The 72,089-nt window shown below is 39.7% G+C and overlaps 4 protein-coding genes across 4 annotated transcripts; 2 read left to right on the top strand and 2 right to left on the bottom strand.

Annotated features, from left to right (window-relative positions):
• Positions 1-41,883: 41,883 nt before the first annotated feature.
• Positions 41,884-42,609, top strand: LOC114264257 (uncharacterized). Its single transcript, XM_028204847.2, has 2 exons — positions 41,884-42,386; positions 42,486-42,609. Exons 1-2 carry the CDS (start codon positions 41,891-41,893, stop codon positions 42,521-42,523), a joined length of 534 nt encoding a protein of 177 aa, XP_028060648.2. The 5' UTR covers positions 41,884-41,890; the 3' UTR covers positions 42,524-42,609.
• Positions 42,610-42,793: 184 nt separating this feature from the next.
• On the top strand, positions 42,794-43,531 carry LOC114274870 (uncharacterized). Its single transcript, XM_082900436.1, has one exon. It carries the CDS (start codon positions 42,794-42,796, stop codon positions 43,529-43,531), a length of 738 nt encoding a protein of 245 aa, XP_082756562.1.
• Positions 43,532-54,328: 10,797 nt separating this feature from the next.
• LOC145805320 (uncharacterized) lies at positions 54,329-55,737 on the bottom strand. Its single transcript, XM_082900435.1, has 5 exons — positions 55,704-55,737; positions 54,957-54,986; positions 54,617-54,867; positions 54,399-54,534; positions 54,329-54,351 (listed from the first exon to the last, which is right to left on the bottom strand). The coding sequence occupies exons 1-5, from the start codon at positions 55,735-55,737 to the stop codon at positions 54,329-54,331; spliced, it is 474 nt and encodes a 157-aa protein (XP_082756561.1).
• A 6,820-nt stretch (positions 55,738-62,557) lies between these two features.
• On the bottom strand, positions 62,558-65,220 carry LOC114294304 (beta-amyrin 28-monooxygenase-like). The gene is made up of 4 exons (XM_028238427.2): positions 65,068-65,220; positions 63,850-64,219; positions 63,629-63,816; positions 62,558-62,863 (listed from the first exon to the last, which is right to left on the bottom strand). Exons 1-4 carry the CDS (start codon positions 65,203-65,205, stop codon positions 62,564-62,566), a joined length of 996 nt encoding a protein of 331 aa, XP_028094228.2. The 5' UTR covers positions 65,206-65,220; the 3' UTR covers positions 62,558-62,563.
• Positions 65,221-72,089: the final 6,869 nt, after the last annotated feature.

Below are 72,089 nucleotides of genomic sequence, written 5' to 3'. Positions count from 1 at the left end.
ATCTGCTTCACACCAAGTTCCTCCCCCACTAGGAGTTCCAATACCCGGGGAGACACCAAATATCCAGGGAGATACGGACATTCCGACGGGGCCGGCTCCGTCCTCAATCCTACCCCAGCTATCCAAAACACCTACCAACCTACCAGATTCTCCCTTTGAGTTTGAGGTGGACCCCACAGCGTTAAAAGTGAGCAAGCTTGAAAAGCTGTTCAAGAAATCCTAGGGTGTGAAGTCCATTCCAGATATAGAGGATGGGTATATCGACTCGGCCGTGACGCTGCCAGATCGGTTTAAAATGCCACACATCGACCGCTTTGGCAGGGTCTGGGGATCCTATGGTGCATTTGCGGTTGTTTTCGGACATACTAAGGCCGATGGGCCTATCCAGATTGCAGAAGCTTTCTTTGTTTGGCCGGACCTTGTCAGGTGTAGCGGCCATCTAGTATGCAAAACTAAAAGATTCCGTCAAGAGAAACTGGGAGGAGATGGCCGAGGCCTTCATAGCTCAATACTCCTACAATACACAGATCGAGGTCACAACTCGTGGTCTTGAGACCACCAGGCAAGAACCGAATGAGAGCTTCTTCGATTTTGTGGCCCGATGGAGGGCCAAGGCCTTGATGATGACCATCAGGCTTGTTGAAAAAGATCAGATTCGGATGGTTGTGCGCAGCCTCCAGCCCAAGCTTATGCAGAAGATGATCATTCTCCTCCTCTCCACCTTTGCAGATTTAAATGAGATAGGGGTGCAGATCGAAGATACTATGAAGCAGGGCCTCATTGATAATGAGAGAGAACAACCCAAGAGAACATTCAACCGCAGTACGAATGCAGGCATGAACAGTGCTGCAGCTGCTAGATCTTCAGATATGAGTATGGTTACCACCACCAATACCCCAAGAGCCCTTGCAGCTACGCCATTCACCGGTGCGTCCGGTAGTAGCTCGCAAGCAGCCAGATACGCACCCAAAGACCAAAGAACCTTCACTCCACTATATATGCCCTTGTCCAAAGCTTTGGGGGTTTTAATCAGAAAAGGGCACTTGAAGCCCCTAGAGTCGCGGCCATTGCCAGAAAAACTTCCCCCCTCCCATAACCCGGTGAAGTACTGTGCGTTTCACCAACAGCATGGTCATGACACCGACTAGTGCTATAGATTGCGTCACGAGATTCAGGATCTCGTCGACAATAGAGTGATCGTGCCTCCGGAGAAACCGAATGTCACAACCAACCCTCTCCTACCACATAACCAAGCTCCACCTCCCAAATGCATCAATATGATCCAAACTGGGGTTGTGCCATACGATCCTAGTATATATATCACCCCTTCTCACCTACCCAACCTGGAGGTGTTCATTCCTGACAGCACTGACTTGTGCGTGTTGGACATCTCCCAAACCCAACCTAAAACGGTGGTGGTAGCTGTCGAAGATAAAAGTGGGTCGATTGCGGAGGCAGACGGGAATGCAAATACAGAGCCTGAAAGGTCTGCAAGCTTCATGTACAACCCGAGCGGTTACATTACATTAGCAGGCCAGGCTAGGCTGAATGTGGAATTGCCAGTAGGGACAGTGTTTTTTGTAGTCCGGGAGGATGGACTCAATCAGGGGCTAGATGACTTAGCAGATCTGGAGGAGGACATCGCAAACCTTGAATTCTTCAACGAACAAGACTCGGGAGACGTGACAGTTAACTGGTTTGATTCGGATAGGGCAACGGAGTCTACTGGGTGGCTTGACGACCAGCCGGATGTTTTTGAACAACCTCAGCTAGGACAGGGTCCGTCAGGGACGAGGACATTAACTGTGGCCGGAAGGGCCGGGAATCTGGATACATCGCCGAAGAGCACCGGTGTTAAGAATTTTGCTCGGGATCCGGGCAGTTTGAATATAGGAGATGTTGAATAGCAAGCTGCGCTGAAGCAGTTTAAGCGGGAAAGGATCGAAGATTCTGAGAGGGTCAGAAAGGCCAAAGCCCCTACGGGGACAGAGCGTGCTATGTGCATAGGAGCAGAGCATGCTGCGGGCACGGGAACAGAAGGTGCTATGAGCACAAGAATAGTTGTGACGGAGCCGGACAGGTGTCTGTCGATTGTCGATGGCATGTGGTGGGAACATGACGATCTATGTCTTGCCCACACAGATGAGGACTGGGGGAGTAACCAGCCGGATGATACCTGGTACATTGGCGAAGTTGATCACATGACTAGGAGCGGGAGGTATTTCAAACCCCCACACCTAGATCAACCAGAGGCGTCCGGGAAGGACAAGGAATAGGAGAAGCAGAAAGAAAAGCTACTCGAAGAAGAGGCTGTGCTGAAACAGCTTAAGAAGATACAGGCAGACATCTCCATCTGGGGACTGCTTATGGCTTCACGAGTCCATAGACAAGCTGTCCTATCTGCAATGGACAAAGCCAAACTCTCAATAGACACCACGCCTGAGCAGCTGGTAGGACTAGTCTTTCTAGGAGGAGCTTCCCCGACGTTAACCTTCACCGATAAAGAGCTACCGCCTGAGGGCGCAAACCACAACAAACCTCTCTACATCTCTGTTGAGTGTAAAGACAAGTGGGTACTGGTAGTTCTTGTCGACATGGGATCCGCCATCAACGTGTGCCCGTCAAGGACGGCATATGCAATCGGGTTGAAGCCCGCGGACTTTGTGACAACTGCCCAGGCGATAAGGGCCTACGACAATACAAGCAGAGAGGTAATGGGGACTGTGCAGATTCAGACCAAGGTTGGTCCATGACATCACGAGATTGACTTTCATGTCTTGGACGTTCCCGCGACCTTTAATCTACTCTTAGGGCGGTCGTGGCTGCACCAGGTAAAGGCAGTTTCTTCTACCCTGCATCAGATGTTGAAATACCCTCACGGGAAGGGGGTGGCCATAGTTTTTGGGAATTCATCAATCCATCTGCCGCCATAAGTGTCTACACCGATTTTGGAAATCGAGCATGGCACGGAGGATGTGTTCCAATCGGGTTTTACCCTAATCGAGGCCCAGGCCGTACAGAACATCTTAGCTGTTGATGAAGGGGTGTATGTCAGCGCTCAGTCAGTATACCTCATGAACAAACTCCAGTACATCCCTGGGATGGGACTAGGAAGAAGTGGCCTGAAGGGCATTGCAGTATCGGCCGAAGTGCCGCACAACCCACATACCTTTGGTTTGAGTTATCTGCCCACCAAAGAGGATTAGGTGAGGAAAGGCAAGGTGATGGCTGGGAGAGCCAGAGCTAAGCAGGTAGGGAAGCATTTTGATTTGATGCATCGGCCTATCCAAGGCACCCTGAAAGGACGATTTGTCTGGGAGAAGACTTTCCATTCTACGGCTTCCCAGAGCCATGACTGAACGTCGAGAAGAGATGTTTGCCGGGTTTTGAGATATTCTTTGATTTACAATTATCCGGGGATGATGTTGCCAAAGAGCAGACAGACCCATCAGCTGAGGTTGAGCAGTGTAAGGAAGTGGATTCCGAGAGCACCAAGATCGAAATGGGGGTAGCGCTGGCCTGTCTACTATCAGATCCTCCGATCGTACATCAGTGCTTGGGGGATGATCTCTCAGTGTCCATGATTGGAAATAAAGCGGCTGTGAGCCCATTTGCAAACATTTTGGATGTGTCTATCGCACCCTCTCTCGTTTGGCAGTACGAGGAGGGATTCTTATCAAACAGCACCGGGTTAGGTAGTGAGCCAGAATCTGATTCCACCGAGTCTGTAGGATCGGAATCAGGTTCCAGCTCATTTGAGTTTGAGTCTGGTATTCCTGGGGTGACAACCCGGATGCCACAGTCCTATCTAGGTCATCTTTTTCTTTTTCCTTTGAGTCTGTTGTAATAGAGGAATCAGGCAACTTGGAAGTGATTAATGAGAATGAAGTGGCTATGGCTTTTGAGTATTTTTCTGTGCCTTTGATTTATTGCATTAATTCAGACTTTCAAAACTTCAATGAAAACGACGAGGAAGAAATTCCTCTGGTTTTGAAATATTTGCTAGAACAAGAGCAAGAGAGGTTTGTAAAACCACTGGTTGATGAAATCATCCAAATTAATATTGGTACTGAGAAGGACCCGTGACTGGTCCAGATCAGGTCCACGTTGTCTTCGGAGGAGCGCGAGCGCTTAGTCACTTTATTAAAAGATTTCAAAAATGTTTTCGCGTGGTTCTACGAAGACATGCCTGGAATCGATCCTGAGATTGTACAGCACCGGATCCCTCTTGACCCTGCGGCTCGACCTGTCAAACAGAAGCTCAAAACGATCCGCCCCGACTGGGCCATCAAGATCAAAGAAGAGGTCACCAAGCAAATCAACGCAGGGTTCCTGTTGGTAGCTGAATACCCAACTTGGTTGTCTAACATAGTTCCAGTACCAAAGAAGGATGGTAGAATTCGAGTATGCGTGGATTTCAAGGATTTGAATAAAGCCAGTTCGAAGGACGACTTTCCTCTGCCGCATATCGACGAGTTAGTGGACTTTACTGCGGGGCATGCATTGCTCTCATTCATAGATGGCTTTTCAAGCTACAACCAGATTGTAATGGCACCCGAAGACCGGGAGAAGACTGCTTTTACCACCCCGTGGGGGACCTACTGTTATAGAGTGGTGCCGTTTGGGCTGAAGAATGCTGGAGCTACATATCAATGGCTGCCACCACAATATTGCACGACATGATCCACAAGAAGGCTGGGGTGTGTGTGGACGACATGATTGTCAAGTCTAAAGAAAGAGAGGGCCACTACACCGCCTTGCAAAAGTTTTTTCCAAAGGATCAGGGAATTTCAGTTGCGGCTGAATCCTCAAAAATGTACTTTTGGTGTTACAGCAGAGAAAATGTTGGGGTTCTTGATTACACAGAGAGGTATCGAAGTCGACCTTTCCAAAATCAAGGCCATTTTAGAAATGCCACCACCAAGGACTGAAAAGGAGGTGCGAGGCTTTCTAGGTAAAGTGCAATTCATAAGACGGTTTATTTCTAAATTAACCTTGACTTGTGAACCACTCTTTGGTCTCCTAAAGAAAGGAACGAAGTTCCAATGGGACGGCCGATGCCAAGCTGCTTTTGAACAGATCAAGCAATATTTACAGAACCCACCCGTGTTGTCACCGCTTGAGCGGGGGAAACTGTTGATTTTGTACCTTTCAGTAACTGAAACTACAATAGGCTGCATGCTTGCACAGGAGTCTGAGGACAAGGTGGAGAGGGCTATCTACTACTTGAGCAAGAAGATGCTGGAATACAAGACCCGCTACACTCTGCTGGAAAAGGCTTGCTTAGCCTTGGTATGGGCTACTAGGAAGCTGCGGCACTACCTGTTAGCTCACTCTGTAATGTTGGTTTCAAGATTAGATCCCATCAAATATCTCTTCGAGAAACCAGCACTTACGGGTAGGCTAGCTCGTTGGTTGCTTCTGCTTTCTGAATTTGATCTGAAGTATGTGACGCGCAAGTCAGTGAAGGGGAGAGTGGTAGTGGAGTTCCTAACCGATCACGCAGTGGAAGGGGATGAAGCAGTTGAGTACCTATTCCCAGACGAGGCCATTATGCATGTTGAAGAAGAGTTTTGGATGATGTACTTTGACGGAACGTCAAACCAATACGGGTATGGGATAGGGGTGTTGCTGATAGCACCCGATAATTCTCATATTCCTCTAGCATTCAAACTTCGGTTCAAAGTCTCGAACAATGAGGCAGAGTATGAAGCGTGTATTGCTGGACTAGAAGCAGCTCTGGAACTAGGGGCAAAACGGTTGGACGTCATCGGGGACTCGAACCTTGTTGCATCTCAAGCAAAAGGAGATTGGAAAGTTAAAGAAGAAAAGATGAGAATATACCACTAGACCTTGGACTTGTTGATTCCTCGGTTTGAGAAGCTGAACTTCACTCATCTACTAAGAGAGAACAACAAGTTCGCAGATTCACTAGCAACTCTATCCTCTATGATAGACATCCCGTTTGGAGTCCAGATGCATCCGATCATCATCGAACAGAAATTTGCGCCGACCTACGAGTTAATTGCCGCCATAAATGAGGTACAAGATGAGATCCCCTGGTATTACGATGTCTGGAACTTCTTAGAAAAAGAGGTGTATCCACCAGGGGCAAATGCCAAAGATAAGAGGGCAATTAGAAGAATGGCTGCTCAGTTCATCATCTGCGGGGGTAAACTGTACAAAAGGGGTCATCTCGCGATGCCTAAGTTGTGTGTTGATGTAGGGGAATCGAAGCGCCTGATGGAGGCCATCCATGGAGGAGAGTGCGGAGCGCACATGAACGGGGTGATACTAGCCCGGAAAATTCTTAGACAGGGTTACTACTGGTCCACCATGGAGGAGGATTGTATTGGCTTTGTCCGGCGATGCCACAAATGTCAGATCCATGCAAACCGCATGAACATTCCACTGTCAAAGTTGTACAACATGACTTCACTGTGGCCATTTTCAGTCTGGGGGATTGATGTGATGGGGCTGTCACTCCAAAAAGGTCCAATGGGCATGAGTTCATTCTAGTCGCGATAGGTTACTTTACAAAGTGGGTTAAGGCCCGATCTTATGCAGTGTTGAAGGCGTCGCACGTTGCAAAGTTTATCAGGAACAACATCATCTGTCGTTATGGGGTCCCGAACGAGATTATCTCAGATAATGGTTCCCACTTCAAGAAGGAAGTGATTGACTTGTTGGAGAAATACAACGTGGCTTTTCACAAGTCATCTACATGTCGGCCGCAAACCAACGGAGCAGTTGAGGCCGCCAACAAGAACATCAAGCGTATTCTACAGAAGATGGTGGAAACCTATCGGGACTGGCCAGATAAGCTGCCATTTGCTCTGTGGGGCTACCGGACTTCAATTAGAACTTCTACCAGAGCGACTCCGTATTCATTGGTTTATGGGATGGAGGCCGTTGTACCTATCGAAATTGAGGTTCCGTCGTTGTGAGTACTGGCTAAATGTCAGATAGCTAAGGCAGATTGGTAGCAGAGCAGATTCGAAGAACTCATGCTCTTTGATGAACGAAGACTGAAAGCACTGTACCATGTTCAAGGTTATCAACACAGAATTGCCAGGGCTTTCAACAAGAAAGTTAAGTCCAGGAATTTGACAGAAGGAGATTTGGTGCTCAAAGACAACCGAGCTCCCATCCACGACCCTAGGGGCAAGTTCAGACCCAATTGGACTGGACCTTACATCATCAAGTCTATCTAGTTGGGTGGAGATGTCGTTCTGATGGACCTAGAGTTCTCCCAGCCGATCAACATTGACAAGTTGAAGAAATATTTTCCCTGAGTGGCTCGCTAGGCCGAAAACCCAAAAGGGCGACCTAGGCAAAAGTTAGAGCATAGAAAATTTGAAATTATAAAAACTGAGCTCGCAAGGTTGAAAACCTACAAAGGGCGGCCTTGGCAAAAGTTAGAGCGTAAAAGGTGAGGGTTAATACACGAGTGAACCTAAGTCGAACTACGTAAGGCTTAATTCCCATCTTAGGGATACGTAGGCAATTTCATCCTGAAGTCCAGCCATAAACACTTCCCCGATCAACTTTGTCCATGTGATCATTTCGGTCATCTTCGTCTATTTAGCATTCAAGAGCTCTATTGTAATCTCCGGTGCAGTGCTACTCAGACTAGGGGCAACTTTCCAGTTGCTGGGATCCGGGGTTGTGCATCTCAGTGACAGATCTCAGGCGTGTCCAGTTCTGATCCATATCGAAAATGGTTTTGAAAAGTTTTAATAAAAGTTGATTTTGTTCAAATTAATCTTTTTACAACTTAGACCATTTTTGGACCAAACGGAGAATTTTCAGTACCCACAACCTTCAATTTTACTGATTTCAAATACAGAGTCCTCCTGTTCTTGAATACAAAATTGAAGTTGCTTTTCATTACTTTCATAATGAAAAATTGAAAGTTCTGATTAAAAGAAAATAAATTTGGGGCATGGTCAGATGTTCCTGCGTCCCCTCTCAGAGCCGGTCGAAGCCTCTGATGCCAAGCTGGGCCCGATCTGTGCCTCTTCATTGAGCCAATCTAAGCACTCATCAGAGAGGGTGTAGCTGAAAGTAGGAGCGGGGGCCAGAAGCTCTCTCGTCCTCCAGACTGCGGCATACCGAGCTAGCTGCGCGCCTCGGACCTGAAATGTAGCAGGGTACTCAATCCCTTCTTCTGGGCAAGTTTGATCATGCCCGAACTGGCGCCCGAACTGGAATGGAAAATAGAAGACACAGTGTGTCATGCCAATCGACTGAATCCTGGGCTGACGAGTCATGCTGTAACTCATTGCCAGTTGCTTAAGACAAGGGTAGCGCCAAGCAATGCGGTCCGCGGACAAACTGTACATCCAGCTATACCACCATCCTTCATCCGGAGCATCGACTAGACGTCGTCAGGAGAAATAGTTGCGGGCTGAATATGCCGAACACAAGTCCACAACTCTCAACTTGTCCATCAACCACACCTGGGGAGGGATGAAAAATGAGAGAATAAAGAATAGAGAGATGTACGTTGAGAGAAAAAAAAGTGAGCAGAAGGTTTTGAGAGAAAAATCGAGCTTGAGGGCCGAGTGATGTGAGGTACATATGTGAGATGGGGTGGTAAACATTACCTGCAATAGTAGTGGACTCCTCGCAAACCTAGCCGTCTCCAGGTGATGAAAAGCGTCCAAGCCCATCAATGTCTCAGCCAATGTCATGGCAATGCAGCTTTTTCCCTCTTTCAAGCCCTCGGCGACCTCAATCAAACGAGTGCTAAACCCACCGGAGCCTGGGGCGAGTAAGAAATGAGATAGCATACATAAGCAAAGCGCGTGCCACCGATAACCTTGCCAATGACAGGCGATCATCGGCATCAGAAAATCGACAAACCAAGCTCGGAGTGTCCAGCTCTCCGTTGTGAATCAATGACCGAACGTCGTACAAAGTAAGGCCGCACATCCTTCTTAAGGCTTGGATGTGGCCAAACCGGAGTTAAGATAAGATTTCTTCATCGCGCTCGGATTCCATTAAAGTTTGGAAGTCCTCAAAAGTGGGGCACATCTCTTGGCCACCAAAGCTAAAGACGTGTGTCACCGAATTCCAAAACCTTACTGCAGCATAGAGGAACGAAAAATGCAACGAGGTGCAACCCAGTGTGAATAGTTCATTTATGCCGAAACCCCATAAATTCAGCCTTTTCGAGCCATCCAAGCTAGCAATCCAAGTTGTGAGATTTTGGGCAAGAAACTCTTCCATTTGGAGCAAATCAATGTTGAAATGAGAAAAACTACGAAGCTGAGGCTTTTGTAGAAGATAAGGTGTTGAGTGGAAGCCAGGTGTCAACATTCTGGAGGTGCTTGCCATTTTTGGCCGATCGACCAAAAATAGTGCCGACTGACCATCCCTTTTGGCTGATCGGCTAAAAATGTTAGCTGATGGCCATTTCTTGTGGCCGGTGGCCTTTCCCTTTGGCCGATGGCCTTTCTTCTTGTTCCCTAAGCTGATTATGTTGGGAACATGCTGAGAACTTGAGATTGGCACCACTTCCAATGCCTTCTGATGATGATTTTGCAAAATCGCGCCTGCGTTACTTCGATTTGTTTATCGAGTTGTTGTACATTTGCTTATCGAGTTGTATTTCACATTCTTTAAGTCTTTGCTTTGCTTATCGAGTTGTATTTACACTTGGTTAGCTTATCTAGTTCTTTGTTTTGATTATCGAGTTGTTTTTGTCGTTACTCGGTTCACTACCTAATTACTACGGTGCAAATGCTTAATTTTCAAACGAAAATTCAAATCTCATTTACATTGTTGTGTAATGCGATGCGATGCATAAAATGTACAAATGTAACACTTTTTGAACAAAACATTTGTTTCATTTCATCATGTCTTTTGCAAAAAGTACATAGCTTTGAGAAAATAAAACCTGCCTGAGGCAGTACAATGTGCTCAAACTACCAGTAAAAAGAAAAGTAAAGCAAAAAAAGAAAAAGAAAAAGAAAAACAACAAAATGTCTGAACGAAGCAAAAAGAAGAAAAAGTAGCAGAATGTCTGGATCAATATCAGTCATCTCAAGTGCGGGAGTCAGTCCTGGTCCTCTTCCTGGACGAGGGTCCAGGGTCACCACCGCCATTTCCATAGTTAGAATTTGAGCTGTCCTCGGCCTCGCCCTGGGACGATGCCGCCTCCTCATCAGAATCATCGGGGGAGGGCTCTCGTGAACTCCTCTCAGCACGGGTGCGCTTGTGTCTGCCTCGGCTGTGGATAGTCATCCCCCGCCTGGCTCCCCCTCCTCCTCGAGCAGGAACAGATGGTCCAGCTGGAGCACCTCCCGCAGCTGGAATCTGGAATGGGGCCTGGAAAGGACAAATAGAAAATGCATCAGTCATGCTACGCAAAACAATATATGAAGGCTGTGAGCAGTGTATCAGTACAGAATGCAGTGTATAAGTACAGTGTATGAATGTCGTGAGCAACGCTGTGAGCAGTATGTGGGTTGCAGTGTATCAGTGCCGTGAGTGCTGTGTATCAAGTGCCGTGTTGATAGTGTGATGCATCAGATTATGTATGAAACAGATTAGGTAGAATTTGAGACTGCGGTTGAAAGAACTTACAGGGATATTGTAGATGGTCAACAAGTTGATGCACCACTGCAGCATCCCTACCGCTGAGGCTGTTAACTCCAGGGACTGGCGAGTGTACTCGACGGAAGCCTGCAAAAGTGTTGAAGTCATTAGTATTCTGCGGGATATCAAATGAATTGAAACGACTGTACAGAATGCAAAGTCTAGTAGTACATACCGGGGTCGAGCCATAGACTCCGACAAGCTCATAATCAACAAGAAGAGGAGCAAAAGGGATCTGATAAGTCTCCCCGCCCTGCCCTCGGCATATGATCGTCGTGGACAGTGTTGGCCACTTAACACCCCGTCCCCTCCGAGATCCACTCCTACCACGGGCCTGAGTCGCCCTTGGTGCCCCTGCTCCTATTGCCAGCGCCGCTGGTCTCTCTCTCTCAACTCGGCGAGCACCGGTCAGAGGTCGTATGAGATAAGCCTGAATGAACTCGGCATAATCGCCCTCGTCTCTAAAGCACTCTGAGCCCCATCCGATCGTATAATCCATCATCTCTTCAAAGGTATACATCTCAGTATACCTCATATGGGTGGAAGGCAGCCTCGGGACTACCTGATCCGGTAAGCCGATGGTCTGCCGCAAGAAGTGCTCACCCAAGTACTAGACGCGGCAGACTGGACCCTCTAGCAAGACCCTAAATCAAGCAGTCTCTCAAGCACCGGCATACTGCTCCCGAACTGCGTCAGGCAACGGGGCCCAAGGCTGGCAGGTGATCTGCAAATAATACACAGTTTGTTATCTACTGTTATTGAGAGTACGATATAAAGCGAAGCTTAAATAAACTGTAATGTTTGATATACCTCGGCTGCGGTGATGGTGTCAAAATAGCGATGGAAGAACATGAAGGACTCCCGTGGCCTCCGCTCGCATCTCACATCGAAGCGATGGGAAAACGGAACCATGGGGGGCATCTCCTCATCTGGCACTAGAGCCAGCCTAGGAAAGTAAGCATACACCCACAACTACAGAATGCAACAGAGCAGATATGAGTATGCTTATTAGATAAAGTAGTATACAGATGAAACAGAGTGTAGTATGTGCAGTGTAATGTGCAGTGTGTGCAGCGTACAACTAGTGTAAAGCAGATTGCATGTGTGCAGTGTGTGTGGTATACAGATGATGTAAAGCAGAATTGTAAAACAGAAAAGGGAACATATACCTCCCAGGCTCGCCAGTAGCCTCCAAGCAACTGCCCGCTGAAGCGGGAGGATGAGCTCATATATCCGTAAAGGGTGGCCAAGCCCGCGCCACCCCAGTCATAGTCGCGGATCCGCGTCACATCCACAAGTGCGCTCAGTAGGTAGAGGGCGACAGTGTTTTCCCGGTCGGCGAAGAGCGTGGTCCCCACCAGGAACATGATGAAGCCACAGGCATACTGCTCCTCCTCCTCCCGAGTAGTAGGCGCCTGGATCTGGAAGTGATCCTCGAACCATGAGTACCTCACAAATCCTGCCCGGGTAAGAGGTTGCTGAGTACCGAGCAAGTATAGTTGAGCGGCGTCCCACTCGTCCATATCTGTGTCAAAGGGGATCGGATCACCCCCCACTCTGATGCCTGTGGGCATGGAGAAGTCAAAGGGAGTCATCGTCATCTCCCTGGTGGCAGAAAGGTGAAGGGAGTCGGTGGTGTCCCACCACCTCTCCACCAAAGCAGCAAGAAGGGGCCTGCTTGCAGTGAGGCGCAAGAGTCCCATGCAGAAAGTCCCAAAACCGGCCTGGCCGACAATATGATGGACCGCATCGAGCAGCTCCATATACCAACCTCGGGCGACAGTGTTCCCATACCCCCGGAAGGCATGAGAATCTCCCTGTGTTCAAAGACAAATAGTTGCGAAGCAATGTTAGGGATATAGTGTTGAACACACTCAGAATTGATAAAAATGCAGTGTGTGCATGTGTTTGAATGCGTTCAGAGTTGATAAAAATGCAGTGTGGGTGCATGCGTTCAACTTTACATAAATACCGGGTGTGGGTGTGCTCACCATGAACTCAGTATATGATGAATCAGTGTGTTTGGGTCACTTAGTTGAAATTGAAAATGCAGTGTGTGTGCATGTGTTTGAATGTGTTCAGAATGGATAAAGATGCAATGCGGGTGCATGTGTTCAAGACTACACAGACTTTGGGTGTGGATGTGTTCACAGTGAACTACAGCGTGTGATGTATCAGTGTGTCTGGGTTAAGCAGTTAAAGAACAGTATTGACTATTGCAGTTATACATTCTACATTGCGGAAAATGAAACGGAGGAGGAGTTTACCTCAGTGGCGCCGTAGGACAAATGCGACTCAGGCTTGCGCAGTAGAAGCTCTAATAACGCGCCCCGCGCATAGCTCCTAAAGTGGCAGATGCCATCGGGAGGAAGCACATGAATCGCTGGCCTGTAGGTCGCCGGGTCGAATGGTCGGATGCGAAGAGGTAAAAGCTTGACCTTGGGGTCCACATCCATCTCCAGAGGAGCCCCACCGCCTGGAACGTCATCTACCATCTCAAGAAAGGTGCGAAAATGGCCAAAAGTGCGAAAAATGGACGAGAATGCGAAAAGTCAACCCAGAAGTCAACCCCGAGAGGGTGAAAAATGGGAGAAAAGGTCGGAGTGTAGAAAAGGCACAAAGATCGAAGTATGACTCGAGAGAAACAAACCCCAAGTGGTGGAAACCGAGAAAAGGTCACCAAAACCGAATTTTGTTCGGTTTAAAGTGTGCGAAACAGGAAGGGTTTCGTGAATCAAACAACGGAAAAGCGTCGAAAATATGAGAAAAACGAGGATCGAAGGTTGGAAAATCACCTAGAGAGAGAGAGAGAGGATTTTTCGAGCTAGGAGGAAGTGAAAATATAGGGTTTGAGGCCCTATATTTAAAGACCTGTGGCTAAATGTCAAAACTGCCCCGACATTGCCATTTTTGGCCAGTCGGCCAAATTGTTAGCCGATCAGCTAAATAATTGGCCGATGAGCTCCTTTTGTGGCCGATGGGTGGCCGGTTGCCTCCTCTTGTTGTCAATGAACCTCTCACACCCTTGGTTGGGTCAATTATGTGGTTTAGGACCTTCATCTCTCAAGATAGTGCAAGAAAGTACACTTTTGAAGCTTAACCATGTCTTCCGTGTACGACATTCGATGCGCGCAAGGTGTATCCTTTTCATATCCTTTGGTACATTGCAAAAATTCAAGAATTACTTTCGAGCATGTTGCATTACAATATTTTAATAAACGTTCTTGTTATGTGTCCTTTCACTTTCGCATGCAGTATGCTTCGTCTTGCTTTCGAGTTGCATCTCAACATCATGAATGACATGCCTTTACCATGTTTCCGCTGAATTTATGCCTCTCTTGTTACACACATTGTATGCGTTGTCGCGTATGCTTTACTTACATGTGTTTATGCACCTTCTCGCATTGTTACACACATTGTATGCGTTGTCGCGCATGCTTTACTTACATGTTTTATGCCTCTCTTGTTACACACATTGTATGCGTTGTTGCGCATGCTTTGTTTACATGTGTTTATGCCTCTCTTGCCACACACATTGTATGCATTGTCGCATATGCTTTACTTATATTTGCTTATGCACATTCTCGCATTGTTACACACATTGTATGCGTTGTCGCGCATGCTTTACTTACATGTGTTTATGCCTCTCTTGCCACACACATTGTATGCGTTGTCGCGTATGCTTTACTTACATGTGCTTATGCACCTTCTCGCATTGTTACACACATTGTATGCGTTGTTGCGCATGCTTTACTTACATGTGTTTATGCCTCTCTTGCCACACACATTGTATGCATTGCCGCGTATGCTTTACTTACATGTGTTTATGCACCCTTCTCGCATTGTTACACACATTGTATGCGTTGTCGCGTATGCTTTACTTACATGTGTTTACGCACCCTTCTCGCATTGTTACATACATTGTATGTGTTGCCGCGTATGCTTTACTTACATGTGTTTATGCACCTTCTCGTATTGTTACACACATTGTATGCGTTGTCGCGCATGCCTTACTTACATGTGTTTATGCCTTTCTTGCTTTACACATTGTATGCGTTGTCGCGCATGCTTTACTTACATATGTTCATGCTTTTCTTGCTTTACACATTGCTATACGTTGTCGCGTATGCTTTACTTACATGTGTTTATGTTTCAAATTGCATTGTTATGCATCCTACCCAGCTTGCGTTGTCACGCATTCCACCTCCTTGCATTGTTATGCACCACCATCGGCTTGCATTGCCACGCATGCCCTCCTTGCATTGTTATGCTTGTTTCAAATCGCATTGTTATGCGCACACTTAGGTTGCATTGTTATGCACCCCTTCCGCCCGCATTGTCATGCACCCCTTACTTGCGTTGTCACGCATGTTTTACTTGCATTGTCATGCACCACCTTGCTCGCATTGTTATGCATACACTTAGGTTGCATTGTTATGCATCCCTTTCTTGCGTTGTCACGCATACTCTCTCTTGCATTGTTATGCACCCACATTTAGTTAAGTTGTCACGCACCTTTCACTTGCATTGCTATGCATGTTTCTATCCACATCATAGGTGCATGTGCTTATCTCTTATTGAAATGATAGCTTGATTTAACTTGGAACATGTGTTTCTACTATATTGTACCTGTTGAATTTCTTTCTTTTGCAGGCATGATATTGTATGTACGGTTCATTTGAAGATGGTGAAACCAGATGATATTGTATGTACGGTTCATTCAAGAGAAGTTCCGGTTCAGTTTGGACGTACTCCTTTCTCCACTCGCGTGCCGCGTTTGGACGTATCTCTCTCCTCTCGGGTTTGGCACGCGTTTAGATGACTGCGTTTCCTTGCATAGTCCTTTCCTCTCATGCGTTACTACGCTGAGAGATGTTGTGTTTGAGACTCCGGGTGTCCTCGATAGTCGCTTTTAATCTTCTCCGCGTGAGGCGTAATGAGAATTGCATAATCTTCTTACATCCTTGCTGTATGAAATGTAGTTAGATTTGTATATGCTTGCTTAAACTGTTGCATGTTATGTTTCGTTACAGCTTTCTTTACATGATCATAAGTTATGCTCGGTTTTGTGCATTGTCCTTTACATTTTGCCCCTGCCTACGGGCGTTTATCTTTCATGTCTTGTGTGCCTGTCTAAGTCTTCGACCTTGTCAAATATGGGTCATCTCTGGGCTTTGACATTCACTCTTTCATTGTTATGACTTTCGAGTTCTGTCAAAGAGGGGCAACTGTAGACACCCCATTTTTGACCGTCCTTAAGACTTGGACGTCATCTCGATGATCATCCATGCTCGTGTTCGTTTTGAGTTCCCGAAGGTCTCGGCTGCGCACCTTGCCTCAGGATCTCTCAACTTGACTGTTTTGTGCTTGGCTGTGGAACAAGGTCTTGTGGTTTTTGCACCTGAGGGTAGGAAATGGCTTATTGGCCATCCCCTTAACCCACCGACATTGGCCTGAGGCCACCGGCCTTGTTTTCTTGCTATCGGCTAAGAGTGTTGGCCGATCGACACTTTAGTTGGTCAGCCGGCCATTGTTTTGGTCAATCGGCCATTTTTTCTGACCGAGGCCTTTTCTTTGCCTTTTTCAGGCATTGTGCATGCCAGCTGTGCCAGCTGGTGAGCACAAACTCTGCCCTCCATACACGTGTATGGAGGGATTTGAACCAACACTTTGCTTTTCTTGGAAGCTTTGAATTGGACTTCCTATAAGAGGAGAGCCTCCCCTCCTTTTCCAGAGGTTCAACCAACTGATATAGAAGATATATATCACTCTCTCTCTATATCTCCTCTCTCTCTCTATAGTTATGTGTGTAATAGTGTTCTAAAAGGTGTTTTTGTTCATATTTTTACACTCAAGCACCTAGTGGTACACTATCCCTTAGTTACTGAGGTGCTTAAGAGTTGATTTTAGAGTTTTTGAGTTGGTTTTGATCAGAAGGAGGTGCTGGAGTTGGTGTTCTTGAAGTGTTCTTCAAGGGTGAGAAACTACTCTTTTATTCTCCATTTTTTCTTAAGCTTTTAGCAATACTTGCATACTGTTTTAAGCTTGGTGTACAACTGAAAAAAGTTCTTTTTTTGTATGCTAAATATGTTTGTTTAAGGTTACTTTTGGGTTGGGGGTCGTCTACCCCCTCTTAGGCCTTGTTTGGCCTTATTTTGTGACTTTCTTTTTGAGCTTTGAAACCCTTTTGTTTTGACCTTCTCAGCACTGAAATCTAGAGGATTTTCAGTGGTGGAGAAGTGGTTTTGAAGTCTTGAATAGGGGAGGGACACCCCCCCTCCCTTTGTGTCTTATTTGCTTGCATTGTTGGCTCACCATAGTAGCATGTTTGCTTAGCATGTTTTGGCCCCATTTCAGCAAGTATTTAATGTTATCTTGGCATGATATACCTCTATTTTAAGTTGGTTTGTTGATCTCTTGCATGCACCATGTACTTACCTTGTAATCCCTTATATTGCCATAACATGCATCTTGCGTTTGGACCATCATGCTTGCATATTTCGGCTCAACTCCAAGGAACGTTTAGTCATGTTCCACCATGTTTAAGCTCTGTTTGGTGTTGATTTGATCATATATGCATTGCTTTGTATAGTAGTTCATCCTAGCTTATTAAGCTTTGTGCACCAAGTTGCTAGCATGCATTGTTTTGACTATTCTCATGATTTGGCATCATTTGAAATCACATTTCAGTCCATGTAGTGTAGCCACACACTTATGTTTGCCATCTTTTCAATGCTTTGAAGAGTTGTTGTTTTGTGCCTTAAGATTGGGTCATTGTGTATGTCTCCATGATTAGGTCTTTGGGATGCCATCTCATTGGGTTTTGGGGCTTATTTTGACATATTATAACTCTGTTTTTCATTGCATAATTCATGCCATGTTTGGTTGTGATAGGCGTAGTGTAATGCTCCCTTTGTAGCCTTGCATGCCCCTTGTTTGTGTCCATCTTTTTAGCATATTTTGGCCTCATTCCATGCATGTTCTAGCATTGTTTTGGCCTCATTCCATGCATGTTCTAGCCTTGTTTTGGCCTGTCCTAGGACTGTCTTAGGTCACTTTGGCCCTTTGGGGCTTGGTTGATATGACCATGGTGAGAGCCCCTTGACTAGCTTTAGGCATTGAGCCTATTAGCATGCTATGCTTCACTTGTGTATATGATTTGGCATCATTCTTCACATGATTTCAGAGCCCATTGCATTGTCATGTTCACATGTTTATCCCATTTTGCTCATGGTTGAGGATTGTGTATCATCGCCTAGCTTAAGGATCCATGTATGTGCTTGCATGTCTCCTTTTTTTTGGTACCTTAATTTGGGTGTTTTGGCTATTGTTTTTGGTACAGCTGAGGTCTATCCATCTTTAGTGTAAGTCCATGGATCATGCATTTGTGTATTGTTGTATGCCTATCGCATTACATGTTGTTGCGTCCTTATGGTTGGTGTCATTGTTGCATGCCTATCACTTTGTGTATCTCTATATCTAGGTCGCATTGTAGTATTGCATACTTATTGCATTGCCATGCTGTTTGCATGTTAGGCTGCATCACATTGCACTTGGCATGCTCATAATACATTGCCTTACATTTCCATGTTGCATTGTACTTGGTTGCGTGCATTGCATTGTGTTTGGTTTGGGGTGTCAAACCAAACACGAGGATCAAGGGACGTTTCGTACTCAAAGTGATGAAACGTGCCTCAATCGTCGGTCGCCGACACTCTTGATCCAACATGATAGAGTTCTAGGCATTCATGCGTTTTGTTGCATTCATTCTACATTAATTCGCACACTTGGCTCCTTTGGCCATCACGCATTGAAATGCGTGATTGGTGGTCCAAGGGTCAAGAGCCATACTCCCTTGAGTTTATAGCATGATAGGGAGGGTGGTTGTGCACACATTATCTTGTAAATAGGAATGGCAACGGGGCAGGGCGGGACAGGGGACGACACTCCTTGTCCTTGATCCCTGATGGCTGAAAAATCCCCATCCCCGCCCCCGATCCTCGACGGGGGAACCCATCACCTCCCCGTCCCCGTCCCTGTCCCCTAACGGGGATCGGGTTTCCTCGACCCCGAAAAATCCCCGAGCTTCAACACAAGAACAACGAATCAATATATATATCAATATGTTTTATCATCATCAACAAATACATATTTAAATTTTAAAAAAAATTAAACAGAAATAGTTCAGATCACACACACACACACAGATAGATCTAACACTAACAGAGACAGATCCATCGTCTGGCGCACAAATCTGAGCGACGCCGTCGGTGGGTTCGGTGGTGGTGACAGGGATCGAAATCGAGATCGAGAGTGGCTAGCGGTGGCGGTGGCGGTGGGTTCGGTGGTGGTGACAGAGAGACAGACCTTGTGTGGCGGTGGTGGTGATGTCGCCGTCGGTGAGAGAGAGGGGGCGTCGGGGCCAGCGGTGGTGGTGATGTTGCCGTCGATGACTGCAAGAGAGAGTGTTGATAGAGAGAAGAACGAGAGAGTGAGAGAGAGTTGAGATGAGAGTGAGAGAGAGAGATATATATCTGAGTATGAGAGTGAGTGTGAGAACAACACAGTAAGTTTGGTTTATTATAAATATAATATAGGGTTTGGTTTATTATTATTTTATTATTATTATTATTATTATTATATATATATATAAGGGGGTATAAAAATAATTTCACTTCGGGGAAATTCGGGAATGGGGCTGGGGTCGGGGACTCGGCCAGGGATCGGGCCGGGCCAGGGCTTAAACACTGATCACCGTCCCCGGCCCGAAACAGATCGGGCATTGATTTTCAAATACCGTCTTCTCCCCGTCGGGGGTATTTTTCGGGAAAAAACCGCTCAAATCGGGGTCGAGATCGGGGATCCCCGTCGGGTCGGTTTCAAATTGCCATTCCTACTTGTAAATGCCTTGCCATGCACTATCTGCCCTCTGCTGCAGCAAAAACAAAATTCTGCAGGAAGATATGGCCAGTCGGCCATCTTCAATGCCCGTCGGCTACCAAAATCTAGCCGAGAGCCTTACAAATGGTCGATAAACAATTTCCAATGGCCGGTGGTCCTATCTCTTGGCCGGTGACATCCCACAGTGCTTGGGGAGTGGTTCAGAAACATCCTTGGGACTTGTGCAGTTTTCAGAGAAGCAAAATAGTGCAAACAGAGGCAACATGTGGCACGGCAACGAGTTTCCGAGCGAGGCGATCGAGCATGCATCATTCAATCGTTCCGAGGTGGAGCTGCGGCGGCCTCCTTTTGTAATTAATTTGTTAATTAATTAAGGGTTTGCAATAATTAATTAGCTAGGATATTTGATTAATCATTTGGTTTGTATTATTTATTCGGACCCTCCGTCAAGAGGGCGAATTTGTAATAAGTGTGCGTGCGTGTGTGAATGTCTTCCAACCCCACATCTTTCTCCCTTTTACTTACCTGCTTTTGATGGTTAGTTTTAGGTCATGTTTCAATTAGCATACTTATGTTAGCATGTTTGCATATATTCATTCGTATTGCACGCATCGGGCTCAGCGCATCATACTAATTGCATAGTATTCCAATTCTAACTTGAATACGTGTATCGAGTTGTCGCATTTTACATGCCATTCTTAGATTAGCCGAGCCTATTCTAGTTACATTTTGCATGTGTTGCATTAGCCATCTTAACATGAACTAGGATCATGCATTTGATTACTAACTAGCTATTGTTTTGGCTAGGAGTACTAGATAAGCTTTTATGCTTTAGCGTCCTTGCATGAGTGTGAGTGTTGCCATGATAGCATGCTTGCCATGAGGCTATTTGCTTATGTGATATAACTGCCTGAATGCCTGTGGGTGAAGGTTGGATGACTTGAATTGGAACAATTCATTGAAATGCGACTTTTAAGCCCACTTGAGAGTGGCAAAATCATGTTTTCTAAGCCCACTCGTGGGTGGCAAATCCACGTCTTAGCCTACTTGCGAGTAGCACCTACAAACCATTTTCACAAACAAACATGAGATGTTTTGTTCCGACTTAGGCGATCTAGTCTATACTTGTGTGTTGTGCGAATCACATAATAATTCTAGGCTAATAACCGGAATAAGAATGTATGTGTTTTCAAAAACAAGATATCATATTAGTAAAGGCCGATCTTCGATCGGGCGAGCGGGGGTGCTCATAGATGACCTTCCCCAATCGTACCTATACCCGAAAAAATCTCGGTTTGTTCATTGGGCTCACTACAGTTCGGACTTAATGTCACGGTTCTTAATTTGATCTCGAAAAGTGTAATACGAGGTTGATAAATCACCAAAGAGTCCAAATCCGGCAAATCGTTTTGAAAAACTGGTTTTCAGAAAGAAGTGCCAAACATGGACTGCTTTGCCAGATACATAGTCGCCACCTAAATATTTTATTTTGGGGGAATTTAGGAAACCCTGACTCGTGCCTAAGGCCACATGTCCGTCATCACCAAAGTTGTCTCGGCTCGGGAACTTGGGTATGATTGGGGAAGGTCATGCAATGACCACCCCTGCTCGCCCGATCAAAGATCGGTCACTACTCAACATTATATCTTGTTTTTGAAAACATATGTGCTCTTATTCCGGTTATTAACCTAGAATTACTATGTGATGCGCACAGCATACAAGTATAGACTGGATCGCCTAAGTTGGAACAAAACATCTCATGTTTGTTTTTGAAAGCGGTTTCCTACTCGCAAGTAGGCTAAAATGCGGATTTTGCCACCCTCAAGTGGGCTTAGAAAACATGGTGTTTTGCCACTCTCAAGTGGGCTTAAAACTCGCAATCAATGAATTGTTCCAATTCAAGTAATCCAACCTTCACCCACAGGCATTCAGGCAGTTATATCACGTAAGCAATTAGCCTCATGGAAAGCATGCTATCATGGCAGTCACTCACACACATGCAAAGATGCTAAAGTATAAACACTCACCGAGTACTCCAAGCCAAAACAGAAACTAGTTAGTAATCAAATGCATGATCCTAGTTCGTGTTAAGATGGCTAGTGCAACAAATGCAAAATGCAACTAAGATAGGCTCGGCTATTCTAAGATGGCATATGAGATGCTACGGATAACATGTATTCAACTCGGAATTGAAATATAATGCAGTTAGTATGATGCGCCGAGCCCGGTGCATGTAAGACAGATGAATGGATGCAAACATGCGAGCATAAGGATGCTAATTGAAACATGCCTAAAACTAACCATCATAAACTGGAAAATAAAAGGGAGAAAGACGTGGGGTTGGAAGACATGCATCACACACACGCAAACTTATTACAACAGTTGGCCCTCTCGACGGAGGGTCCGAATAAATAATACAACACCAACTAGCTAATCTAAGCTAATCTAATTAAGCTAGTTATTACACAACCAAAATGAATAATAAATTACAGCTAATTATTACACAACTCTAATTAATTAACAAACTAACTAAGTAAGCGATTAAACTAACATGCAAACTACATGAATATGGTATGCCTCAGCTCTGCCTTGAATGATAAAGGATGCATGCATGCTCGAGTCGCCTTGTCGGGGAATCCATCGTGATGCACCAACTCGCCTTTGTTTGCAATTGATCTCAGAAACTTGCACAAAGCTCCAGAGAGATGAAACCCCACCCTAGGAATCTGTGGGAAGGCTGCCGACCAGCTTATGGGCATGGTAGACCACCTACCGACCACCTTTTGTGGTGGAAACCAAAGAAGGTGGTCGGCCTGCCAGAAAACCTGGTCGGCCGACCAGTTTCTTCTCCTGGATTATGCTTTTCTGCAACAAAGGGAAAAACAGAGGCACGACAAGGTATTTGCAACACATGTGTGCATGACCATTCTCCCTGTCATTGCATAAGCTCAAGGGAGTGTAGTCCTCGACCCTCGGGCCACCAATCACGCATTTCGATGCATGATAGCCGAGGAGCCGAATTGCACGACTCAATGTCAAATGAATGTACATATTAACACCTAAAGCCAACAACTCCATCATGGGTAGTCAAGAATGTCGGCGATCGGGAATTGAGGCACATTTCATCACTTCAAGTATGAAACGTCCCTCGCTTCCCATGTTCGGACTAACTCCTATTCCAAACACAATGCAACACATAACATGGCATGCGCAAATGAAACTCTAGGTATGCAACCTAAATGCTATGCAACTAAGTGATGCAAACATGCAAAGGATGACATGCAAACATGCAACTAGCATACACAATGCTATAAGCTACATGGCATGCACAATGCTCATGACACTAGCATACACAATGCACAAGGAACTAATATACACAATGACATGAACAAGGCATGCGCAATGCAATGATCAATCATGCGACAACGTGGCATACTCAATGCTATGGAATACAATGGCATACTCAATGCAAAAATGGGCTTAAACCAAAATGAATGGGCCTCAGCCACACCCAAGTCAATGGCCAAACATGATGAAAGCAAGACTCCAAAACTCATGCTAGCATACACAATGCGAGGACCTAAGCCCAAGGCACAAAAACACAACTTTGCACATGCATTGAAAGGACTAAACATGGAGTACAATGGCATATATTCCAGCTCTGAAATGGCATATAACATGACTCTAAAATGACTCTGAATCATACAAACAACTCACACAACGCATGTTGAATAGCTCAAGCATTGAAACTAGTGAAGTGCAATACACTATAGGCATGCAAAGCGATGCTCAAATGATGAAACCAACCCCAAACAAACCCTATGCAGGCCCAAAACAGTAGCAAAATGGGTTGGGAAGATGGCTTGAAAGGCACAAAAGTGAAGCTCATGCAATGGCTTGCAAATAGGGCATAAATGCACAACTCTAAAGAGCACTTAAAGCATGGAAAATATGGAAGTGTAGCACCCCTATAAGCTCTGAAATATCATGCCCAATGGTGCCAAAACATGTATATAGCTCAAGTTAAGCATGCGAGGGACCTCCAAACTCAAAGCTAGTCAATGCTATTACATAATAAGTATGCATGGCTAACAAATTTCAACCAAGAGGCCTCAAAATAGAGCTAAGGCAGCCCAAAATATGAACAAAATCAGTTTGAAGTGTGGCCAAAATATGCTAGAATAGAGGGCCAAAACAACATGCATTGTGAGTTAGTGAACATGAGTTACACTACAAGCATATGAAGCATGTGAAGGACTACCAAACCAAGCAAAAAAAGATTCATGGCAAGCCGAATGATGGCCAAAAATCCCCTGAAACAAGACCAATATATGCAAGAATGACATGCTCCTTTGATAAGCCATGAAAGGGATTACTCTACACATGCAAGAAGCAAGCAAAAGGGGACCAAACCAGCCATGGTTAGAGCCTAGTCAGGTCCTAAAAGTCACCAAAAAGTGCCTAAACTAAGCCTCCAAATGGTATAAATATATGCTCCTTTGGTAGGCCAAAAATGCTAGTAAACAAGACAACAAGAGAGAGGGTCACCCCTCTCTAATCTAGGCCCTCAAAGCCACATTCTCACCACTGAAAATCCACTAGATTTCAGTGGTAGGAAGGCCAAGAAAACACTAGCTCGAATGCCTTATGGCATGGCACAAAACAAGGCTAAATAGAGCATGTAAGAGGGTAGATGACCCTCAACACCAAAAGAGCCTTAAACAAGCATGAAAAACACTTAAATATGAAGCTTTTTTAGTTGACAACAAATCTCAAATAAGCATGCAAATGAGGCTAAGAGAAGGATCAAAACAATGCTTAAAAAGAGGGAAAAGGAGTTACCCTTGGAGCTCAGCAAAACCAACAACTTTTCTGAACCAAAACCCAACTTTTGAGACCTCCCAAAACCCTCTAGCAACTCAGTAACAATGGTGGAGGTGTATGGTTATGAGGTGGTGTGCAATAGGCCAAGAACAAAGCACTTTCTAAGCCTAAGATATAAAGACAAAGAGAGAGATATAAGCTTTGCCTTAGAGCAATTTTTTAACCTGGTATAAGGAGAGGGAGGGCCTCTCTTATAGAGTTTCAAAGCCAAAGCTTCTCCAAGAAGCTAAAAACTTGGTTGCAAATCCTCCATACACGTGTATGGAGGATCCAGTATGTGTTTTCCAACTGGCATGCACTCAGACAGACAAAACAAGAGGAAGCTGGCCGACCAGAAGAGGTGGTCGGCCGACCACTTTCCCTGGTCGGCCGACTAGGGCAAGTGGTCTCCCAGATAGAAACTGGTCGGCCAAGGGTATAGTTGGTCTCCACATTAAGAGCAGGCTAGTGGTGTGGTGGGAGACCAACAAATGTGGCCCAAAGACCAAGAAAACCAACTTCCCGATAAGAAAATCGGCTGGCGGGGAGAAAGTGGTCTCCAAGGTGAAAAGGTGGTCTCCCACCCTTGTACCACCTCTCAAACAAGGAAAACAAGGTTCATGCCAAAAATGAACCAACACGGATGCAAAACGACAGTTCGAAGGGGCAAAGCGCGCGGTCGGGTGCCCTGAAAACTGGTTGTTGAGCACCAAAAGTGGCGTACGGCCACAAAAGTGGTCTCCTATACCACAGTGTCCCTCTAGACAAAGGAAACAAGGTGTGTTCCAAAAGCCGTGCCAAACGAAGAATGTTAAGCGGTCCCGAGCCGAGGCGCGCGGCCGACAGCTCCGAAAATAAAAAACTAGTCTCCAAATGGGAACAGTGGCCTACGACCACGAAAAGTAGTCTACAACCACTGAGAGATGATTTACAAGACCTCTCCCTTCCTCCGAGAAGAGAAAACAAGACTTAGTCCGCCGACCGAGTCAAAGTACAAAAGGGTCCCAATGTCCGAAGGTAAGGCTCTCAGCCAAGAACTCTGAAACCTCGAAACGAGCACAACATGCGCAATCACCGAGCGCTCAATCGATGACGTCTGATTCTTAAGGTCGGTCAAAAATGGGGTGTCTACAATACCCAAGTTCCCGAGCGGAGGCAACTTTGGTGATGACGGACACGTGGCCTTAGGCACGAGTCAGGGTGTAGACACCCCATTTTTGACCATCCTCAAGACTTGGACGTCACCGTTCGAACACTCGATGATCATCCTTGTTTGTGTTCGTCTTGAGTTCCCGGAGGTTTCGGCTACGCGCCTTGCCTCAGGATCTCTCGACTCGACTGTTTTGTGTTTGGTTTTGCACCAAACACTTGTGTTTTTGCTTTGGAGGGCAGGGAATGGCTTGTTGGCCATCCCCACACTCCACCGGCCATGGCTTGAGGCCACCGGCTGTGTTTTGTTGCCACCGGCCAATTGTTTGGCCGACTGGCACTCTGGATGGTCGACCGGCCATCTATTTTGGTCAAATTGCATTTTTGGCTGGCCGACCACTGTTCATCTGCTTTTGGCAGATATTTTGTGCCAGCTGTGATAGCTGGCACCCACTTTGCTCCCCTCCATACACGTGTATGGAGGGATCTCCCTCTTGACTAGCTTACTTGAGAAGCTTTGCAAGAGTGAGCTTCTATAAAGAGGAAGCCTCTCCTCCCTCTTCTAAGGTTAGAAAAAGAAGCTCCAGAGGTCTGGTTCTTTTTAGGGTTAGAAGTGTGTCTATTCTATCTCTATACTTTCCTCTCATTGTGTATAAGTGTGTGTTTGTTCATAGTTTTGCACATAAACACCTACCATTACACCTTCCCTTAATTGTTGAGGCTTTAGAGGGTTGATCTTGGACTTTTTGAGCTGGTTTTGATCCAAGAAGAGGTCTGACCTTGTGATCATGGAAGTGTTCTTCAAGGGTGAGTGTTCTTGCCTTTTATTCCCCATTTTTGCATAGATTTTTTGCCTATCTTGAAACTATTTTTAGACTTTACATATAACTAATAAAAGTCTTGTTTTTACTTGCTTAAAATAGTTGTTTAAGGGTGTTTTGTTGTTTGGGGTTGTTTGACCTCTCTTAGGGCTTGTTTGGCCCCATTTTTGTGCTATTTTGGTGAGCTCCGGGACCACTTTGTTTGGGCCTCCTCACCACTGAAATTTTGAGGGATTTCAGTGGTGAAGATGGTGGTTTAAGGTCCTAAGAAGGAGAGGGCCACCCCCTCTCCTTGTTGTCTTCAAAATGTGCCATTTAAGCCCCATGTGTGAGCACCATTTTTGAACTCATGTTGGCCATGTTTCAATAGGTATTTGGTAGTATTTTTCCATGCTTTACCTCTGTTTTTACTTGGTTTAGACACACCATGCTTGCTTAGCATACATGTCTTGTAATGCCATGAATTGCCTTAACATGCCTTGTGCTTTGAGCCTTGTTTCTAGCGTGTTTTTGGCTTAGCTTTGTGAAGCTTTTATGCTTGTTTTAGCATGCTAAAGGTCTGTTTTTGGTCATTTGGGTTGTCCATGTGTTGCTTTGTATAGCTACCATCTAACCTCTCTTGTATGCCTTAAGCATTGACCCCTCTAGCATGCCATCCTTGCATCATTTCAGTGGTTTGGAACCACTTGTCATGCCATTTCAGTCCTTGTGGTGTGCTTGTATGCTTGCATTTGATGCCCTTTTAATGTGTTAGAGGTTTGGTGTTTCATGCTCCATGTTTGTGCTATTGTGTATGCCTGCCATGTAAGTGGTTTTTGGGGCCTACTCTTGCGTGATTTGAGACTGTTTTGATTCACTTTGATCATTTGTTTCATGTGTCACGTGATCATGGTTTAAGTCATTGGGCTAATTCCAAGCTTTTATGCATGCTTTGCTTGTTTTGATTAGTTGGTTTGGCACCTCTTTTTCATGATTTTCAGAGCTTATATTGCTTGTCATATGCCCATGTTTAGCCTCTTTTAAGTGTGCTTAGAAGTTGCATCTTTATGCCTAAATGATGAACCATGTTTGCATGCATGATTGTATGTTTAGATACTTGGTTCAGGACATTTTGTTGCATGCTTGAATGGTGTTGCATTTGGCATGCATTTCTTGCTAAGTTGTCTAACATGTTATATGCCTTGCATGTGTGCATGTTGACATTAAACTTTGCATGCTTGTTAGTTGCATCCTTGCATCTTTATTTGCATGCTCATGTTGCATACTAGCTCACATGCCTAAGTTGCATGGCATTGACATGCATGCTTTGTCTCTTGAATTGAGTATGATAAGGGTTGGGCCATTTGTTTGTTTAAGTGCATTTCATTCGACATTGAAATGGCACACTTGGTTTCTTGGGCCATCACACATTGAAATGCGCAATTGATGGTCCGAGAATCGAGGACCATCCTTCTTTGAGTCATAAACATGATAAGGAGTGTGGTTGGTGCAAACATTGCTTGAAATACATTGCCATGCCATGTTTTGCCCTCTGCTGCTGTCAAAACAGGTTGCTGCAGGAAGCCTTGGCCGGCCGGCCATCTATACTGCCGACCGACCAATTATTGATGGCCGACAACAAATGGTCGATGACCATCCGGACATGGTCGGTGGGGTTTCCACTTGGTCGGTGGTGATCCACAGTGTCCATGGAGCACACCTTGGGATTTGTGCAATTTTCAGAGGAGCAAAGCAGGGGAAATAGAGGCAACTTGTGCATGGTAGTGGACTTCCGAGCGGAACCGAGCGCGCATGCATTGGGCCCTCTTCCCGAGGCTGCTTTTAATGCTTAATTAGCTTAGTTAATTTGCTTAACTAGTTAATTGTCTATAATACTTAATTAGCTTGATAGTTAGTTAAATTGTATTATTCTTTCGGTCCCTTCGAGCGAGGGCAAATTTGTAATAAGTGTGGGTGCATGTGTGCATGTCTTCCAACCCCCACTTCTTTCTCCCTTTTACTTACCTGCTTTGATGGTTAGTATTAGGACATATTTAATTTAGCATCCTTATGCCATGCATGCGTGCATCATTTGTCAGTATTGCATGCATCGGGCTCGGCGCACCATACTAACTGCATAGTATTTCAAATCTAAACTTGAATATGTGCATCAAATGGTTGCATTTCACATGCCATCCTAGGATTAGCCGAGCCTATCCTAATTGCATTCTGTATGCGCTACATTAGGCACTTAACATGGACTTGGATCATATATTGATTGCTAATGAGTTCTTTGTTTTGGCTTGGAGTACACTGTAAGTATTTTCTGCTTTAGCATCTCGCACGAGTGTGAATGTTAACATGACAGCATGCTTACCATGTGGCTAGATGCTTATGTGATATGAACTGCCTGAATGCCTGTGGGTGAAGGTTGGATTGCTTGAGTTGGAATAACTCATCAAAATCCGTGTTTTAGCCAACTCGCGAGTAGCAAATTTCAAAACATTTTCCAAACAAACGGATATGCGATGCTTTGTTCCAAATTAGGTGATCTAGTCTATACTTGTTTTGCTGTGCGCATCACATAGTAATTCTAGCTAATTCACCGGAATAAGAACACATAATGTTTTCAAAATTGGATATCATGGTTAGTAGAGGCCAATCTTCGGATCGGGCGAGAGGGGGTGCTCATAGCTGACCTTCCCCAATCGTACCCAAATTCCCGAGCCGAGGCAACTTTGGTAATGACGGACACGTGGCCTTAAGCAAACGAGTCAGGGTTTCCTAATTCCCCCATAAAAAAAATATTTAGGTGGCGACTCTGTATCTGGCAAAGCAGTCCATGTTTGGCACTTCTTTTCTAAAAATCTGTTTTCTCAAAACGATTTTCTGGATTTGGACTCTTTGGTTCAGACTAAGAATCGTGACACAAAAGGGAGTCCGAACTGTGGTGGCATAAAGCCCGAGGGCACGTCCACACAGGGTTTCCTAAATTTTCCCAAAATAAAATATTTAGGTGGCGACTCTGTATCTGGCAAAGCAGTCCATGTTTGGCACTTCTTTCTTAAAAATCAGTTTTCCAAAACGATTTGTCGGATTTGGACTCTTTAGTGATTTATCGGCCTTGTATTACACTTTGCGAGATTAGATTCAGAACCGACACATTTGAGTCCGAACTGTAGTAGCATAAAGCCCTCAAGGGCGCATCTACAACTACACTGCAAATGTTGGCTATCGCTACACTGCAGATTTGCTCCCATATCTGTGAAGCTATCATTCCATCCAAAAACGTAAATGATAAATCACATTGCCCTGTTTGGTAGAGCTGTGGGAAAGTGATTATAACTTATAGCCTAACAGCTTATAGCTTATAACTGTGAACATAAGCTAATTTTTGACTTAAAAATTAAGCTTCTCCTCCCCCACTCAAAGAATAAGTTGATTTTTGACTTACAAAAAGCTATAAGCTGTATTGTTAAGCTGAACCAAACACATCAAAATAGCTTAAATTAAGCTAAAAGCTGAAATAAGCTGAAAATAAGCTCTACCAAACAGGGCTATTGTGCACTCTGTTAGAAACTCTACCACATACTACCTAAACTAATCATGACAGGTAATAAAACACTATGAGTCTATGAGTGTCGTGTTCAGCATAATCTATACTACTTATTTACCCTTAATAAGAGGAATCGATACCCTTATATCTAGAAATGGATACATTTCAATAAAAGTTTAGTGAAAGAATGAAGAAACTAAAAATTTCTACAATGCTCTTGATAAATGATGATAAATTCAAGAAATGCATTACTTTTACCATGATAAATTTAGAACATAAGAGACCTTGAGATTGGGAATATAAATAGATACTTCATAATAACAAGGGTTGATGAATAAATATATTTTTTTTAAAATTAAATTTTTTTTTAATTTTACCTTGTTAGTTCTTCTCTCTCTTTTTTCCTTCTTCTTCTTCTTCTTTTTCTTCTTCTTCTTCTTCTTCTTCTTCTTCTTCTTCTTCAAACTTTTACCTTGTTAGTTCTTCTTCTTTTTTTTTCTTCTTCTTCTTTGAAAGGTGAACCTACATTTAATAAAAACAAGTATTTTAATTAATAAGGTCTTGTATTGCCAAAAAGGGTTTGATTAAATGATTGCTCACCTCTTGGAATGAAAATGTAAGACGAGTAGCAGCAAGTTTTGTCACTTACGCAAAGAAGTATTCCAGGTCACAAAGCTACCAAGAAGTCACTTGGAATGGGATTCAACCTTGTTGAGGTTAAAAGATTCATTGTCATAGAATCGCTGAAATCCAATTCTCCACATGCTTGCCATTATGGCAATTTAGATGTGAAGTTTTTATATCTCTGTCAATCTATTTCTTTTGAGAAGGAGATAAGAGCTGTGTCCATAATCTAGCTAACAAAGAGATGATTCCTCAACCACAAGGTTGGTGAACACCTTATAATCCTTCTATTGGCCCTGTTGAACTAGTTTGCCATTGTTTTTGCACTCTATTGAGTTTAAATTTGCCTCTGAGAAGGATTGTCTTCCCTCATTTCCCCCCTCCCTCTTTTTCGCTCATCTTGCAAAGCATGCCTCATTCTTAAAAAGGGCCATTGACTAGCTAGGGCATTATATATTTGACAAAATGAAAATGAACTAATCTTTGATCTAAACAAAATTGAACTGGACTTTGTACTAAAAACATGAAAGGTATTGATAGAGAGAGAGAGAGAGAAATAGAAATGAACACCACATTTAACCTCTTAGAAGAAACATAAGGCAAGAAAAACAAGAGAGAGAGAGAGAGAGAGAGAGAGAGAGAGAGAGAGAGAGAGTTGTGTTTTTGTTTTTGCTTTTGTTTTTCTTGCCTTCTATTTCTTCTAAGAGGTTAAATGTGGTGTTCATTTCTATTTGTCTCTTTCTCTTTTGTTCTTTCTCTCTTCAAGCATTTTTTTGTTCAGTAGCTGAAATAACAACAAATATATAAATATAAAAATCTTGGATATGTGGATATACATATATATATATATATATAGAGAGAGAGAGAGAGAGAGAAAGAGAGAAAAGAAACATAAAACTTGACCATTGTTGTTAGTGAGATTTATAGAATTCAAGAAACAAAGGGGGAAAATCAAGAACACTACAGCCTCTTCTTCAACACTTTCTCACACATACATACACAAACATATATAGAAGTTGATGAAAAGAGGTTTTTACTAAAAACGGAAAGATTCGAAGGAGCTTACCAACATATCTGATTCGAAACCCCCATATTTGGATCATGTGTTCTTTAAAACCTTCAGATCTGGCACCACCACTGTCATTCTCTTCCACCACTGTGTAGACACCCCATTTTTGACCGTCCTCAAGACTTGGACGTCACCGTTTGAACACTCGGTGATCATCCATGATTGTGTTCGTTTGGAGTTCTCGGAGGTCTCGGCTCGCGCGCCTTGCCTCAGGATCCCCGAACTCGACTGTTTAGTGTCTGGTTTTGCACCAAACACTTTTGTTTTGCCTTAGAGGGGCAGGGAATGCCTTGTGAGACATCCCCATACACCACCGGCAGTGGCTGGAGGCCACCGGCTGGTCTTTTTCTTCCATCGGCACTTTTGTTTGCCGGTCGGCACATTTTATTGCCGGTCGGCATAATTTGTTGCCGGTCGGCACTGTTTTTTGCCGAAATAACATTTTTGGGCAGCCGACCACTGTTCCTCCACTTTATGGAGATATTTTGTGCCAGCTGTGATAGCTGGCACCAACTCCTTTCCCCTCCATACACGTGTATGGAGGGATTTCCCTCTAGCCAAGCTTGTTGAATAAGCTTTGCAAGAGGGAGTCCTATAAGAGAGAGGCTTTCCTCTTGGTTCTAGGTTAGAAAAACAGAAGCAAAAATCAGCCTTTAGAGATATAGATACATATTATATCTATACCTCTCTCCCTCTCCCTTCTTGTGTGTGTTTCTTGGCCCAAAAGGTGTGTTTTACCTTACTTTTGCACCATTACACACACCATTACACCTTAGTCCGAGATTGAGGGACTTGGGGAAGTTGTTTCTTGAGTTTTGGACTGGTTTTGATCCAAAGAAGGAGGTTAGACCATTTGTTCTTCAAGGGTTCTTCAAGGGTGAGCATCTTCCCGTTTATTCCCCAAACTTGCATTGGTTTTCTACCTATTTTGTTTATTGTTTTGGCTCTTGTGTATAACATAAAAAAGGCTCATATTTTCCTGCTCTAACACTTTCATTAAGGTCACTTTGTGGTTAGATTGCAAACTCACCCTCATAGGCCTTGTTTAGCCTATTTTGGTGCCTCTTTGATAAGGTTTTGTTCACTTCAGCATCTTGATCTTTTCATCACTAAAAATCAGTGTATTTTAGTGTCAAAAAGGTTGGTTTGAAGTCTTGCATAGGGGAGGGACACCCCTCTCCCTTTATGGTTTTGTTTCTTTGCTTTTTGGGCTCAAGAGAGTAGCATGTGTGCTTGTTGTTTCTTGGCTTCATTTCAACATTTTTTTAGGCATGTTAGGTTATATATAATCTCTGTTTTTGGTCAAATTTGTGCCTCCTTGCATGCTTGTAATACTTGTTTTGTATTGCTCTACTTTGCTTAGAAGTGCACGTCATGGTTAGGCCATGATTCTTGTGAGAGTTGGCTTAGTTCCATGAAGTTCTTGGTGATGTTTTTCCATGCTTAAGGTTTATTGGTTATCCATTTAGCCATGCTTGACATGTTTGTGAGGGTTGCTTTGTATTTTAGCTTAAAAGCTTTGAGCTTGATGGCCTCTAGCATATATGTTTGTGACTACCCTCTTGGTCTAATATCATCTAAGGACTTTCTTTTTAGTCCAAGAATCATGCCTACATGTGTGCATGCATGGTCTTTTTCATATCTTGAGGGTGTGTCTTCCTATGCCTAAGAATGAGCCTTGGTGTATTTGTTTCATGGGGTTTATTTTAGTTGCCATATTAGGGGGTTTTGGGGTCCTATCTTGCATGCATAAATTCTGTTTTTACTTGTTTTAATCATGCCATGAATGGTCATGTTGGTGGGGGTAAGTTGTCTCCTTTTGTGCCTTAGCTTTGGGACCATAAGTTTGCTTGTTAACATGAGTTGATTATCTATCATTTTAAGCACTTTTGGCCACTGTTTTGAGAAGGGTGAGGGCCTGCCCCTTTGCCACTTCAAGCCCTCTTGCATGCTTGCTCCATGTTTGTTGCATATTTGTTCCATTAAGCTTTGTAGCACATCAATTCCATGGTCAATTTGCTCCATGTTTGCATCATGTTTGTATCTTGTGTGCTTGGTATCATACATTTTGTCATGATAGTTGCATATTGCTTGTTGTGTTTTACATCTTGGTGGCATGATACATTTGAGGCTTGTGAGCATTACATGCATTGCATTTACTTGGTTTGGGGTGTCAAACCAAGTGTGGGAGTCAAGGACCATTCATACTTCAAGTGATGTAATGTGCCTCGATCCTCGGTCATCGGGACCTTTGACTCCAACTTGATAAGGCCCCGGTTTTCATGTTGTTTGTTGCATGCATTTTCATATCAAATGGCAAATTCGATCCTTTGACCCACCATGTACCATTGATGGTTCAAGGATCGAAAGTCATGCTTCTTTGAGTTCAAAATATGATAAGAAGTAGGACCATGCTTACATGTGTCCAAAAACTCCATGCTATGCACTGTCTGTTCTCTGTTTGCTGTCAAATTGTCTGCTGCAGGAAGTTTCTGCTGACCGGCAGAATTTAGTGCCGACCGGCACTATCTGGAGTGCCGATGAATCCGATAAAGTGCCGACGGGAATTTTGAAGTGCCGGTGGCAATTCTGTCTGGCCGGTGGTGCTCTGCAGGATGCAAAGAGCTTGTTCCAGTACTTTGGCAATTTTCAGAAAGACAAGGCAGTACAAACAGAGGCGACAAGAGTGTAGCACGGGTTTTCCGGGCAGGACGGATCCGAGCATGCATCACTCGCGCATCCCGAGGCAGAGGCTGTGGCCACCCTCTTCTTTCCTTTTGTTTCCTTTCTTTTAATTAATTAAGGAAGTTTTGTAATAATTTTATTTGTTCATTATTTTGGGACTGTAATATTAATTCGAACCCTCTGAGTGAGGGTAAACATGTAATAAGTGTGGGTGAGTGTGTGTATGTCTTCCAACCCCCATTTCTTTCTTCCCTTTTATTTATCTGTTTATAATGGTAGATTAGGGCATTTTTGAGATTAGCATACCTTATGATATGCATGCGTGCATTCATGCATCTGTTTGGCATGCACTGGGCTCGGTACATCATACTAACCGCATTCGTATTTTCAAATTCCAAAATTGAATATATGAAACAGTTGGTTGCATATCATATGCCATATTTAGGTCAACCGAGCCTACCTAAAAAAAAATTGCATCTTGTGTGTGTTGCATTAGGCAAAATAACATGAACTAGGACACGCACATTTGCTAACTAGTTTATTGTTTTGGCACGGAGTACAATGTAAGTGGTTATGCTTTAGCATCCAACATGCGTGTGAATGTTGCCATAAAAGTATGCTTGCCATGCGGTTAAGTGTTTACATGAGATAAATTGCTTGAATGCCTGTGGGTGGAGGTCAAACTGCTTAAATTGGGATAATGCGTTAAAACTATATTTGTTTTAAGCCCACTAGATAGTGGCAAAACCGTCTTTTCTAAAAAAGCCCACTTGAGGGTGGCAAAACCTGCATTTTAGCCTACTTATGAGTAACAACCCATTTTTTTAAAAAAAATGAACATAGAATGTTTTGTTCCAATTTGGGCAATTTGGTCTATACTTGTTTGCTGCGCGTATAACATAGTAATCTTAGGCTAATAATTGGAATAAGGATACATAAACATTTTCAAAACTGGATATCACGGTTAATAGAGGCCGGTCTTCGGACCGGGCGAAAGGGGGTGCTCATAGCTGACCTTCCCCGATCGTACCCAAGCTCCCGAGCCGAGACAACTCCGGTGATGACGGACATGTGGCCTTCGGCACCGAGTCAGGGTTTCCTAAATTCTCCCATAAAAAAATATTTAGGTGGCGACTCTGTATCTGGCAAAGCAGTCCATGTTTGACACTTCTTTCAAAAAAATCTGTTTCTCAAAACGATTTGCCAGATTTGGACTCTTTGGTTCAAGATTAAGAACCGCGACACAAATCGAGTCCGAACTGTAGCGAGGCCCACGCGGGCGCCGTCTACACACTGTAGCTATCGATCTGAGGCGATAATGAGAAGACAACAGCGGCGGTGAGTGTGGATGAGATCGACAGAGGAGAGAGAGAGAGAGAGAGAGAGAGATGAGTCTGGTGACAGAGGAGTGAAAATGAGCGCGAGAGAAAAAAAATGAAATCGAAATCAAAATCACTGAGCTTGATGCAGATCAATTTGATGTAGATAGCTTTACCTCTCAGTAAATGAAATCGATTCTGAAGCTTGATGCAGATAGGTTTACCTCTCAGTGATTTCTATGTAAATGGAATAGGTAAACAAATTAAATCACCGAGCTGATTCCAATCGATTCCTATTCTGAAATCACTCTGAGATGTAAGGGATCACCGAGCTGAAGTGAGAGAGTGAACGAGAGATTTGAGGCATCTTCTTTCTGAGACTGAAGAGTAAAGAATGAGAGTCTCAAGAGGGAGGGAGGGGGTGTGAGAGATTATAACACATTTGGAGGCATTTTCTATCAGCTAAACGGTGCCGTTTTGATTAGCACAAAAGGCAACATTTATAAAACGCCGTTAAATATTAAAAAATACGACGTTTAAGAAAATGCCATTATATAAACGCCATTAAAACAAACATTTCCTGTAGTGATTATCAAAAATAAACAAATAATGAAGTCAAAATAAATACTTGGACAAGAATCATCACCCTAGTAAAATACCAAAATTTACTAGTATGTCAAACTCTACCTACGTCCAAATATCTTGCTCTTTTTAAAGAGACTTAAGTATTTCTTGGTTAACAAAACATATTTACCAATGCGAGAACATTTTGTATTGACCTGTCTCTTCCATTATACAACAACATAACTGAAAGTTTATTGACTCAAACTAATTCTGCACAAATAAATGAGCACAAAACACTGCTGGAAAACAAACTTTTAGTGGCGTTTAAAAAACGCCACTATAAGTGCCAAAAACGCCGCCAATTCCTTTTGCGACGCTTAGCACCAAACGCCGAGGACGCGGCCATCGCTATAGCTTTGTAGCGTTTTAAAAATGTCGTAATATTGGTATAGGTAGCGTTTTTAAAAACGCCGCAAATGTCCTACTACACACTCACTGACGTCACTGACGATATTTAGCGACGTTTTGGAAAAACGCCATCATATCTTTTTTAAAAATATGACCATTAGTGAGTAGGGTTTAAGAGGCGTTTGTAGAAACGCCGCCATATCCCTTTTTTTCTTTTTTTTTGAAATTGTGCTAATTTTATTTGATTGAACTAAAAAAATATCTGTAATAGCACTAATATAAAATAATAACTCCCATTCAAATAGCTGTAATGAAGCATTAATTCACTTTCTCATTCAATTAATATCTAATTACCATTACCCACAAAATTAACATATCCAAAATCCAAAAATCATGTTTTAACATTAACCACAAACTGACATATATCCAAAAATCATGTCTCAGCATTAAAGTCATAGTCTTCACTAGTCTACATGCCTGCATCAGAACATAAACTGCAATCAAATTCACCAAAATAAACACAAATTGAATAATTTGTACCCAATACTTATAAACAGTACTTAAAACTTGAAGAAGCACTAACAATAAGATTTTATCACATACCAAGAAGCACTAAATACATATAAAGAAACGGGCATACCCAAAGACAATACAGACACATATGAGAATCATGTACAATTAAATAAATAATGCTTTCATAGCATAAACAAATTTAGAGACCATTTGATCTAACTCGCACTCATCAAATTAGGCAAGACTTCTGAAGGGTCTTAACATATTTTTTCTTTTAGAATGTGTATAACCTTATCAAATTGAGATTTGCCATCACATACAAATTCAAATTTTAATCTAACCAAAAATTTGGGCCAATGTTGAACAAGTCTATGATGAACAAATCTAGACCTTTAATTGACAATTAAAAAAAAATAATTGATGGCACCATTTGATGCTCTCCAATTCGACAAACACCATTCTTTCTAAAAGAATTGTCAGTGACATGTTTGTTGTGTTTTGGTTAGGAACTTTTTTAGAATCATTTGCGGCCAACTATATATATTTTAAGTAAATGTCAACTGAAATCAAAGACAATAAACTGCTTGTGAACAGCAATATGGTACCTGCAATAATTCTTCAACTATGTCCTTTGCATTTCAAACATCACACATGCCATAGAGCAGATCAAGAGCACGTCTCCGAATACTATGAGGGTTAAATCATTGTCAGTAAATCATAGGTACATAAACAAGCATACTAGCACTACGAATGAATTTAGAATAACGACTATATATATATTTTTATATGCGTAGGATCAAGGGGACTTGTGCCCCTGACATAAAGATTGGGAGTCCAACTGGGTAACACTTAAGCCTACAATCTCAAATATCATTAATAATCAGTAATGAAAAGCAGCCCAATTAATGCGTCACTGTTTGCTTAGGTGAGCATTTTAGATTGTTGGAGCTACATAGTGCAATCTAGAATGCTCACAATGGTACAACTGGTAAGGCTAGGGTTGAGGGGGTGGTGATGGTGGAGGAGGGTACCCTTGATTGAAGTAACCTTGATATCCTGGCTGTTGTGGCGCCGAGTATGGATACCCTGCTGGCTATGGAGCATACCCTTTGTATGGCGGTGCCGGTGGCGCTGAGGGGTACCCAAGCGGAGGGTATGTTGTTCCATACCCTATTTAAAAACAGATTACCCATCTCAATCAATCAAATTTTTTAAATTTTATATCAAATCGGAACTTAAAAACCCCAAAATTTAAAAACAAAAACAAATTACGATAAAATATGATTTCCACAATTCTTTAAGAACATTCACTACACTGCAAATGTTGGCTATCGCTACACTGCAGATATGCTCCCACATCTGTGAAGCTATCATTTCATCCAAAAACGTAAATGATAGATCACATTGTGCACTCTGTTAGAAACTCTACCACATACTACCTAAACTAATCATGACAAGTAATAAAACACTATGAGTCTATGAGTGTCATGTTCAGCATAATCTATACTACTTATTTACCCTTAATAAGAGGAATCGATACCCTTATATCTAGAAATGGATACATTTCAATAAAAGTTTAGTGAAAGAATGAAGAAACTAAAAATTTCTACAATGCTCTTGATAAATGATGATAAATTTAAGAAATGCATTACTTTTACCTTGATAAATTTAGAACATAAGAGACCTTGAGATTGGGGAATATAAATAGACACTTCACAATAACAAGGGTTGATGAATAAATATATTTTTTTTAAAATTAAATTTTTTTTTTTTAATTTTACCTTGTTAGTTCTTTTTTTTTCTTCTTCTTCTTCTTTGAAAGGTGAACCTACATTTAATAAAAACAAGTATTTTAATTAATAAGGTCTTGTATTGCCAAAAAGGCTTTGATTAAATGATTGCTCACCTCTTGGAACGAAAATGTAAGACGAGTAGCAGCAAGTTTTGTCACTTAAGCAAAGAAGTATTCCAGGTCACAGAGCTACCAAGAAGTCACTTGGAATAGGATTCAACCTTGTTGAGGTTAAAAGATTCATTGTCATAGAATCGCTGAAATCCAATTCTCCACATGCTTGCCATTATGGCAATTCAGATGTGAAGTTTTTATATCTCTGTCAATCTATTTCTTTTGAGAAGGAGATAAGAGCTGGGTCCATAATCTAGCTAACAAAGAGATGATTCCTCAACCACAAGGTTGGTGAACACCTTATAATCCTTCTATTGGCCCTGTTGAACTAGTTTGCCATTGTTTTTGCACTCTATTGAGTTTAAATTTGCCTTTGATAAGGATTGTCTTCCCTCATTTCCCCCCTCCCTCTTTTTCGCTCATCTTGCAAAGCGTGCCTCATTCTTAAAAAGGGCCATTGACTAGCTAGGGCATTATATATTTGACAAAATGAAAATGAACTAATCTCTGATCTAAACAAAATTGAACTGGACTTTGTACTAAAAACATGAAAGGTATTGAGAGAGAGAGAGAGAGAAATAGAAATGAACACCACATTTAACCTCTTAGAAGAAACAGAAGGCAAGAAAAACAAGAGAGAGAGAGAGAGAGAGTTGTGTTTTTGTTTTTGCTTTTGCTTTTGTTTTTCTTGCCTTCTGTTTCTTCTAAGAGGTTAAATGTGGTGTTCATTTCTATTTCTCTCTCTCTCTCTTTCTCTCTCTTATTTTTTCTCTCTTCAAGCATTTTTTTGTTCAGCAGCTGAAACAACAACAAATATATAAATATACAAATCTTGGATATGTGGATATACATACATATATATATATATAGAGAGAGAGAGAACAGAAACATAAAACTTGACCATTGTTGTTAGTGAGATTTATAGAATTCAAGAAACAAAGGGGGAAAATCAAGAACACTACAGCCTCTTCTTCAACACTTTCTCACACACACATACACAAACATATACAGAAGTTGATGAAAAGAGGTTTTTACTGAAAACGGAAGGATTCGAAGGAGCTTACCAACATATCTGATTCGAAACCCCCATATTTGGATCAGGTGTTCTTTGAAACCTTCAGATCTGGCTTTAATTAGTTCGAAATCCTTCAAATCTCATCTCTTGTTCTTTTCTTCAGAACTAGCACCACCACTGCCATCCTCTTCCACTACTGTAGCTGTCAATTTTATAATAAAAAAATATTCGTTAAAATCGAGGTATGTGATTTATATATTCATCTAGTTATAAAATTGTCATGTTCATATATTCTCACGCATTTCTTTACAGGAGAAGGATTTTTGATAAATTGGTTTTTTTTGTTTTTAGTCAATGTAATTTTACAGTAGCTGAAGAGATGTTAGATTTAAAATGTCAAGATTAACTTGATAATAAATTATTGGGCTTTACCGGACTAAAACTTTAGGACCTAAATGATGCTTTAATTGCTGGAAATTTGTTTAGGCTTTATAAGGCCCAAACGGACTTTAATTGTAGGGTCCATTTTAGGGAAAATTACCATGTAGTCCTATGTAGGGGATCTATTTCCCTTCTGATCCCAATTTATTTTTAATAGATCAATAGGTCCACAGTTTTTTAAGTTTTATACCCAGAGGTCCCGTTTTTTATTTTCGTATTTTTAAATGACTGTATTACCCTTTGTTTTGAGATCTATATATACGGGAAAAATCAAATTTTTGCTCCGTTTAAAAAAAAGAAATCAAATCTTCGTCTCCGCGATCTCGATTTCTCTTCATTGTGGCGATCTCATTGTGCTGTGTGGTCGATCTCATTGTGCTGTGAGGTGGATCTGGTTGTGCGATTTGAATCTCTGTGTACAGGCGATATCTGCGTACGTTGTCGCTCTCTCTCTCTCTCTCTCTCTCTGGTGATAGATATATGTATGTGTATGTATGTATCTGTCGATACATAGATATACATATATATGTATATATATATATATATGTCTGTGTGTGTATGTGGTTTGTATTTGTCGATATATATGTATGTATATATAGATAAGCAAATTTGCGTGATATGTGGTTTGTGTTTGGCGAATTTTGTTTGTTTGATTTTGATTTTGTTGATTTTGTTTGTCGTATAGTGTAATGTGTTTTGAAGTTGTATTTTGGAATTGTGAATTCTGGTGTTTTGATACTGATATGTTGTAAGTGTATAATTTTGCAATTTGGAATTGTAAATTGTGCACTGTTGGTATTGATATGTTGTAACTGTATAATTTTGCAGTTTGGAATCTGTGAACAATTGTTTGTTGGTTTGTGATTTTGTAGTATGGAGCGGTGTTTCATGTTAATGTGCAAATACAGTAATTGTTGTGCTGCTATTAAGATTAGTGAGGGATGTAGTTATGATGAAGTTGTTGAGAAAATATGTGCAAAGTTCAAGGAGTTGAGTGTTGGTAACTTTTGTTTGTTTTTCTCTGTTCCTAGATATTCTAATTGTATTGTTGAATGTGATGATGATTTGGGAATATGCTGTCAATGGTAGGTGGTAGTGGTTGTCATCTTGTTGATGTTATTGTGGGGGATAAGAGAGTTGTGGAGGTTGATGATAGTAATTCTTGTAGGATTGATTCTGTAACTTGTGAGAGTTCTTTTGTGAATGATTGTGATGATGTTGGTGGTTTGTTGCGTAGTTTTTATCCAGAACCAGAGAGAGTTTTGTTGTCTGCTAGTTGGAAGGGGATTATATATAGTGTTGGTCAAGAATTTGAAGGTGGAGTGCCGGGGTTCCGCATTGCATTGACTAAGTATGCAGTTGAGTGTGGTTTTGCAGTGAATTATTTGACGAACGATGCAACAAGAGTAACCGCTGAATGTATGATGAAGTCATGTACGGGTTGTAAATGGTTTGTGCGTGGAAGGGTGTTGATGGATTCTGGTGTTTTTTTTATAATGAAGTTGGATAATGTGCATACTTGTGGGGTTGTTGCTCGTAGATCTTGTAGCAAAATGGTTGGTTCTAGACTTGTGTCTGATATTGTGCAAAATGATATTAGTGATAATCCGTTGACTCGTCCTATTGAAGTTAAAAAAAAGTTGAAGAAGCAATATGGTATAGATGTTTCTTATCGGGTTGCATGGTTAGGAGTTGATAAGGCAAGAGGTGGGTTGTTTGGTGATTTTGCAACTTCTTTTGACCAGCTTCGATGGTACCTTGAGACGGCTATGAGAACGAATCCGGGAAGTGTGTTTGAATTAGATGTGGATGAAAGTAGTGGGTGTTTTCGGAAGTTGTTTGTGGCATTTCATGGATGTTTGTATGGCTTTCAATTTTGTCGTCCGTTGTTGTTTGTTGATGGTACATTTTTGAAGGGGCGTTACAAGGGGCATTTGCTTGCAGCAACATCAAAGGATGGTAATCAAGGTATGTATTTATTTGCAGTTAGTATTGGTTTAGTTTGTCAGTGTGTTATTGTATTGTGAGTCTGCTAATTTTTACAGTTTCATGTGGTTTTGTTTACAGGTTTGTTTCCTTTGGCTTTTGCGATTGTTGACGCTTAAAATCAAGATAATTGGATGTGGTTCTTAAGTCAGTTGTTAAAGGTTGTTAGTTCAGGCCGGAGATTGACTTTTGTGTCGGACCGTCAACATGGATTGCTAGACGCTCTTTCAGTGGTTTTCCCCAGTGCACATCATGATTATTGCTTGAATCATTTGAAGAGAAATTTGATTGACAAATTGGTGGGACTTCGTACTAACTATAAGCTGTGTTTGATGAAAATATTAGTTAAATGTGCTTATGCGCCAACGGTTGCTTCTTTCCAACATTATATGGAGAAATTGAGGCGTATTGCTGGAAATGGTAGAGTTGATAGTATGTTGGATGGTTTGCAAAATGATAAGTGGGCCAATGCATTTTTTAGAGGGAAACGATATGGTGAGATGTCATCTAATGCTGCTGAGTCTTACAATAATTGGATTGGTGGGGCCCGTGAGTTGCCTATTACTTGTATGGTTGATATGATTAGGATTCAAATCATGACTCAATTGTCGGATAGAAGAGCTGAATCTAGAAGATGGACTACGAAATTGTGTCCAGTTATGGAAAAGAAGTTGGTGGACTCTTTGGAGCTAGCTAAGTCTTGGGATGTGATTATTGCTAGTGATACTGTGCTTGAGGTTCATTCGTCTATTTCTTTTTATGTTGATATTGGTAGACAGACTTGTTCTTGCCATGAATGGCAATTGAATGGTTTTCCTTGTTGTCATGTTGTGCATGCTTTGCGTAGTAGTGGTAGAGATGTGTATGGTTTCATTGATCCTTTTTTTCATGTAGATTGTTTTAGAGAGTCATACAAAGAATCTGTTTATCCAGTGCCTTCAAGTGAGAGATTTGACTTTAATGGTGCCAGTAGTTCGGTTATCAAACCTCCTATAACGAAGAAGCAGCCCGGGCAGAACAAGAAGAAGAGGATACCTTCTAGGGGTGAGAATGTGAAGCAAATCAAGTGTGGGAGGTGCTTGAAATATGGGAATCACAATAAGAAGACGTGCAAGGCTGCTATTTGAGGCCACAATCTATTCTTTTGGATTTGTATTTGAATTTGAGGAATTATGATAATAAAAAATGTGATACTTGGTATTATGGAAGTAATGAATAAAGTTGGTTGAATTGTTTTTTGTTTGTTGATGTGTTCTTTACTTATTGAAGTTGTTTTGTAACAGTCTAGTTTTGTTTTTTATTTTTATGGAATACAGAGAAGGTTGTTGAAAATTTCTTATTGAAATAGTATAATATGGAAATGCAGTTCATATTTCATAGCAAGAAAACTGTATAATTTTGCAGTTTTAAGAATTATTAGAAACAACCTAATGAAACCGCATAATTTTGCAGTTTTAAAAATTATTAGAAACAAGCTGATGAAACTGCAAAATCTTGCAGTTTGAAGAATTATTAGAAACAACCTTTACTGTATGAAAATATATGCAACCACAATCAAGTAGACAAACAATCAGAAGAAGAACCATAATAATAATAACAAGAAGAAGAGCAACAACAACATCAATCATTTTCACCATGACCATAATAACCAGAAAAAGATCATTCCCAAAAGTATATAAAGTACTTGTCACATGTTAAAAAAGAAAAATAAAAAAAAATAAAAAAAAAGGGTACAAAGATATGTTCCCTTGAATATTTGTATTGTCAAGAAGTTTGTTCATTGTTTCTATGGTTTGGTATGTTTTGTCAACATTTGGTAGTGCTCGAGTTTCCAGGATTGGTTCTCATCATTGAGGAATTGATTGATGATTTGTGCTCAAAATTTGACCCACTCAGTTGGACGAAGTTTTTTCTGCACAGGTTGCCAGTTGAGATATTGGTTGATAACATTGCAGACGGCGATTGCACAATCATTCCTGCAGTGTTTGAGATGAAGTTAATTAGTTAGGTGAAACTGCAAAATTTAGCATATTGGAAGATTAGTTTATGGATTTTGTATCTTACGAGTGTGGGGTTTGTTGTGGGCATTCCTCAATTGATGCAATTTCTGTCTCGCACTCTTGAGATGATAACATGTTTCCCTGTTTGCTGAGTAATGCTTTATTCCATCTCAGTTGATGTTGTTGCTACAAAATAGTTAGTGGGTGTTTTTGTTAGTTATAGTGATGAGTTGAGATGTTTGTAAAGGAATGGAACTAAGTATGAAATTTTATTTTAACTTACAATTTGCTTTGCAATTTCAAAGTGCTTGTTGTGGCAATCTTTTGCTGGTCTCAAAGAGTCATAGTGTCTCCATATTCCATCAGCATTGCCAAAGACCACAATTGTCCAATGGTTGTCGTGGTTGATTGGGAAATGGATATATCTGTTTTTCATTGCTTCTGGAAAATGGTTGTCCATCAGTTTTTCTCTCAGTGCTTGATCTTGGTTTTGTAGTGGAGTCTGTAAGTTATATATATGTTTGAAATATGTTATAAAATTATGTAGTAATACATGTTAAGAAAGTAGAAAATTTTGCAGTTGTAAGGTATGTTAAGTTTTGCTTACATTGATGAGTGTTGAGAAAACGTAAGATCTTCCTGCATATGGATTGCTTGCAAAGACTAGATCGTTTTTCTCAAATTCTTCAATGGTTGGTTGGAGTGCCAATTGCTTTTCTGAGAAGGCATCAATGACCTGAAACATGTTATATATGAGAACGTGTTAGGTTTGTGGAATAGGTTATTGAATATGTACAGAAACTGTAAAATTGTGCAATTGGAGACCTACATTCCCAAATAAGGGTTCCCTGTTGGTCAATCTGCATATATCTGAAAAGTATACGCAATTTTCATCTTCGCTACCAGACCAGACACAAGCACTTGATTTTGTGTTGTTGATGAGTTGAATTTGGTCTTGATCTTTTTTGGATAGGCTATGCCAAACCTTGTTTGTTTTGCGGCATGAAATGGCGAGTGGCTTGTTTGGGATTGATTCTTCCTGGAAATCATCATCACTTTCCAATACTTGAAGTTTTGTCTTCTTTTGATTGGCATGCTCTTTTGGGTTTGTTTCAGCAGCAACTGCTTTCTCTTGGCCAATATGTTCTTGCATCTTTTCTTTCTGCTGTTGTTTTGCTTCATGAGCACACTCTTTTTTGTTGTCATTCTTCTTCTCTTTTTCTTCATCGGTACCCTGTGTTGGTTTGGGTACATCAGCAGCAGTTTGTGTCTTGTTTCTTGCATCTTCTTTGGGTTTGGTCATTGGTTGGTATTCAAAATCTGGGTCATGTGCTTGTTTTCTTGATTTTTGTTTGATTCTCTTGACCATGGATCTTTGTTGGGGACTGCCAGTTTTTTTGGTGGACATTTCCTTCAATTGATCTTCTTTTTTATGCAATTCAGCCATGAATTTTTGTTCCATTTCTTGCATTTGTGCTCTCATGGCTGATATAAGCTTGTCCTTGTCGTCCTCTTTGGTTGGTGTTTGTGGTTGGTCATAACCTATAAAAATATTGGATTGTGTTTTGGTTAGTTTAATGAAATTTTGCAGTATGCTTTAGTATTAGACAATAGTTTACCTTGTGCATGAAATATGTCAGATTTCTCTTGCAGTTCTTCTTGTTGGTTTGTTAGTTCTTGTTCATTGACTTCTTCTTGTTGGTTTGTTTGTTGTTCTTCTTGTTCTTGTTGTTGGTCTTCTTCTTCATCAAGGTCTTCTTGTTGATCACCTTTTGTTTGTTGTCTTTCTTCTGCTTTGTCATTGTCTTGTTGTTCATCAGGTTCTTCTTCTTTTTCTTCTTCTTCTTGTTGTTGTTGTTGTTCTTCTTCTTCTTCTTCTTCTTCTTCAGTTTCAGTTTCTTCTTCTTCTTCAGTTTCTTCTTCATCAGTTTTTTCTTCATCAGTCACTTGATTTTTTTCATCATCACTCTTTTCTTCTTGTTCATCACTTTCTGGTTCTTCTTGTGGTTTTTGCTTTCTTTTCTTTTTTTTTTTTTTGTTGTTCTTCTTGTTCTGATTGTGATTCTGATTCTGAATGATGTTCTTCTTCGAGAAAGTCATCCTCATCACTGTCTAGAAGTCTTCTTTTTTTTTTGTTGCTTTTGTTTTCTTTTTTTGCTTATTCTCCTTTTTGTGGTCTTGTTTCTTTGCTGAAGAGTCTGTTGATGTGCTTTGATTGATATGCAATAACTGTATTTCTTGTTCAGTTGGGGTTAAAGCACTTTGGTTAACCTGCATTGGAACAATGTGGCATATATCAGTAATACTGTAAATTTGGTCAGTTTCATAAGATGAGTTGTACTGTGAGTAATGTGGGTTAAGTGTCGAAATATATTTTTTGAAACTGAAAAATGTTACAGTTTCATAACATGAGTGATGTTAAAGAAGTGTGTGCTTTGAAACTGAAAATTCTCACAGTTTCATAATATGATTTGTACTACAATGAATATGAAAGGAGTGTTGAATAGATTTGTGCTATGATAGTATAGAAGAGTTTGAATACCTTTTCAAAGTGAGCAAGGCTGATGTGTTTCCACTTGGAGTACATTTTGCCAAGGTTCCATTTCAAAAACCTTGGGAAGCCTTCTTTGTTAGATGGTCGGAGGAGTTTACTGTGCTCAAAGTACCAGTACTGTAAAAAAAAAAAAGTTGAAATATGTTAGATAGTTAAAAATAGGTGGATGTCTGATATTTTTGTGGGAAGTAGTTGAGTAATGTGTTTACCAAGAGTAACATGACGCATCCAGTGACGTGCCTTGGATTGTTGTTTGCATTTGCCATTGAATTCATCAGTGTGTCTTTTATTACCTCAACCCAATTGTACTTCTTGATGTTGTTGAGATTGTCAACATAGTTGAGGAAACTCCAACTGAGTGTATGGCCTGTTGTGGGCATGAGAAGTTTCAAGCACAAGTAAATAGTGATTACCCTTGCAAGATCTTGACGATCATTGGCTGGTTTTCCTTTTTTTGTTTGTTGAAACATTTTGGTCAAAGACTTGTCATCCAATCTCTTGACTGATTTGCAACTTCGTTTGTAAAATGGAAGCTCAAAATCCTTTGGTCTTGCATAGGATTTGGTGGTGATGCTGTCTTCTCCACAGTCGATACCAAAAATGAGCTTGACATCACTGCTTCTGAGTTTTATTTCCTTTTTGCCAAGTACAAATGATCTTTTTCTTTTGTTGTAGAGTGTTGTCATTTCTGCTACAATGGAATTGTAGCATCTGCACCAAGAGGCCTTCAGTTGTGTTGAGGAGAGAGCATTTATAAGGGGCCAAAAAGCGGTTTTTTGCAGCTCTGTCTGTTGGGCTTTTGTGAATTTGACCCCCTTCAACAGTTTGATTACCGTTCCGATGTTGGAACGATAATTAAATTGTTGGACTCTCTTTGCAGGGACTGCTGCTTTTTTTTCTTTTGATGCCTTGGTTTTTGTTTTGGGAGTTGATTGGCTTTCTTGGAGCTTTCTTTTTTTGGTTGGAGGAGCTTCTTGGTTTTTTGTTGGCTTTCTTTTGTTTGTTTTTGTTGTGGTTAGAGGTGTGGTTGGTGTTTGTTGGGTGGGTGGGGTCTGTGGTGTAGTTCTTGGGCTTTTTCTTGTAGGTGGTGTGGTTGTTTTGTGGGTTTTTTGGTGGGGTCTGTTGGGTTTGGTTGTTTTTGGGTGTGGTGGTTTGGTTTTTTGTGGATGGGGAGATGGTGGTGGCATTTTAGTGGATACAGGAGACGGACTTTCAAAAGGGGAGATGGTTAAATCCCTGATTGGATTTGTGGGCATATGGGTTTGTTTCTTCCAATATCTTCCAACAGCTATTTCTGAAAAAATGAAAATGACAGCAGGGTATGAGTAATATAGTGACAAAACTGTATAATTTTGAAGTTTTATATACAGTTTAATATGAAGTTATATGTATTTTGTTGGTAACAGTTACGAAACTGTATAATTTAACAGTTTGATTTGCACTTTATAATAAGTTAGCTATTTGTTTTGAGTAGTGGTTAAACTGTGTAATTTTGCAGTTTCATTTGCAGTTTGAATAAATTTAGATATGTTACTTGTATAGTGATGAAATGAAACACTATGATGTTGCAGTTTTTATAAGGAAACAGTGTGAACAATAGAAACAGCCCATTGTATTTTGTAAAAAGCAACAATAACAACAAGAAGATTAAAAATTCAAAAATAAGAATAAGAGAATCCAATATTGAACAACAAGAATAAGAATAAGGTGTTGAATGTGTAAAAACAGGGATTTATGTGTAAAAACAGTGTTTAGAATGTTGAAAAACAGGGGACTATATATAAAAGAGGGTTTATACATTTGAAAGTATGTAAAATGTGTATATACGAAATATGAAAGAATGATGTACAAATGTGAATGAAAAATAATGAATAGGTGAAGAGAGATGTTACTTTTTTTCCCCATTTTTGTGAATCGGAAGTCAGGAACTATGAAATCTCTTCAGAGTGGTGATGGTTCTTCGTGTTGTTGAGAGTCGCCGATTGGAGAATATGAACGGCTTGGTGTTGTGTTGAAGATGAACGGTTTGGTTTTGTGGTTAGGGTAGGGTTTCAGAGGGAATGGAGTCGAACGGAGGAGAGATGGAGGATTGAGAATGCGATTTCGAGCGGCGGAGATGTAACAGTGTACTGATCAGACTGAGATGATTGTGGGTGATGAAGATGAACGGTTACGTTTTCTGGTTAGGGTTAGGGTTTTAGAGGGGATGGAGTTGAACGGAAGAGAGATGGAGGACTGAGGAGTCGATTTCGAGCAGCGGAGACGTGACAGTGTACTGATCGGACTGAGATGATGGGGACGTGGGAGATGGTTGCGCGCGTGTAAATTGGATGATATATTGTGGGTATTTTCATCTTATTGTTAATTTGAGGACTTAATGGAGTATTAAATTTGTTTTGGGTCTAAATGGGGTATGATATGTTGGGCTTGGACCTTTGGGTCAGACACCCTTAAAAAAATAAATGGGCCTTTGAGGTAAAGTAGTGAGCTATAAGTTTGAAATCTTTACAAAACAGAAATTGGGCCATTATGGGCCATGAAATTAAAGCTTTCAGAGGCCTTTGATACATTGGTAGGCAAGGGCAATAGCATCACTCACCCACTAATTAATATACTAATTAATATATCAATATTAGTTATGATATTATTATTGACCACACTCATTATACAAATTACAAATATCAAAAATATCTTAAATTATATCATATCATCAATTAATACACTAATTAATATACTAATTAGTGTATATGACATTACTCTACTCAAAAAGGGGATACCATGCCACCATACTAAATGGGTGGAATGGGAACGACGTTGTCTCTCGCTCAACCTTATTTATAATTTATTCATTAATGATAATATCATGGTCTCCAACCAAATCAAAACAACAAATTTCAACTACTCGCGAGTAAATTAAACAACAAAAAATTCATTCAAGTTTCAAAAATTCAATAGATTCACAATACGATTCAACAAACATTCATGCAATGGCATGAGATCTTTTGGCTATTTTAATCACCCTCGTTTGGCAAGAGGCTATTTTAGCCAATTAGCCAAAAAGTTACTAAATTAGCCAAAAAGCCAACAACCCATACCAAAAAGTCAAAGATTCTCTTTTCTCTCTACTTTTTGCACATCTTTTCGTAATTAGCCAAAAAATCATCCCAAACATATAAGTTTTTTTTACCTACCTTTTTAGCCAAATAGCCAAAAAGTTACTAAATTAGCCTGTTCCCAAACGAGGACCAAAAAGTCACATCCAAGCCATGATCATTTTATTTTTTTTCTTTCATAAAAATTAATAAAGTTAAAAAGCTCATCCCAAACGAGAATTTTTAATAGGTGCTTGGCATGCACTAAAAAAATGTACTTTTTTTGCATACATACATTTATTTAGATCACATCAATCAACATCTATTAATATCTTCTCTCTACTTTTCTACTCATTTTTTCTACTTTTCTACATATTTTTTTATAAAAAATTAAAAAATATACTTATTTAAGATATCTCAAATCACCCTTAATCTCAAACAAAAATAATCAAAAAACTAAAATGTCAACACACATCTCACTACAAAAAAAAGTGTTTTTTGCGACGGCAAAACGCCGTCGCAAATGGTCCCGTGCGCCATCTCTAATACTTTTTGCGACGGCAAGTGGGGGTCGCAACAAAAGGGGTTGCAAAAGGGCTTTAGCGATGGTAAGTGCCGTCGCCATTGTTTTTTGCGACGGGAGAGTGCCTTTTTTGCGACGGCAATGTTCTGTCGCCAATAATGGAAGAAAATCTGAGTTTTTGCGACGGCACAGTATTTCCGTCGCTAAAAAAAGTTTTTTGAGACGGCAAGAATGCCGTCGCTAAAAGTGTCGTAGCTGATACTATTGCCGACGGCAGCCTGAGCCGTCGCTAAAGGTTTTTTTCAATTACATTGCGTAGCTTTTGCGACAGTATAGCTGCCGTCGCAAAAGCCTCGTAAAATTTTTTTGCGACAGGTTGTTATGCCGTCTCAAAAAAAGAAAAAAAAAAAAAAAACCTGTTGGTTTATTTTTAAAAAATTAAAATAAAAACCTCCTGTTAAAAAAAAAACCTATTGTCAAATAAAAACCTGTTATTTTATTTTAAAAAAATTAAAATAACCTGTATTAAATGAAAAATAACTATAAAAAAATCTAAAAATTACATAATAATATAAATACATACATAAACAAAAGTTGACAAATAATTAAAATTCATAATGTTGTTACATTCATAACAATACAGAAATAAAAATTCATAACAATAAAAATTATGCCACTACATAATGTCGCATACTACATACATAATGTTGTTCACAAATTTAAATAACATAAATCAAAATCAAAACCAAAAGTTTTCATCTTGATTTTTTCGTGGGTTACAAAAACAAAAGTTGGTCATAATCTTTATACGCCCGCATTCCACAAGAAGCAAACTGCTACTCAAGAAATATCTGAAAAAAACAAGATAAAAATAATTAATAACGATATAATGGTGTTAATATTTTAATTACAGAAAAATATAAAAAAAAATTGACTACTATATAATTAGAAAGATAGTTTAGTAAATAATTTTGACTAGACCGAAATCCGACTCTAACTCCCAAACCGGGAACCCGATTCGAGCCCCGTTTTCTCCCACAAGTCTCTCGTGCCTAGGCGGTCGCGTGTGCCAAGTTTCGTGCTAAACCAACGTCGTTTGGTGATTTTGGAGCATTAACGCCTCGAATTCAAGTTTCTTAAGGAACTAGTTTGCCTAAAGTAAAATCCGGCTCTAACTCCCAAACCGGGAACCCGATTCGAGCCCCGTCTTCTCCCACAAGTCTCTCGTGCCTAGGCGGTCGCGTGTGCCAAGTTTCGTGCTCAACCGATGCCGTTTGGTGATTTTGGGGCGTTAACACCTCGAATTCAAGTTTCTTAAGGAAGTAGTTTACCTAAAGTGAAATCCGGTTCTAATTCCCAAACCGGGAACCCGATTCGAGCCCCGTCTTCTCCCACAGGTCTCTCGTGCCTAGGCAGTCGCGTGTGCCAAGTTTCGTGCTAAACCGACGTCGTTTGGTGATTTTGGAGCATTAACGCCTCGAATTCAAGTTTCTTAAGGAACTAGTTTGCCTAAAGTGAAATCCGGCTCTAACTCCCAAACCGGGAACCCGATTCGAGCCCCGTCTTCTCCCACAAGTCTCTCGTGCCTAGGCGGTCGCGTGTGCCAAGTTTCGTGCTCAACCGACGCCGTTTGGTGATTTTGGGGCGTTAACGCCTCGAATTCAAGTTTCTTAAGGAAGTAGTTTACCTAAAGTGAAATCCGGCTCTAACTCCTAAACCGGGAACCCGATTCGAGCCCCGTCTTCTTCCACAGGTCTCTCGTGCCTAGGCGGTCGTGTGTGCCAAGTTTCGAGCTAAACCGACGTCGTTTGGTGATTTTTGAGCATTAACGCCTCGAATTCAAGTTTCTTAAGGAACTAGTTTGCCTAAAGTGAAATCCGGCTCTAACTCCCAAACCGGGAACCCGATTCGAGCCCCGTCTTCTCCCACAAGTCTCTCGTCCCTAGGCGGTCGCATGTGCCAAGTTTCGTGCTCAACCGACGCCGTTTGGTGATTTTGGGGCGTTAACACCTCGAATTTCTTAAGGAAGTAGTTTACCTAAAGTGAAATCCGGCTCTAACTCCCAAATCGGGAACCCGATTCGAGCCCCGTCTTCTCCCACAGGTCTCTCGTGCCTAGGCGGCCACGTGTGCCAAGTTTCGTGCTAAACCGACGTCGTTTGGTGATTTTGGAGCATTAACGCCTCGAATTCAAGTTTCTTAAGGAAGTAGTTTGCCTAAAGTGAAATCCGGCTCTAACTCCCAAACCGGGAACCCGATTCGAGCCTCGTCTTCTCCCACAAGTCTCTCGTGCCTAGGCGGTCGCGTGTGCTAAGTTTCGTGCTCAACCGACGCCGTTTGGTGATTTTGGGGCGTTAACGCCTCGAATTCAAGTTTCTTAAGGAAGTAGTTTACCTAAAGTGAAATCCGGCTCTAACTCCCAAATCGGGAACCCGATTCGAGCCCCGTCTTCTCCCACACGTCTCTCGTGCCTAGGCGGTCGCGTGTACCAAGTTTCGTGCTAAACCGACGTGGTTTGGTGATTTTTGAGCATTAACACCTCGAATTCAAGTTTCTTAAGGAACTAGTTTGCCTAAAGTGAAATCCGGCTCTAACTCCCAAACCGGGAACCCGATTCGAGCCCCGTCTTCTCCTACAAGTCTCTCGTGCCTAGGTGGTCGTGTCTGCCAAGTTTCGTACTAAATCCGGCTCTAACTAGTCCCGTCTTCTCCCACAAGTCTCTTAACTTAGAATGTAAAGAATGCAAAGATACATTTTAGCTTAGAATGTAAAGATACATTTTATACCTGATCTTCTGGTGGTGGTGTATATGGATTCTCGTCTTCTGCAGATTCCCTAAATGCCCGGTGGCCACTCGATGCATCAGGAACCTATGTTATTCAATGCATAATGTGTTAATCATATTCAAATTTTATACATAATCTTGAGTGACAATTGAACTATCAAACAATTTCATTTATATGGAACCTGTCTGTTGGGATCTACACTCGCCCCCTGTGACACAAGGGCCATCATCTCAGCTCTCACCTGCTGTAAATGTGTAGAGAACTCTGCTCGCAGCTCCTCCCTCAACTCATCCCTTAACTCTGCACGAACTTGCTGTGTGATCTGATCAATAGTCGATGGCTGGGGTGTTGACTGTGATGGTCCAGCACCATCTTTATACACCGCTCTCCGAGGCACAATTCTCCCGTATGTGCGACAATATCCATGTCCGTCATGACCTATCAACTCATGGAAAATGGCATTCCTAGCCTCCAAAGTCCGACCATCCTCAGGTAGCATAGAGAGTTGACGATTAAACTCATCCTGTATTGAATAAGACATACACGTATATGCCAAATTAAGATGGTTGACACACAAAAAATAAACTTTAAATACAATCAAAGGTGTTTGGAAACTACCAAGGTCTGGATAACCTCTGGGTCATCTCCTCTACGTGTCATAAGCCAAACATTCATCTTATCAGTAGACTCCCCCTTACTGGTCATCTACATTTTTTTAGAAATATGAAAATTAGAATCCAAATAATTTGAAAATATACAATGTTTATTTATATACAAAAATAAAACAATAAAATGTAAACCTCATGCCGTATCTGAGAGAAAGTAGTACGCCCTGTGGTATGAGCTATGCCGTGAGTTCGCCGATTTTTAGCGTTCCTACTTGCAATTTTCTATAACATGTTCAACAAATGTAAGTATGTAAATATGATTTGTATGTTTACATATCATAAATATAACTTATTTGTATACCTCAGCATCGGAAGTACGCCAATACTCCACAAGTTGTTCCCACTGGCTTGGCACAATGTGCATAGGAACACCATCCTTCAGATTAGGATCAGAACTTCTAGGCTTGAAATACTTAGCCTTAATCTTGTTCTTGTGATCCTTCCATATGCTGTTGCAGTTTTTCATGCAGATTGGCTTGTACTCCTCTGGACATATATTCAAATTGTCCTATAAAACACAATTTCAAAGTTTAAGGCAAAGTATAACACAAATTTGGAAATCAAATTTGTGGAAAAAAATATACTTTTACCTTCACATCCTTCCAGATAGCATCAACAATATCATCAGGCACATTGTTCCAGTCAAGAAAAGTAAGAGGAACAATGTTACCATTCCGCACAATAATGCCAAGTTGAGTAGTTAACTTAGCCACGTTATCCCCTATTGGACAGTAATTTTCATCAAATTGTATGTCCAGCTTTTTACCAGTACCCCACTCTTTAATGCCCTTGGCACATCCTCTACCACGTCTAATCGAGGTTGATGAAGAACTAACATGACCTGCGAGATACAACAACAATAAACAATATGCAATGGTAATAAACAAATGCAAATTTAAATAATGTGAATACAAATCATATCAAATAAACCTGAGGTGGGCTGTGAAGAAGTCGAAGGGTCTGCAAAATACAATGAGAATAAACAAGATATATATAATGAGCATAAATAAATGTATGTGTAAATAATTTTCATACAAATCAAAGCAAATTTATATACCTGCAGATGGCTCATAAGCTGATGATGATAGCTGCTGTGGTGCCACTGATGGTGGTCGATATGGTGGTACTAATGGCCCCTCAGATGGTGGTGGCACTAATGGCCCCTCCGATGGTGGCCGATGTGATGCCTCCTCTGATGGTGGTGCTACTGATGTCCTGTTATGTAGCACATCAGATATCATGCGCCGGGAATAATCAGGCTTCCTCTTCCTTCCCATAATAATCTGCAAGCAATATAACACTAATTGACATTAGAAACATAGACAATGGTTTGTCATCAACTATAATATGACATTAATTGAACTAATACAATTACGAAGACAAAATAAATTAAGAAATTGATGATTAACTACAACCTTAGCCTTAATTGAATTACTAATGTTGATTAAATATCAGCCTATTTGAACATCAACTGTTTCCCCTTCTGCGGCTTCCCTCACCCAACCAACTTCTTCATCACGAAGCATTATATTTTCTTCAAATTGTTGGCTCATGTATGGCTCGATTTGTGGATCAGTCGAACTCATGTCAAATAAACCTCTTTGAGACATCTTCACCACGACTTGCCAGTCTGGTTGTAACGGGTCTGCAACATACCAAACTTGCTCTGCTTGGGACGCCAAGATGAAAGGTTCACTGGTAATTCACTCATCTCGGTACAACAAATGATTGAAGTTCACCAACGTGAAATTGAAGACATCTTCTTTCTTTCCGTGAATGTTGTCAATCCAATCACACTTAAACAACACATGTTTCTTCTCATTGGAATATCGAATCTCAACAATATCTGTCAATTTTCCATAATAGTACACAGACCCCACACGAGGATTCTTGTCTTTCGACTAGCATAACGTATGGTATCTGCCTTCAAAGCTACACCACAATTTTGTGTGGCTCGACGATCATCCATGGCCTTTACTCGATACCGAAACCCATTCAGTATATACCCGTTGAACCTCCTTGCCAAGTTATGAGGACCATTTGCCAATAGAATAATCTCTTCAGAAAATATGACATCAGTAGTCCTTCGCAAAGTTTGGACCTATTTAACACGAAAATGTAAAATTTGAAATGTAGATCGACTTAAGTAACTAGAATCTATAGAGTTAAATACATACATGTTCCTTGAACCAAATGTGAAAAGTTTCAAAATGTTCACGCCGAAGTTGATGATCGTCGACACAAGGCATTTTGAGCTTAAGTACTTCAAGGTGTTTGCTGTGTAGATTGAAATTTTAGCAATACAAAAAATTTAGTTGAAAATTCAATAAAACATAATAAAATATTGAGTGAGTGACTTAACCTACTTTATGAAAGGTTGAACCGCGCTTGTATTGAATAAAATGTACCGATGAGCTTGTACCCAAGAAGTATTATCAAGATAAAAGCTTGTGTTTTCACCAATAGCATGACCCAAATTATCAGCACCACTATAGTTCCTCACGGGTCGACTAGAATTGGTTTCCACATCATTGAGATATTGTGCACAAAAATTCATGCATTCTTCCATAAGATATCCTTTAGCAATTGATCCTTCAGGATGAGCTCTATTACGCACGTATTGCTTCAAAGTAAGAAGATACCTCTCAATTGGATACATCCATCGAAACTGAATCGATCCACCCAATAAGGCTTCATCAGCTAGATGTATAGGCAAGTGCTCCATTATATCAAAAAAACTCGGAGGAAATATTTTCTCTAGATGACAAAGTGTTATAGCGATACGATCTTGAATATATTGCAAATCCGTCGCACGATTCACTTTCGAACACAATTGTCTAAAGAAATTTCTCAATTCAATCAAGGGTTCAATTACATTCTTCGGTAACGATCTTCGAATAGCCAATGGAATAAGTTGTTGCATCAGAATATGACTATCGTGGCTCTTAAGACCCCCAATGCTTCTATCATGTAAGCGCACACGACGTGATATATTGGATGAATACCCGTCAGGAACTCTTACTTCCTTCAACACTTTCAAGAACAAATCTTTCTCATCCTTGGTCATCGTGAATTGTGCTGGTGGTAAATAGGCTTTATTCGACCCTTTTAACTGTAAATGTAGGAGTTTTCTAATATCCATATCTTGTAAATCACGCCGAGCATTAACACCATCCTTCGATTTTCCTGCAACCCCTAATATTGTCCACAACACATTGCCACAAACATTCTTCTCTATATGCATCACATCGAGGTTGTGTCTTATTAGATTGTGCTCCCAATATGGCAATTCATAAAAGATACTCTTTTTCTTCCAACTATGGGTGCGATGTCCAGCTTTCTCCTTCTCTACCTGTCTCCTATGCCTCTCCTTAAGGTCATCCCTCTTGTATTGGGTTAAAATACCCTCAGATTCTAATTGTAGCAACATTTCAGTTCCAGACAACAATTTTGGTTTGAGTCTAACTTCCCGACTACCATCAAATGATACTTTATCCTTCCGAAATTTATGGCCAGTATGTAAAAATCTGCGATGACCCAAGTACGATTGTTTCCTACTATGCTTCAACCAACACGATGTAGTTTGCTTATTGCAATAAGGACATGCATATTCGCCTTTAGTGCTCCATCCTGACAAGTTTGCATATGCAGGAAAATCACTAATTGTCCACAGTAAAGCTGCATTCATTTGAAACATTTGATTTGTTGATGCATCAAATGTTGACACACCCTCATTCCATAGTTCTTTCAACTCCTCAATCAACGGTTGCATATACACATCAATCTTGTCACCAGGTCCTTTCGGGCTGTCAATAAGCACGGATAAAATTAGAAATGGTTGCTTCATGCACATCCATGGCGGCAAGTTATATGGAATGAGCACAACAGGCCAAGTGCTATGAACTATGTTCATCGTCCTGAATGGGTTAAAACCATCAGATGCTAAGCCAAGCCTTACACTTCGGCAATCATTACTAAAGTCAATATTCCGATGGTCAAAATCTTTCCATGCAAGGGAGTCAGCAGGATGCCTGAAGACACCATCATCAGTTCGTTCCTTTGCATGCCATCTCATGAACTTGGCCGTCTTGGATGACATAAACAACCTCTACAACCTTGGCTTTAAAGGAAAATACCTCATTTGTTTTGTAGCTATTTGTTTGCCACCTTTGTTAGGACCATTTAAACCACCATCACCATTTGATTTCCATCTAGAACTGTTGCATATGACACATTTATCAAGATTGGCGTCCTCGTTTCGAAACAACATGCAACTGTTCGGACATGCATCCCACGTCTCATACGTGAAGCCCAAATCTGTTGTGACATTTTGAGCTTTATAATATGAGTCCGAGAGTTTCACACCCAACGGGAACGCGTCATTCAATAACTCAAGCAACATGTCAACAGACTTGTCTGTCCACTGATTAAGCACTTTCAAATGTAGAAGTCGAACAATAAATGACAAAGATGTGAACTTCTGACAACCCGGATACAATTCACTTTGTGCATCTTGAAGAAGTTTGAAATACTTTGCAGTCTCTGCATTTGGACCGAGCTGGGGTTCAGATGCATGGGGATCAGGCCCCTGTGGTTCATCACCCTCAACACTTGTACCAGCATGTGGATTTCCCATAGCCCCTTGTATCATTCCAATCATATCATCCCCAATGTCTAAATTACTTAATGTTTTATTCTCTCGATTACTATGCAGAGATACGTAAGATTCCCCATGATTAATCCAATGTTTGTATTTTTTTAAAAAACCATTCAATATCAGATGCTCCCGTACACCCTCTCGTACAAAATAGTATCGATTCTCACACTTCCTATACGGACAACTGATCATCGAACCTTCAACCGTATTGGTGTAGGCAAACACAAGGAATTCATCAATCCCATTAATGTATTCGCTCAACATCCTATTTGGCAAATCAATCCAACTCTTATCCATCATCTGTACACATAAATAAAAAGAGACCATAATAGCCATAACTAGCTAGTGTCTTTTTATGTAAAATTGGGTATGAATTATTGAATAAATACAAATATCAAGTCAACTTCCCCCATGTGGGGATACAGAAAAAGTAAGTGAAATATTACTACATTTCACACCATTTTCCATTTCCCTTTCCCTTTCCCTTTCCAAATGCCTATCCAACTCCATCAACCAAATACTACCTAAATAACAATAAACTTTGAATAAGGAGAAAACCCAAACTTATCTGCCATACAGAAATGAATAAATGTTTACAAAATGCATAGCCATCATATGTTAAAAGACTAAAAACCTCCTAATCGAGTCAAGATGTAGTTCACCTCAAACTAAAACTAAGTTCAAGGTCATTACAGTTTCATTATGATAGAAAAGAGTTACTAGCTAAGTACAAATATACCCACCCCTATCCACATATACATAGAAAGAATAAAGACAAGTGCAGAAATAGCAATATAACAGACTGAGTTTCCAAATACCAAACCAATTCCAAAATTCTATTCCCATCACTTTCCATTATGTAAATAAATATGCGAAATACACATTTCTATTGCCTTACTGTTACCAGACCTCAAATGAAACATGGAAGAAAGCTTTTTCCTAAAGTATGGTTACCAGCACATATTTTTTCAAAAATATGAACACAATTAATAATTTGAAATAAAATAAAATAAAATAAATAATTTAAGGGATGTAATTATTGAAATTGATAGTTCAAACCATAAGTGATACAAGAATATCATAATTTAAGAAACAAAATGAGTTTTTCACGATTATGTTATTTGTTCCCATAAGCTAAATTTGTAATTCTTTGATTGATTTTATATTAGGGTAATGAGAAATAAAGTCATGTAATTAAATGAAACATGTCAAACATCATACATTCATCTATATATATATATATATATACAGAGAGAGAGGCTAAAGCAAATATACATTCATCTATATATATATATATATATATAGAGAAAGAGAGAGAAAGAGAGAGAGAGAGAGAGAGCATACGCAGAGAGAGCCGCACCACCGCTACAGAGCCGTTGTCGTCGTCGGACCAACCAGAGCCGTTGTCGTCGCCGCCGCACCGCCGCACCACCGCACCACCGCTACAGAGAGTCGTTCGCCTTCGTAGGTCGGTTGAGGAATTTGGGGGAAAAAAAATGTTTCGAAGAATTAGGGATTTGGCTGAAATCATCGAGCGGCAAGATGAAAGGGAAGGGCGGGGCTAATTTTTTTTTTTTTACTTTTTGCGACGGTTCGTTTTACACCGTCGCCAATGGTTGCTAATTACATCATAAAACGGCGCCGTTTTAATAAGCCCCTTTTTGCGACGGAAGTTTGCCGTCGCAAATGGCCACTGTTTGCGACAGCAAACATATGCCGTCTCAAAAGTAATATTTTTTGCGACGGTAAAAAACGCCGTCGCAAATAATTCGGCATTTACTAACTATCCGCGTGGTTTTATTACCGACGGGACAAACGCCGTCGCTAACGCCTTTATTTGCAACGGTATAAGTTGCCGTCGCAAAAAACCATTTTTTGCGACGGGAGGCGCGCCGTCGCTATTGATTCCGTCTTGTTTGACCCCTTTTCTTGTAGTGTCTCAAACAAAAACATAGTATAGTTGAGTTCCTAGGTTGTAATGTGACTTGAATTTTCATGAGGACGGAGGGAAACCGGGAGGCCATTTTGAGGAACTGGTATTAGTTTACTATTTTTGCATTTGGAATTAACTTGCTCCATTTCAACTTTATCACCAAATTATGCACAGGTGGAGCCACATGTGGACTAGAGTCTAGCGGGTCATGCGTCTCCTTGGATTTTTTAATTTTTTTTAATTTTTTTTTATACATATGTATATAAATAAAATTTTAAATAAAAATAATATTTAAAATAAAATATTAAGGGCATTTTTAAATTTATGAAAACAATAGTGATTGTTTCATTAAAAATGAAGTGACTACAATAAATTATATTTTTATCTATGAAAATTTTGTGAAAAAATCTCAATATAAAGGTAACATCCATCATTATTAATATACAAATATAATTAATCTCACTATATATATGTAAAAATTACTAGAGTATTAGTTATATTTTCATGTGGAATTCACCCTTCATATATTGTTTTACTATTGGTTGGTAATATCATATGTCAATAATGACGTGATATCACTATTATATGAAATTTTTACTCAAATTTTGTAAAAATTTGTTTATCTTACCATTATATAATTTATTTTAGAACTAAAATATATGAATTTTTTATATTATCCATGATATACTAGTTACACGCAATACTTTCTTTTCGATTTTACTCGAAATTAATCGTAAAATTTTATGTGAAACACTTTTATAACAATTTATTTAATTTTTTGTACTTAATATTAATTCAAAAACTATTATTATCTTGTTATTGTTGGTTATGAAAAAAAAAATAATGTTATATGCACTAATTGTTGTACATACTAGTGTACCTACTATTGTACCAACGATGATGTAGCATAATTTTACAGGTTTTGGGTATTTGTAATTTATATAATAAATAGAATCATTAATGATATTATAACACTAGCTCGTACACTAGTGAGTATACTAATTGGTGCAAGTAGTACCACCGTAATTAAAAATAAAAGTGTGATTAAGTGTCCCTCCTAATTTAATTTCCTGACTCCGCCACTGCACACACATACCAAAAAAAAAAAAGTATTTCCTTGGAAGGGGGATTAGGATGAAGGAGGTGGAGATGGAGATGGTATTAGAAAAATAATCTGCCAAATTATTTTTTATTTTTATTTATTATTCACATGTTGGGCATTTTTTTAAAACATTAATGTTTAATTTTTTGTATTTTTTATTAATTAAAATTTTTTGTTTTATTTGTTTTTTTTTTAATTTTTTACATGTTGGGCATTTTTTTTTTCGAACATTAATGTTTAGAGTCTGTTTGGTAATCACTTCATTTTCAGTTTTCAATTTATATTTACAAAAATTTTAAAAACTGTTTTAAAAACTTGTTTGATAATTTTTTTTATTTTATAAATGGTTGTCTCAGTTTGTAAATTTGAGGAAAAAACGTAAACTCGTTGGTTTTTAAACATAAATTTAAAATTTTGACTAACAAATTTTTTTTTCAATTAATTTTTTCTTCAATTAATTTTTTTTTCCAATTATAATGTGTATGATTCCATTGTCATAAATAATAAAAAATAAATATAAATATTTTAGGCTTGAACAAACATATTTTTTAGTTTATGCTTTTAAAAAATTTCAAACATTTTGTTCAAATTAAACGCGTTTGTAGTTTATATTTTTCTAAAAATAAACAAAAATCAATTTATAAAATTTTTGTAAATATAAATCATAAAAAACATAAATGTTACCGAACGCTTTCAGAATGACCAAAGGACAACTAAAGGAATAGGTTCACTTTTCATTCTATATAGTACAATATGACCGATCCAACAAACATTCATGCATAGAAACTAGCTAATACATAACCAACCTGAACTATATTATTGAGTTACTAAATGGCAATGTGCCTTCAATTTTTATGGGGGTGGAGGCAAATTGGGAGGCCACCTTCAGGAAATGGTACTGGTTTGAATATTATTTTGTCATTTGGGATTAACTTGCTCCATTTGAACCTTGTCACCAGATTATGCATAAAAACAAGTATAACCAATCGGGCATATTCTTTTCCAGGGCACATCCGAGGTCCTCCTCCAAACGGTACAAAAGTAAATGGTAACGGTCCATCTCCTTCAAACCTTGTTGGATCAAATTTCTCTGGATTTTGGAAGAATGCAGGATTTTTGTGAGTTGAGTGCACACTCCAACATGTCTGCAACAAAAAGAAAATGCAAGTAATTCGACAAAATTATTAGAAAGCACATGTTCCAATTATTTGGCTCACAAAACCTTTAATTAAAAGACAAAGGTTGACAAATGTCTCAAAGCATAGATTAACATCAGAATTGGGATGAAGAAAAGTGTAGAAAGATTTAAAATTTTTCTAGAATTGATGAAAAGTGTTTTGAAATTGATAAAAAAAATCTAGTGTTATTCCCTTCTTTTTTGTTTGGCCAACTTGTGTGCACCATAACAAGTACCAGGCTAGCTTGTGTGCACTAAATTAAGTACTTACAGCCTTTTCCACAATCATTTCACTAAGCTTGCACATGAGAGGAGGTGGCCCCAAGAGTTGCTAGCGAGGGGAATTGAACTTGTGAAGAGCAAGCTCCTTACAAACGGTGAGTCTTACTCTCGACTAGCCTCTTGGGATTCCTTTTTTGTTTTATTAATACCCAAAACAGTTATTTGCCAAACTTTTAATAAAACGAAACAATTTCTCTCCAATTCTGATCCAGACTTGAGCACTACAAGTCATCATTTATTTATAGATCGAAGGCCTAGATTTATTCACACATCCACAAAATCCATTAGCCCGTAAAATATTAAGGAGGAAGATTCCCTCCTCCAAATATTAAATGGGTAAGATTTTTTAATCATATTCAAATTTGAATTTTATATGTATGCTAGAGAATAAATTCTCCAATTCGAAATCCGAACTAAAGAGAAGTAGAACTGTTAGTAAAAACATATATACCTTCCATCCTTTTGGGATAGTAAAACCCGCAAAAGTGACGTCGGTTAGAGCCTCCCTGAAAGCTAGTGGAGCAGGTGGTGCTAGCCTCATTGCTTCACATGCTACATGCCAAGTGTACCTCATTTTTTGGATGTCCATCCAATTTAGCGATTGTCCTGGTTCTTTTGATTTTGCTATCTCCATTTGTTCTGGAAATAGGGATTAATTGTAGTGTATATTACCTTTGAAGATTTCATTGTAGAAATAGGGATACTCAGCAAGATACTTGAGGATGAAAGTAATGTTAGCAGACGCAGTATCATAGCCGGCAATGAGTTGGCCTACGATCTTGTCAGCAATTTCCACATCATTCATGAGCTTGCCATCCTCATCTGGTGTGACGAGCAAGTGTGACAGCAGGTCTCGAATGATGATCGAGTCGTCATTTTTTTGTTGTACAGCCATTTTCCTCTCTTTTATCAGCGTCAATAGCTCCTTGCGGATCAGATTCGCGTCCTTAATGGCTCTGTTAAAACTTGTGCCTGGAAAATCTATTGGCACAGACATCATCCCAGCTATCACGTTGCCAAATCGATTGTCAAATTTCGCCACCTACACACATCGGCTCACATATCGTCAATCCAATTTTTATAAAATAGTGTGACAGTAATGTTTTTCAAAATCCAAAGCCATTTCTTCAATTGCGTTTATTTTTTACAGAGCTTCCCCACAAAAATGACAACTACTTAGATAAATGTTATGAAAAACATTAGTAGTAAGTAAAATCAATAAATCATTTCGTAATAATTATCTCAATTATTTTTTCTAATTTATTAGGACAAATTACAAGTAACATTTACCTATGAAATCAATAAAATTGATGGTATTTCTCCGTATTAAGAAAATAATATAAATAATAATATTATTTATGATTTGATGGTCAACAATTGAATATCCTATTAGAGCATACAATCAAATTTGTATTCGAATCACATTGTCTCCCTGATAATTAAAAATACTTACACGTGTTTGACTTACTTATGAAAAGAATCCAATAAAAGTGCAAATTTGTTCCCGCAATGTGAACAAAACATATTCCTCCATTGGTCAAATCAATGAAGTGGTTTTAAAAAAAAAAAAAATGTAAAATTGAACAATAGGGAAGTGTGTTTTGTTCCGACTGAACAAATTCACACTCCTAATAACTTTTTGCCAAGTGTTAGATAAAGAGATATTCAAAGTTACTTTGAGAATTAATTATTTTACTTAATTTTTTGATTTCTTTTAAAACAATATGTCGAAAAGTAAAGAGAATAATTGAATTTTTAACTTAAGAAAACTAATTCCCAAACTTGCGTTCGGTTATTAGTTTAGATCTTATATTAGCTAGTTAACCATCACCAAACAATCAACATTTTTTTTTTTTTTTATCAGCCAAACAATCAACATCTTAATCTTACCTGCTTAGAGTCTGTAACATTCAATAGAAGTTGACAAGCCAACTCAAAAGTAAACTTCTTAGCCATATCAATAACCACCACATTATCCCCCTTTGGAGCCCATTCATTCTCTATATGGTGCTTCGCCGCAGTATCCATAACCGGTATCTACTTCTGAATCGCGTCCAGCTTCAAAAACCCGGAAATCAAGTTCCGGACTCTCTTTGATTCCTCGACTTGCACGGATGCAGACCGTTGAGGTAGCAAGAGAGTTCAGAGCAGAAGCACCCTCCGACAAGAATATTTTGTTGAAAGACTTTGGCCACCAAGCCCCGACTAGCTTATTCTCGTTGGCGAACAAGAACTTGTGCGCGGTTGGACCACAAAAGAAGGTCTTTTTACTGTCACCAAGCAGAGAGGTTCTGAATATGTCCGGGCAGTGTCGTTCCATTCTGTCGTGTAGAAATTTTTCGGGGTAACCCTTTCGGCATATCAAGAGGAGATCTAGGGTTTCTCCTATAACAGGCCATCCTGTTTTTCCTGGTGGGAGCTTTGGAGGAGGAGTACTGGTGGTGAAGAAGAGGAATAGAATGATTATGATGAGACAAAGAGATGTGTAGAGCAATGTGGGAGATAATGTGGATGTAAACACAAAGAGATCCATATGTTGCAAGAAAAGAAGAAGTTGATTATCAAGTTTCTTGTGAGGCTCGTTCAAAAAAAAGTTTCTTATCAGGACTTATTTATAGGAAAAGACTATGGTGCACAACCAATGCACCTTATAACTAAAGTATAAAATAATATAATTTTATATTTTTTGAATTATAATTAAAATATATATATATATATATAATTAGAAGGTATCAAAGATTTTAAAATAATGTCATAAATAAATAAAAAAATTAATCATAATTAAAAGAGCATATAATATGAAATGTGTATGAAAATGTGTATAATAAAATTCTCCTTTTTATAGACATTGGTCTTCTCTGATATTTTTTAGATTAATAAAAAAATGGACAAATTACATATACCCCTTGAGATTTAGCAAAATTACAGATACCTCTGAGGTTTGAAAAATTACAGATACTACCCTGAAAGTTATATTTGCATAACAAATTAAGAGGCAAATTGTTATGAAAATATAAACCTCAGAGGACAATTTATTATGAAAATATAAGCCTCAGGAAGATATTTGTAATTTTTGAAACCTCAAGGGATATCTGTAATTTAGCTAAACCTCGAGGGAGATATATGTAATTTGTCCTAAAAAATTAAATAAATTGTAAATATATTTGGTGTTAGAAAAAAAATTAAAAAAAAAATTGAATGTGTTTAATTAAATAAATTGTCATATAACTTTGGGAAATGGTTGAGAGCTCGACAAATTGGCTCGAATTTTGGCTCGAAAGAGGAGGAGAGACGGAGAAAGAGAGAGGTGAGGGCTCGTCGCCTCCGCTGTCCTCGTCGCAGCTCGCCGATCGTCTGCCTCTACCCAGCCCCGCCTGCCCAGCCCCGGTCGTCTGCCCTGCCCATCCGCGTGCCCGATCGTGTCGTCGCAGCCCCGCCGCAGCTTGCCCCGCGCAGCAACGCGCAGTTCTCCTCCCTCCCCCCCCTCCTCCTCCCCATTTTTATGGCCCCCTCCCCTCCAGTTCTCCTCCCTCCTCCCCCCTCCTTCCTCCTCCTCCTCCTCCTCCCTTCTCTTCTTCTCCCTTCTTCTTCTTCTTCTTCTTCTTCTTCTTCTTCGTTCTGCAAAACTAGGGAAAAAAGAAGAAAGAAAAAAAAAAAAAAATCAACACCAAAACGATAACGTTTTGGTGTCGAGCCAAATGTCGAGCCATGAAATTCGAGCTACGTAGCATAAACGTATAACTTTTTTGTTTTATTTTATAAATATTCAAGATGTCTTCAAAATCAAGGCAAAAGTTATAATTTGAAGATACAGTAATACTACACACAAACCTAGAAAGAATTAAACGTGGATCTCTCTTGCAAAACAGTCTGAGCGCTGAACTGTTGGTAATATTTTTTTTAATTAATAGACTGCTATATTATTGAGCGAAAGAGAATGGCGTGCTATATACATTTTGGGGCCGTTCTATGGTGCACAACCAATGCACCTTATAACTAAAGTATAAAATAATATTATTTTATATTTTTTGAATTATAATTAAAATATATATATATATATATATATATATAATTAGAAGGTATCAAAGATTTTAAAACAATGTCATAAATAAAAAAAAAAAAAAATTAATCATAATTAAAAGAGCATATAATATGAAATGTGTATGAAAATGTGTATAATAAAATTCTCCTTTTTATAGACATTGGTCTTCTCTGATATTTTTTAGATTAATAAAAAAATGGGCAAATTACATATATCCCTTGAGATTTAGCAAAATTACAGATACCCCTGAGGTTTGAAAAATTACAGATACTCCCCTGAAAGGTATATTTGCATAACAAATTAAGGGACAAATTGTTATGAAAATATAAACCTCAGAGGACAATATATTATGAAAATATAAGCCTCAGGGAGATATTTATAATTTTCGAAACCTCAAGGGATATCTGTAATTTAGCTAAACCTCGAGAGAGATATATATAATTTGTTCTAAAAAAATTAAATAAATTGTAAATATATTTGGCGTTAGAAAAAAAAATTAAAAAAAAAATTGAATGTGTTTAATTAAATAAATTGTCATATAACTTTTTTGTTTTATTTTATAAATATTCAAGATGTCTTCAAAATCAAGGCAAAAGTTATAATTTGAAGATACAGTAATACTACACACAAACCTAGAAAGAATTAAACATGGATCTCTCTTGCAAAACAGTCTGAGCGCTGAACTGTTGGTAATATTTTTTTTAACAACAATGATTCATCCCTTTTTTCCCCCATTTCCTTTGACCCCCTCTCTCTCATTGGTTACTTTTTCTTTTTCTTTTTTTTTTTCCTGCTCCTCCAATCACCACCCGCCATGTGGCAAAAGGGGTGAGGGGTGACCCCCAAATAGGGTCCCAAGCATTATTCTTTTTTTAATTAATAGACTGCTATATTATTGAGCGAAAGAGAATGGCGTGCTATATACATTTTGGGGCCGTGCTATGTCCCCCCCCCATTTTCAAACCAAGGCAAAAAAAAAAAAAAAAAAAAAAAAAAATTCTCCAAAACGACGTCGTGTTTGGGGATTAAGGAGATTAGGAGGGACTTTTTTAGGGTTCCAAATCATTTTCCATACATTTTGGGAACGTTTATTGAATTTTAAAATTATAATTTGAGAATAAAATTATATTTTGAATTTATGAGTTTTGAAATTATGATTTAAGTATAAAAATTTGTTTAGTTATGAATTTTAAAAAGAGTTTTGAATTGAGTTTAAAATTTTTAATATGACATATGATATTTGATTTAAAAATTTACAACTCATAACTAAACACACAATCCAAAATTTTATTCAAAACTCATAAAAAATTTTAAAAGTTTCAAAAATATTTTTTATTTAAAACATAAAAATTACATGTGCAAAAAAAAAAAAAAAAAAAAAAAAAAAAAAAAAAAAAAGAACACTATTCTGATCAACCGGGCGGATGTCCAGGTAGACGTGTTTTCAACAGTGGTATGGAATCAATTTTGAAAACTTTAACCAAACATCACACTCAAATCAAGGGATAAAATTAACTTTTGAAAACTCTACCAAACGTAGCCTTTATAATTATAGAATAAAAAATGATATAAATTTATATTTTTGAATTATAATTAAAAAAATCATGATTAAATATCTCAAAATAATGTCATAAGTAAATGAAAAAAATAGCATAACTAATTATATATATAGTATGAAATGTGTATAATAAAATTCTTTTTATTATTATTATTATTATTATTATTATTTATAGATGAATCTTTTTCTTTTTTTAAAAAGTCTAGCCACACAAACAACCGAACAAAAATCTGAGCATAGAAATTGTGTATACGATCGTCCAACCAGACGATCGTTTGAACGACCGGTCAGAACTTGTTAACCGCGACTATAGCTTGCTTTTCGTGTTCCTTCAGATATGATAGCCCTACAGTTCAAACTCCTGTGATTCTGAATCTGATTTCACAAGTGCAATGTGAAATAAATAAACACAAATGAGTCCAAATTCGGTAAATTTTTTGAAAAATCGATTTTGAATCAAAAATGTCAAAAATAGACTACTTTGCCAGATTTTAGAGTCGTCATCTAAATATTTTTGAGAAATTTAGGAAACTCGAGATTCGTGCCAAATGCCACTTTATCCGTCCTCACCAAAGTGTCTCAGCTCGGGAACTTAAGTACGAGAGGGGAATGTCATGAATTGAGCACCCCACTCGCCCGATCAAAATTCGGCATCTACTAAGCATGATGTGATTCTTATTTGGGGTACTTACGTATAGGTCCAAATAAGTGGACTTATTGTTGAATAGGTCCTAGGAAAAAAATTTGCCATAAAAAAAGTCACTAATTGTAAGTTTTAGCGACAATTTATAAAAATTATGACAAAAAAAAGTCACTAATTGTCAATTTCTAGCGACATATATAAAAAATTGTCACAAAAAAATTTTTTTAGCGACAATTTTACCAAAACTTATTTTTAATAGAACTTGATGGGAATTAAGTCAAACTATTACGACCTATTGGTAGTTTACCGTTCTTATTTTGCATTATATGCTCTTGTTTCAATTATTAGGCTAATTTTACTATATGTTGCACACAAGTATAGACTAATTTGTAAAATTTAGAACACTTTGATTTTATGTTTATTTTGAAAGAGTTTGAATATGTGCTACTTGAAAAAGTGTACTCATATGTACATTAATCAAATCATCCCAATTTAAGTAATTAGCCTTCATCCATAAGCATTCAAACAAGTATATCACTTAAGCACTTAGCCTCATGATAATATGCTTGATATGGCAACAATTACACATATGCAATATGCTCAAGAGAAAATGCTCACCTAGTATTCAATCGAGGCAAACCAAAAAGAAATAAAATAGTTAAAAGAAATGCATAATCCTAACAATGTAAAATGTCTATGCAACATATACAAATGCGACTGTCGGATTCGGCTTCCTAATATGGCATGTGAGTCAATTCAAGGCATGCGTAAAGCACATATTCGAGTAAGGATTGAAATTGACATTTATTAGTATAATGAGCCGAAACCTTATGCATGTAAAATGAATGGATGCAAGTTATGGAAAATGCTAATTAAAACATAATGCTCTATTCTATCCATCATACGTGAATAAATAAAAGGAAGAAAGAAATGGGGGTTAGAAGACATACACACATTATTACAATTTTGCCCTCATACAAGAGAGTCTGAATAAGTGTCCTACTTTACACTAATTATACAACACCGAAATAACTAGTTACACTGACTAATTATTACAAATTAGATTTAAACTAACTAATTAATTACAACACAGAATTATTTAACTAAGTAATTAACTATTACAAGTTCAAAAAGAATTAACTAATCAATTAACTAAGCTAGCTAATTAAAATCGAGCGGGGGTCAAGGAATCACACGTGCTAATGCGAACATCCTCCCAAAAATGCCTTTGTTTTGCTGCTAGAATTGTTCTGTCTGCAGAAAATACTTCTATTTGTGCCTCAACTTCTGCTATGTTTTGTAGGAAAATGACAATGCCTGGCTGAAAAGAGGTGGTTGGCCGGCCAAGGAAAGTGGTCGGCCGAATTCAAATGGTGGCCGGTCGGCCACTAATTTTGATACTACCTTGCTGCATCAGAAAAGAAATAAAGCAAAAATAGAGTGTTTTCAGGGGATGTTTGTCCACCCTACCTCTCCTTATCATCAAACTGATCAAGGGAGCGATAGAATCGGTTCACAAATCATCAATGGTCACAAGGTTATTGGATGATAATGCATGACTTGATTGGACAAAGGCTCAATAAGTGAAAAATAAAGACCAATAAAACCTCCTCCTATCATGGAATTGATCAAGGGAAGTGGTTAACATTGATTCTTGAGTCATTATCATCACTAAAAGTATGAAATGACTCAAGACTCAATGGGTTCAATTAACGTCCAATTGAACCCAATTTGATTTTATTATCTTGTATCATTTTAGTCCAATTTTATTGCCTCTTTTCAATACCTTTCCAGTATTTAGTCATTTTATTCCAAAAGTGAGAATTAAGTCCACTAATGAAGAGAATTGTCAAACAAGAAGTTCTTGATGTTTAACGAATATTTTAGACATTCCAGCAACTTCCAGTGATGTTCAAAACACTCTAACGATATTCTAATGAACTTTTAGCGATAGTCCAGCGACTTCCTAGTGATGTTGAACATTCCGGCGAGGCTCCAGTGATCGTTTGACGAAAGTCCGATAGTGATGGAATGTAGCAGCGCTTTTAAATTTATTAAAAAAAATATGATTTTTTGGTAACAATTAAAAATATGTAAGACTAATTTGTACAAGTGTTTTGTTTTGGAATTAAATAAATTTTGAATTTTGTGTATGTGATTTAATAGTAAATGGCCCAAAATAGAATATGTTTTAATTTTTTTTATGGGCCCAAAATATTATCATGGTCGACCCACTTTTCTATGTAAGTTGCCTATTTATAAATAGGGAAATCAGGTCATAGGTCTATTTTTTTAATCTTTTGAGTCATTAGAAAGCCATGAAGAAGCTCATTCTACTGAATGAGCGCTCCGGCAATCCAAGACTGGGGAGTACCACAAAGTTCAGTGGCAATGCGATCAAAATCAACACCACTCTGAGTAAGGAAAGGAAAATGAAAATTTCAGACTTTCGGAAGACCAAAAATGTAATAACCCTCACCCCTGTTTACCGATAAAATACTGATTACTGCTAAACTGAGACTGATTACGATAAGTAATTGAATCAACTAAAATACTGAACAGACAGACTGAAATCTGAAACTGATTGATTGACTGTATCTGTTTAAATGCATTATGTATCTGTTGCCTGTTTGATTACCTGTTCACATTCTATGTTTTAAATTGCTAAT

Source organism: Camellia sinensis, chromosome 13 (assembly GCF_055761805.1).
Source record: "Camellia sinensis isolate YWXY chromosome 13, ASM5576180v1, whole genome shotgun sequence".
Taxonomy (NCBI): domain Eukaryota; kingdom Viridiplantae; phylum Streptophyta; class Magnoliopsida; order Ericales; family Theaceae; genus Camellia; species Camellia sinensis.
Note: the sequence above shows the minus strand (reverse complement) of the source record. Positions and strands in the feature narration are given on the sequence as shown.

Bases quoted from the DNA above. Each gene is read 5' to 3' on its own strand.
- LOC114264257 (XM_028204847.2), top strand. From the start codon at position 41,891: ATGGATTCTGGTGTTTTTTTTATAATGAAGTTGGATAATGTGCATACT. The intron at 42,387-42,485 runs GTATGTATTTAT...TTTTGTTTACAG, and splicing joins ATCAAAGGATGGTAATCAAG to GTTTGTTTCCTTTGGCTTTT.
- LOC114274870 (XM_082900436.1), top strand. From the start codon at position 42,794: ATGGAGAAATTGAGGCGTATTGCTGGAAATGGTAGAGTTGATAGTATG.
- LOC145805320 (XM_082900435.1), bottom strand. From the start codon at position 55,737: ATGAGTGAATTACCAGTGAACCTTTCATCTTGGC. The intron at 54,868-54,956 runs GTTTATTTGATA...TGTATCTCGCAG, and splicing joins TTCTTCACAGCCCACCTCAG to GTCATGTTAGTTCTTCATCA. The intron at 54,535-54,616 runs GTAAAAGTATAT...TGTGTTTTATAG, and splicing joins CTATCTGGAAGGATGTGAAG to GACAATTTGAATATATGTCC.
- LOC114294304 (XM_028238427.2), bottom strand. From the start codon at position 65,205: ATGGATACTGCGGCGAAGCACCATATAGAGAATGAATGGGCTCCAAAG. The intron at 64,220-65,067 runs GTAAGATTAAGA...CGATGTGTGTAG, and splicing joins ATGTTACAGACTCTAAGCAG to GTGGCGAAATTTGACAATCG. The intron at 62,864-63,628 runs GTATATATGTTT...TTTTTGTTGCAG, and splicing joins CTATCCCAAAAGGATGGAAG to ACATGTTGGAGTGTGCACTC.